This window comes from Lissotriton helveticus, chromosome 4_1, assembly GCF_964261635.1.
Source record: "Lissotriton helveticus chromosome 4_1, aLisHel1.1, whole genome shotgun sequence".
Lineage (NCBI taxonomy): Eukaryota > Metazoa > Chordata > Amphibia > Caudata > Salamandridae > Lissotriton > Lissotriton helveticus.
The window spans coordinates 1,199,893,330-1,199,965,418 of NC_136063.1; the positions used below are offsets into that span (position 1 = coordinate 1,199,893,330).

Sequence of the window (72,089 nt, forward strand, 5' to 3'; positions counted from 1 at the left end):
TTTTGCAGAAACAGGTTTTTAGAAATACTGACACAGATGAATTTGAATCATTTTCCAAGAAGTCTAAATTTCCAAATTTTGGGTGGTGGTGTGGTGATTTGTTAATCACCAGATGAGGGAGTTGATGGAGCGAGATAGAAAACAGAAATCTGTTTAAACTCGTGACGTCATACTTCCATAACCTAAATAAAAATATTAATGATTTGTGATGTGTTATGCTAACACAACCTAGATTAAACTTTACACACGGGGACATTAACATGTGTGCTCATAAACGTGCATAATTGTTGCATCTTTTGTTCGTGTAAAAATAATAAATTAATTTTGTCGTTTTCGTTTTGTCATTACTAACTGCAGCAAATTTAAAAGTGGCATGTGCTTATTTTGCTTTCCTTGTCTATGTGATGTCATTTCTACTATTCTAGGTGCACATAAGGTTTCATGGATTCATGAAGACTGGTAGATATAAAATGCTGCTTTATTTGTTTGCTTCTTGCTAGGTAACATTAGACTAATTGGGAGGGTTAATCAATTAGTAAACGGAGGGTGGAAACAGAATAAACGATATTTCTTACATTAATACTTTTCTTGTGTTTGTTTTATACTAGAAAAATAAGTTGCCTGCTTTTGGGCCTAGTTTGCTCGAGTTTGCTAAAAGATGAATTTAATTCTGCAAGGAGCACGAGATGTCAATGTTGAAAAAAAAGTTTCCGTCAAAGTCACATTCACTGAGCAAAAAGATGAAGCGTTGTCATTATTCTGTCGGACGTGGCCAAGGTCAGAAACCGGTAGAAAGAACACTTGCTAACTTGGCATCCGCGGAAGTAAAATGGAGTCAGTGAGAACTTTTGATTAAATTTGTTGCAAACCAAGGAAGCTTTGGAACACGTACAAGAAAGACAATGGTCCCAAAGAATATGACCTAATGGAAGTTTTGAAATGTGGGTGACATGTCACTTGTCACTCTTGGACCAATGAGACATCGACTTTTGCAGAAAATGTTCCTTTACTTAGATTAGCTAGCATAGAAAGGTATAAAAAGTCCATGCCCCTAGGGATGGGCTTGCTGCTGCTTTCTAACTTTCGGATGAGGGTGTCGTGCTGCTGGACTTTGCGTGGAGCACGTAAGAATCCTCAAAGAACTTTACTTTATTTTCATTTATTTAACTTAGTTAGGGACTTAGGATTTTAGAAATGCTAAACTTATATTTTCTTGCTTAAACTGTATTTTCTCATGATACTTTTCAAATATGCTTGCTTTGATTCTAATAAAATTACATTTATGAAACTATATTTTGAAATATCTACAATTAGTTAATAAAATCTTACTTTTGAACTCAAGCTGGTCTTGGTTATCCAGAAGCGCAGGTTACTATTAGCTAGATGTCATCGCCATGGTGGTCATTTAAATAGTTAGGATTTGTTCATATGTTGTCATCATCTACCGCGGATGTATATAGTTGTATATAATTTGTAAATAAGGTGTATATAGGTTTAATTTGACTACCTGATTCAGTAGGCCAAAATATGTCATATTTGGTTAATGGGTCCATGAGTTAGAGTGGTATATTATGAAGTAGGTTATAGAGTTAGGTAGCGTTGTTTATGATATATTTCCTATAGGCCGCTGGATCAAGGCCTAAAGGTGAATTAGTAGAAAATGGCTGAGAGAGCTGCAGACGTGAAAACTTGACCAGAGTGAAGACTTCACACATGCGCAGTTGTGGAGATTTTTGCTGTACAGTCATCATTAAATGGATAAACAGTTTTTGGTCGAGTTAAACGTGCTCATGGAGAGAAGGCTCAAGGACAGAAACTTGAACTGTCTGCCAAGATTAGGAAGTAATGTTCTGAACTCGGGAAAAAGTATCATTCTTGAGGAAGCCAAAAGGATGTAGAAGTTAAGAACAATAGGGCTTATGTGAAGCCTGGACTTGGTCAAAATCGGAGGTGACCTAACAGTGGACTGACATGGCTCAGCCAATGACAAGCCTGGATTTTTATGAAAGAATGTAAAATGTAGAAAGTTTAGCTAGAGAGAAAGGTATAAAACCTGCCACAGAGAGCATGGAAAAAACTCTTGCTTTCCGATTCCTGATTGACGTGACATGCTGTTGGACTTTTAGGCGCACGTAAGGACAGCAAACTTTAAATGATTTTTCCTTTCTAGGTGGAGTGAGAAATAGACAGGGAAATAGGGTTTAGGGAATGGAAACTGTTATTCTGCTAATAATTCATGTTTCTGAACTTGCCTTCATGATGCCAGTATGTTAATACATTTCCTTAATAAAATGCTGCTTTCTTGTTTTGCTTATAAAATAAATACTTTAAACCTTGAATGCTATTTTCCTTATGAAGAATAAAGTTAATAAAATTAGTTTTGAAAAGACAAGCAGGTTTTGTTTATTCATGATTTATTTTCCATCAGTTGATCCAATCGCCTATGGTGGCTTGATAATTAATGATAAATGTTAATAACCATGGTGAAATCAGTTAAACTGCAGATGTATATAATAGTGTAAATAGAATAAGTATAGATTTTATTAATCAGGCCACATGATTCAGACGCTCAAATATTGTCTCATTAGTGTTATGGGCCTAATTTCTGTTTCATGATAAATGGTCAGTATTGAGGTGATAGGTAGCGTTGGTGAGACAGATTTTCAGTCAGAGCGCTGGATCACTTGGAACAGTTCATGTCATTTGGGCAGATGTAACCCATTATACAGGGTATACACCCATAACCCTGTCTTACATTGCTTTTAACCTCAACAAGTTGGTTGTTCCTACTGAGGTAGTTTTAAATAAACGTTTTCATTGCACTCTGCCCCTAACTTCCACCCAAAAAGGTATTGAAACACTGACGTGCTCCTTAAACACACTCCTGCTCCTTTCCTGCGGGAAGTCGTTGCCCACACTGGGTACCTTGATGTCCCAGTCTGTGGAGGAGCTTAATGATGAAGCATGTCACCCTCGGGTGAGTGAGGGTTCTCATCCAAACACCTGTTGTGCCCCCACTCCTCACAGCCCTTTATTTTCCTTTTGTGAGCACCTGGCCACCCTATACTCTGTGTGAGCTATATATTCCTGGAAGTAGTGTAGGATAGATTTCTATTTAGTAGCTTACACTTCCTTTTTGACCCATAATGTGAGAGTTACAAAAATATTGTATCCTTAATTTGACTACAATTTGTTTGAGAAGGTAAGCATATATAGGTAAGTACAAGTTTACTATACGTAACTCCACATATACTTGGTTGGTTTGTAATTAGGTATACATAGTTAAGTTTAGATTTACAATTTATAACTCCACAGTTGCTTTTTTTTGGAGATACATTTAGTTACTCAAGGACATATATCTGGTACTCAGTATAGTAAAGTAAAGTCCACATTTGTAAAGCGCACAATCACCCGTAAGGGTCTCTAGGCGCTGGGGGGCCGTCGGGAAGATTAAGCGAGCTATTGCCCAGAGTCACATGGTGCTGGGCTAACCTGCCGCCGGAGCCGGGGATCGAACCGTGGTCCCCAGATTCCAGCGTCAGTCGCCCTGGCCGCGGCGCCACACCTCTTCCACTCGGGCAAATACGTTCCTATATATACATACCTTCCGAATTTTTTTGGTCCATATTTGGCTTCAACAATTTTGCAGCACAATATTTCAAACTCAATATTATGGTAGTACACCAGCTGTCAGAGTATTTTTACGCAGGAGTAAAACTAACAGCAGCATTTACACACATGGCATAGAAACTCCTACTGGCAATCCGTTTCATAGCAACACACCCGATAAGAGTAGGACTCTATCGAACATTATTTTGAAGCGAAAATTACATTAGAAGGGAGGCCTTTTGAACAAGAATGACAATTACTGTGAATCACACTAGCGTCACCCTCTCTCAAACCGCACCTGTTTTCACTCTAGTGAAACTTAAGCCTGTCTCTTTGGAGTTTTCAGTCTGTAACAAAGTAGAGGCACTCTCTTTTGATTACTCCAAGAGTGTTAAATAATGCTTTCCAAGAGTAGTGATGGAGGAAGCCAGTCAACAGTGCATTAAACATGTTGAAAATATGGAGAAGTAATTTGAAACACACCACACAATATAGGTTTGCACTAAATAACAGTTTAGGAGGTTTGGACACAGATAGATACTAATATTTAATCATCCTAAACATTTCTGTATTAAAAAAAATCTCTATCCAAATTTGCATTCTTAAAGTTGCAAACGTATACTTGCTTGGGGATGTGAAAAATTATGAAACCGTGTTTCGGTCGTGAGACTTGTCCTTCGTCTTCGACTTTGCACGGTTAATCTAGTTAAGGACAGAGCTGAGTACACGAAATGACCCAATAAAGCTAAATAAGAATATGGTTAGATTAATTCTTAACCTTGGTTCACAGAAAACTTGAAATTAATGAGCACTGTTTAAACAATCACTTCCTAATTAATGGGAATTATTGAACAACAAGTCGAGCAATCCATTTACGTAGTTAGTCATAAATAAAGGCACTTACACTAAAAATATAGCTCTGTAGGACATGACCTACCAAATATGGCGGGCACGTACAATGGCGCATCACATTCATTTCCAGCTAAGGGTATTATCATTTGTTTAATATTCTTATTTTTCAACTGCTGTGCAGAAATGGAAAACTCGAATGAGAAAGATGAACTTTTAAATTAACGCCGTTAGAATTGTCTTTGACACTGCTTGAGACTTGGACACGGCTATTATACTGTACAAAATTGCACAGAAGCTTGAAGCCGAAAACCACAATCCTCATTCCATGGTCTTAATTAGCAGTTAAATTGAGATTACCAGCCTCTCTAAGGTTTCACATTTAACAATGTTTATCATTAATATGCAGGCAGTATAATTTGACAGGCCTCATATAAGTTATTAGTGAGGAGTGTGTCTCAAGGTATTATATGAGATGACATCTTCGACTTGTTGGGACAAAAGCATGTAATAATTTTTTGCAAAGAACCCATGAATGTCACTTTAGTGGCTGTTTTACAATACTTTATGCTATGTTCATATTAACAGTGGGGAAGGGAGCTGCCTTGCCCTTGTGAAGTGGAAATGTCATCGCCAGAACGAGAGGGCAGCTTGTACACAGAAGGACGCTGTAGTGTCATTGTGACAGTGGAGGCTGGTGTGAGCCATTTTAAGATTCGCATTATTTTTTCAGCCGCTACTCGGTGTGACTTGCAGATAAATGGCTTTGAAGAACATTCACCTTTGTAAATGGAAGGGCATATGTACCGAGTGCAGAAATGAGTCACAGATGATGTACGTTCTCCAGTGCCTAATTTGTAAAAGAGTAAGTGCTGGGGTCTAAAAAGTAAACTATTGACTAGTGCTATTAAATGTCCGTGTCCAAAAATACCAGGGCTGCGTGTTCTTGATTCCACCTCATGCCTCTGCCATTCTCCACCACACACCCTGTCCTTCTATCTCACTCTTGCAGCTTCCTACTTTCTGCCTTTGTCACGTTTTTTCCCCATCTTTCTCCTCCTCCCCCCCTGCTTTTCACTTTGTTGCCCTAGTCCATCGTCTGCTGCGAAAAAGTAAGTGCTAGGACCAAAAAAGAGTGCCAATGGGCCCCACCTGCGACCTCCAGCAAAAACTCTTTCTGTGTGCAGAAGGATTACTAAATGGGTGGGAGGGGCAGTGAGTGCCTTCCCTTTCAGGACTCGTATAGTTTAAGGTGCACCCAGTGCCTAATTTGTGAAAGGAAGTGAGCCAGGGCCGAAGTACTGCTCAGAAGTCGGAACCAGTGCAAATAAACATGGCACAGCGAATACCAAGGCTGGTGGTCTTTAATCCCCTCCCATACACGCGCCCTGTTCCCTTTTGTAACACTTGCATTTTCCTGATTTTTGTTTGTGATGGTTTTGCTGTCTTTTTCTTCCTCCAATTTCTTATCTGTGTGCATTTTTATATCTTGCACCAGGTACATACTTGATGTAGGAAAAATATGAGCTGGTCCCTAAAAATCAGTGCATGTGCCCCCACCGGCAATTAGCAGCTCAAATTGAGTATTGGGTGTAGCAATTTTAGTTAACATTGGGTGTTGGCACTAGATTGTATGAGGACAAGTGCAAGGTGTTATTCTGGAATATCGAGTAGAGAATATTGCTGTACCTTAACATTGTAGACAAAATATTGAGGGCACAAATATTGAAAGGTATCTGCATAGAGTGAAGTACAGATTTACTATTCTTAGCTTAATATCTACATACCTTGAGGATAAACATATATTTAAGATATATATATTTGGAAGTAGGTCAAGAAAATCTATAGGACCCTTACAATACTTTGTCACTCGTAATTTACTCTGTGGCACATACTTTTTTCACTGAACGATCAATGTGCTTTTATCAGGCATGCTTTTTTACAAGGAGCCCATATGTGAATTACTGCTATGGAAAATATTTCTCCTGGGTACAGGGAAAAATCGTGAACTATTTGAACATTTCATTTATTGCACAGGAAAACTACCAGTAACGCGCCAGGACGCCCCTTAGGGCGCCAGGACGCCCCTTTGCTGGGGCAGCTGTGCGCGATACAAAAAACAAATAACATAACAAATAACATAACATAATGCTGGATGAACACCACAACCACTGTCCATCAGTAGCGGCTCCTCCAAGCAGTAGTAGAACAAAAACATGAAATGGCAATAGGTTTCCGTTATCACTTTATGTTTTCTTTTCCAGTGGGCAGGTGGGCGGGGCTGCTCTGTAAACAGGGCAGTGGAGAAATGGTTTGCCCACCCCTTAGTGAGCAATGACTGTTTGGTCGGCCCAATCGGGCCGCCCAAACCAGTAATGCTCACTTTCCCACTTCTCCACGTAGGCTGTAATGCCCACCCCTACAGCCCTTGGATGAGCGCTGTGTCCTGGCGCTCAGACCAATCACAATGCTGCATTGCAGCGTTGGGATTGGATTAGGGACTGGAGCATGGCAGCCTGCTTCCTGTTGCTGAAGTCGGAAGCAGGAGAGCAGGAGCAGGGAAGTGAGACCCGGCTGTGGTGAGGTAAGTGATTAATTTGTTTTGTTTTTGCTCCCTCCTTCCATCGTGACCCCCCCCCCCCACCAACCCCTCAGCACCCCTGCACTTGCCCCCCCCACTCGTGAGCCATGCCGGCCGCAACTGCTGTCCATGAAATCTTCCATTTCAAGAGATTCCACAGTTTTTGTTAATGGACACAACTTATAAAGGGCTATAATTAGAGAGAACTGGCTGATTGTGTAACTAGAGTTGTTACATTTTGCCTCTAAGATGGTGCTCTGTAACTGTGCAACAGGACATGGCTACCCGTCTCTGTTCCTCCAAGGTTGCTGGAGATATGACACTGCATGTTTGCAGACACCCCTTGCCTCTCAAATCTCATTAACATTGTTAAATTCACTTTGTATAAGATTGATTTATTGAAACAAACACCACTATCAATAGATGTGGCAAAAATATCACAGGTGGCCCCTACACCTCAACCGTTCTTCCTTCCAAAACTCTATGAGCAGCTGCCCCTCCCTGAGGTTTTCCACCACGTGGTAGGAACCAATCCTGAATCAGAGATATTTGAGGAGTCTGAACTGCACCACCGGATGTTGTGAGGAGTTGGCATCCCACGCCAGAATCTGCCATATTGTGAAGAGTCATTGCGCCTCCCTCAATCCACCATTTTGAGGGAAGACCACAGTTTTTAATAATAGGACTAATTGTGGAAGGTCAAGTCTTTGTCTTTGTCTGTGATGCCCCACTATTTTCATAATATGCATAATGAAAGAGAGATGTTGATTTTGGAGATTGTAGGCAGTATCTTTATTTTTACATTAAGAGGTATGTGTACAGGATGAACACTCACAGTTTTTCACTTCCATACCCTGTTCTAGGTCAGACAACACAGGATCATTGAGGAGAGTGTCTGTAGGAAACTCTAACACCCTAATACCAGCATGTACCCAAGCATTTCAAGGATTAAGAGGGATTAGAGGAGGGATACAGAGAGGAAACCATCACTCAGTATTTTTTTGGAGAGAGCCCAGGTCAAACAGGATTACTTTAGAAGCCATCCTAGAGTCCTCCGATGATCATGCAACTACATTAGATGTCATTTTCACATCATCAGACATCATCAAGCTCTTGAAGTCATCAGCAAAGCTGAAAAGCTCAGCCTGATGATTTGATGATGACAGTAAAATGAGTATCTGATGACTTTAGTAGGTGTCATTATTCGTGATGATTTAAGGATGACTTGAAAATGAGTATCTGCTGACTTCAGAAGGTGTCATTATTCATGATGATTTAAGGATGGCTTGAAAATGACTCGCAGATAACTTTACAAGATGACATTGTTCCTGATGACTTTGGGCTGATTTGAAAATATGTATCTGATTACTTCAAAGGTAATATTGTGTTTTCCTTAAGATGTTTTTGCTTCTGGTGATTTTAACAGGAATTGCTTGTCTATTTAAAGAGCACATCCACCACTTTGGTTTGAGGTTTCCAGAAAAATGCAAACTGTTGGATGATTGCAGATAAATCCAAAATGACATATATGTTTTCTATTATACACAACTGAGCATATAATGTGCTTTAGCAAACTATGTACAAGTTAGAGTATTTTTTAAAACATTTATTTATTTTTGCCATTTTCTTTAAGTACAAACCAGGTAAAATAAGCATCCACTGTAAAAAGATCAATGCCTAGCATTAATAAAGATGAACATTAGCCATTGTATGAATGGTCACTGAAGTTAAGGGACAATTAAGTATGAAAATATGTGGCAGGATAAAGTAAATAACGTAACAAAAAAATTGCTACACATTATGCAATCACTGGAGGCACATTATGCAGCAGAATCTTTATCTAGACATCTGATACTTGATGATTCCCACCGCAAAACAATACACCAAATGAGGGAAACAAGCATCCATCAAACAAATACACAAATTATGATATATTTCATTGCATTCACAAACACATGCAAAAACAAACTCAACATTTTACTTGTAATGGGAAGGTTAAAGTTTTCTAAAATCAATTGAGACCACCCATTGGCAGTGCTTAATTTGTAAAATATGAAGTGCAGGTGCTCACATTTTTAAAAGGCCACACCAACTTCCCCGGATCCACCCATAACATCTTGTGGCTCAACCCACTTCCTTTATTGGCCCCACCCACATCCCCAAGCCCAAACACATTAGAGCTACCTCCTCATGTCTTGAGTTTCGCAAGAAGCTGAAGACCTAGTTCTTCACATAAGCATATCAAATAACTAACACGTACACACCTGCCCAAGGGCCTGGATACCCTCTTGGGTGATTAGTGTGCTATACAAATCAATATAACATAACATATTTTAGCATTTGTGAAGCCTATGACAACAACTTAAAAGTGAACTCAAATTAGAAAATGTGTGTAAATCTCAAAATGTACCACTATGTGATCTATATGTTGCAATTGGTGGAGAGACGTTTAACTGATGGGTCGAAATTGTCAATGAACTCAAATTGATATGTTAGGTACAGTATACTGGATAGATTCTTTGTAAGACAATTGATTATCAACCATATATTCCGACCACACCTTTTCTTTCAACGTTTTCTATACCTAGACCACATAGAAACAAGTACCCACACTGATTAGAAGTGTCAATCCTAGAGAGAAGCACGGGTACTGGACCTTAATCTGGCTCTTAGTCTCCCTCTTTTTTATTCATGATTAAAGCACCTATTAATACAGCAGAAGGGTTGGAAAAACGAAATCCAATTAGGGATTCTATATGTAGGTACTAAGGACCTTGAGCATCTCTAAAGATCATTATAAATCCCCTTTTTATAATCAAGAGAGGTATTTTTTATCCTCACAGTAGGCAGCGCGTAGACACCTACAGATATTCGTGCACTCAACAAGTTCATTTAACATAACATCTTCACAGTATGGGACCCCTCAATCTGCTCCAGCAACATATGTTTATAACTTGTTCCAATCATGGCCAAGTCCCTCAAGTTTCTAAAAACTCAAAACTTTACTTTTTCACCTGAAAATGCTATGCCATGTTCTTTTACTATTAGCCATCAGTCTGGGGTGACAGTAGTGGGCGCCCGTTCCCAACGTATGATATTTAACAGTAAATCCGTCCATCTTGCTGCTTCAAAGCATAACATAACATGTGGCACTGAATAACAGACGTTTTTTGCTACCCAACTCAATGGTGCTCATTTTTTCGACCACAGAAGGATGAAAGGCTGAGTGGATTCGCCCAGATTTGAACCTGTGACCATGAGATCAAAAACTGAACCCTACAGTGGACTCATTAGTCCACTAAGCCACTAGACCAAGCTACATGTAGGTCACCTTGAATGAGTTCAGAACACGGATGTAGGTCCTCTATGTGGCTTATAAAAATGTTTGCTCTGTGACAGGAGCAAGGAGAAGCCGCATTGGCCTCTAACGCATTGCAGAGCCATGCTCAGGGCCTCATAGTGCAGAAAGCACGCAACCGCCTGATTGTATGTCGAAGAAACATCATTTGCGGAGCGCTTGCAGATATCTAAGATCTGACTGATGTTTCTCCTTCAAATTTGGAAATAAGTAACCTACTACCCTCGTGGCAATAAAGCTTGTCAGTCGCTGCGGCAGAAGCTTGGCGTTCATTGCCTGTCTTACTTTGCAAGTAATCGTCTGTTTCCGGTTTTAGCAAGGCTGTAAAAACCTTCCTGTTCAATCAGTAGCCCATCCTCGCAATAAGCTCTCCACTTTAGCATCTAGAAGCCAATGTCCGTGAACATGACTGACAGACTTACTGAGCTAGACTGCTGGAAAGCCAGGGAAGGTTGCAGGTTTTAGACTTCAGTAAACAATGCCATTCCCATTATTTTTTGAAACCCAGAGAGAATTCATACCGGACTCAGTCACCGAGTTAGTTGCAGTGCTGGAAAGACGTGGAAACTAACTGTGGAAAACAAGGCAGTGCCGCCAGCAGGGCTGCTCCCCCCTCCTCCCCCCACACACACACGCACGCCGGTGATCTTTAAACCGGACAAATACCTCACACACACTACCAAAAATAAAAATACAGCGTTAGTGGGGTTTTTTTTGCACGGTATTGGAATTGCTCTAAGTTAGTTGGCTTAGCCGTTTAGTTAGCTTTGCTCACTCAGTAGTTTACAAACTAGCTCACTCGCTGTTTCTTTTATTTAACTTCAATACTCACCTTACTCGTAGAGGGGGGTCCCGGTCCGGCTCAGTGTATAACTGTGTTTTACGATTAGGCGGCCTGGTGCACTGTTTGCTACCCGTGCTACCAGAACCACCAGACAGTACTGCACATCGAGGCCTGGCTGCCTGCCTGCCCTGCACACAGGCTGCCCTGTCCTCAGTGCCATGCCCTCAGGATCAGCCTCAACGTCGTCGTCTGTGGGGGTCAGTTCGGGCACGCAGATGACTTAGCAGTGAGCTGCTGCAAAGAGGCGCGCGTGGTCATGTGAAATAAAAAAAATCTGTGCACGCTGTGCGCACAGCCCCCACCCCCCTATCAGAACAGAACAGAAACCAAATCCAGCCCGCCCCTGACGCCCCCAATAAATCAGTGTGTGTGTCAGACAGAACTACTGCTGCCGCCCGCCAGTGTGTGTACTGGTCCCGTGGCCGCCATGATCACGCAAGCAAGCTACATACATAACTTATTTTCTGTCTGACTCTTGGACGAATGGACGGCACAGCACCACAGGCAGGCAGGCAGCCTCAGTGCAGGCAGGGCAGCTATTGTTAACCGCTGTAACCTGCACGATTGAACACTCTGAGCACAGAATGTTATATTAAGGGCAAACTCTTAAAAACATCAATATGCAAGTGTGACACACATGTGAGATGCGTAGACCCGGCCCTGTCAATTAAGTGCCGGTGCTAAGCACCGGAAAGCACAGGCACAAATTAAGCACTGCCCATTGGCCATACTGTATTGTATTTGATGTACTTGGATTTCGAGGATACCAATGAATTATTATCCTCCAATTTCCTATTGCTGCACATTTATAAAACCTTTTTGAATGTTCAGTTGTACATTTTGCTTCTATATTGATATACACTTTATTATTTGGCCAACATTACTATGTTTAATGAGCAGTCTAGGACCCCTGCGTAGGTGTCGTGGACACCTAGGTGTTCTTGGAGCACAGGGTAAGAATGCTTATCAAGATGATTTCTAATCAAATGCGCTATAAAAAGAGATGTGCATGTAGCAGAACTTTCTATCATGATTTGCCTTAATCTATTTCAAATCGATTTGGCATTTCACTTACAAATGCTTCATTTTCTACCCCAATGTAAAAACAGGCACATTTTATTGTTGATATCCTGATAGCTGTGATCTTTTTATCTACTACAACCAGATGAACTGGTTCCCTGATGTCATAGGATTCACACTTAAGTGGAACCATGAGTGCTAGGTTAACAAACACGTTTGACTGCTTACACTGAATGAATCTAGTGACCCTGCCATAGGCAAACACTCCAGATTCTGTTTCATATTTTATTACACGTTGGTCTCTCCTCTGAATGCGAGTGTAATTTGAGCTGTAAACAAGAATATTGCTTTGTTCTAAAAATATTTTGTTATAGGCTACTACATCAGAGTTTAAAATATGAGTAATCTAAGTTACTGCTATATATTCATTCTCTGTTAAGCTGTAAGGGTATGTAGAACCAACACTGTAAATGCGATTTTCAATTTTAAAATATCGTCCTCTGTTTGTCTTATATGAACACATCATACTCTGGTAAAATTGTGCCTCAACACTATCAGGCGACAAATGATTTTCCATTAACACAGGTATTACTTGTATCATATTTACTGCATCTAGAATTTGTGTTTCTATACCTACTGTACCATGCACATGTTGTAAAAAGGAAACCATTAAGATCTTCAAAAACAAAACAATTGGCAGTAAACAGAGGCCTTGCTGCTCTTACACTGTCTACTAAGTGGACCAATTGATGAACATTCATTGTCAAAAATCTTTTTTCATAACAATCCTTAAACAGTTGCACAACCAAAAGTAAACACTGTTACCCCCTGTTCCCTTATGTCCTCGTCCCATTCATAAATACGTGGAGATAACCATCTCCTGACAGAAAAAAGATCAGAAGAATGCTGGGACACTAACCCCGCCCCTCCCACCGGGAGTATATAAGGGGTACTTACCCAGCATTCCACCTGTTCTTTTTTCTGTCTGTCGACAGTTTGGTCTTGGATGCTGGTGCTGCTCCTGCTGGGCTGGGGCGGCATGCGATTCTTCTCTTCTCCCCCAGCCCGGCTGCCTGGCTCCGTGGGCGAGGGATTTTTGTTGGTCTGCCTTCCGGCCTGCCGGGCTTGCTGGGAGGCAGGGCTGTTCCTGGCTGAATGTCCGAGGCTGCCGGCCCTTTGCGGCTGGTGCGCTGCCTCCCGGTTGGTTCCGGGTCGCTGGGAGCGTCTTTCCTTGGCTGGCCGGGTGAAGGCGCGATGCGCCTGGTGCCCCGTTGGATGTCCGGAGCTGGGTGTAGGAGTGGGGGCCTTGTTCCTGGGCCGGCCCACACACCGGGTGAGTCCCGCATAGCGGTGTTTTTGTTTCCTTCATTGTACCTGCTCTGAGGCGAGGGGTAGCGCGAGGCGTTCAAGTGGAGATTTGAAAGCGAGTGTCTTTCCTATCTTTCGCACTCGTGTGATTCCCCGTATTCCCTGACTGGATGTAACAGCGGATGATTCAGAACTCGGACTTGAAGATCCAGTCACACAACTCCTTCTCGGTCTGTTCTGAGCGACTGTGGAACGCACGCTTCTCTTTGGCTGATCTCTGTGGTCTTGAACTTCTCTGATTTCCGCTTCCCGGACTGCCCGGTCCTGGTATGGGCTGCAGCATGTCGGTGGGGCTGGGGATGCCGGGGATTGCTCCTCTTTTTCTGTCCCAGGGCCTCATTTCTGCGTGGCGAGCGCTCTTCCACTGGCCTTCACGAGTCCCTGCTTCTGGGAGAGGATTTGGCCTCGAGGCTGGGGTGCTCGGCCTCGGACCAGGAGGAGCCGGGTTCGTGTCTCGGTAATATCGCTCAATCTTCCTGTGGTGCACTGTAGTTTCTGCCGTGCTGTGCGCATCATACTTCCCGTGACCCATGGGCGGAACTTCGATAGCTGCGCTTCACTGCCTGTACCCTGTAAGGTGGCGCTACTGTGTTTGCGGGTGTATGGGGGCACTAGCGCTGCCGTGTCCTGGGCTGCTTCCTACTACAGGGTGTGTGTATGGAGTGAGGTGCTTCTCCTCTGCCGGGCTTGTGCCTCTGGTGTTGCTGCCGCTGCGGGGTTGGTGTTTGTGTCCGGCCTTTCATGTCGGAGTTTCCCCTGTGTTGGTTCTTTCACATGTTTTGCTATCTTTGCTGTGCTTTGCTGCTATTCTTTTGCAGGATATGGCCGCTGGGGTGCCTGGTGGCTATTCTTCGCGGCCTCTGGGGAGCGTGGTGCCCTGTGTGGGATGACGAACGGTTGTAGCCGTCCTTGCTACACTCCCGGCGTCATGTGTATGCATGTCTCCTGCTTGTGTGCTGTCCCCCTTTTTTTTCGCAGGGCGCTGAGTCTGGTGCTGCCGTGGTTGCTCCTTTTTCACTCCCGCTTCTGCTGTTCACCGCATTGTGTATGGGTTTGGTTGCTCGGTGGGCTTCTGCGTCCACTGTGCGGGCCTCTGTTTCCCCTCATGGTCTCATGGCTTGGATTCCGGTGGTCCGCTCAGCCTTTCGTCCATCTGAGGTCGTTGAGGTGTGATATTGGGGGTGCGTCTCCACATCAGTTGTTCGACGCCTCGTTGTCCGTGTGCTTTCTCTTCATTTGCACCTTGTTGGTCGGGACTTTCCACGTGGCTGGTCTTTTTCTGACTCCTGTTCTGCTTTTGGGTCGCAGTTTTTCCGGCGGCTTCTTTGTTGTGGGAGACAGTGTTCTTCCCTAGGATTCTTGGGATTCTGGGCGTATCCCTTGGTTTTCCTTGTTTCTGCAGTTTGGGGAGTGCTGTGTTTGTGTTTGTGTGCTCCCTGCTGTTTGTGCTTGCCCGTGGTTGCGACCTTGGGCTTGAGCTCGCTCCTTTGCTCCGACTGCCTTGGACACACTGTCTTTTTGCTTCTTGTCCCTTGGGCTGCTGCGCTTTTCCACGTGTTCTTTTTTTCAGGCTCCTTGGGGCCTGGCCATGTTGTTGAGCTCTTCTCGGGTCCTGTTTTCTACCCCCTTGGTGCCCTTTGGCTAGGGCGTGGTGGCTGTAGTGTTTCCCGTTGTCTTTCGGACCTGGCTCTGTCTTCTCGGCTCTGGCTTTGCCTTCGTGGCTGCCTTGAGTTGTCCGTTGGGGAGGGGGCCTTGTTGCTGGTGGGGCTCGGCCTCCCCTGCGGGTTTTCTTGGCCTCGCCTGGGCTTGGTCCTTCCCTGTGTCTCTAGGTTGGTGCTCTGGGGTCCTGTGCTTCTGGAGGGCTGGGCCTGTGGCTTCGCCTGGATGGTGTGCCGTTGGCTGCAGGGCCGGTTGTTGCCTCGGTCTTCCTGCTCCTGCTCTGCCTCTCGTGGTCCCTTTCCATGTTGCCTTTTCCTGCGCTTCTGCATGGTTCTTGGCTGTGTCCTGGACGTGGTTGTTGGGGTCCTGGCTTCCGGGGTTTTTGCCTGGGCCCTTTCCTCTCTGGGGTTGGATTTTCTCCTGTGTGGGGTCTCCCCTTGGTTGAGGTTTGTTCCTCTTTTTCGGGCCACCGGGCTGCTGGTTCTTGGCGAGCTCTGTAGTCCCTGTTTGACCTCCTTTCGGAGTCTGTTTCCCTTGCCAGTGTGCTTGGGGTGCTCTGCAACCTTCCTCTCTGTTCATCCATGCTGCGTGGTGTTCTGGTCACCTCGTCGGCTGTGGTGCCTTGGTGGCTTTTGGCTTCCCCTGGGTTGTCTTCAGTTTGGCCCCTTGACTGCTGGCTGGGCCTTTCCTGAGTGCTTCTGCTGGTCTGGTCTGGTCTCGTTGGTGCTGCTGAGTGGTCGTTCTGTGGTGCCTGGTTGGTTTCCACGGGTTCTGTTGGCCTCCGTTGTGTCTCTTCTGGCCTGCGGTGTTCTTCTCCGGCTTGGTTGGCTGTGGTGTGGTCTGTATTCACTGCCTTTCTTGCTTTGTGGTGTTTCGGCTTTCCCTGTGCTCCTGTTGTTCCGGGGGGCTGTGTTTTGGAGGCTCCTGGTCTGCGGGCTTGCTGTTGCTTCTGCTTTTCCTTCGGCCTTCCTCCCTGTTGGCTCCTTTTCTTGGCTGGTCCGCTGCTCCCTGTTTGGTGCGGCCTGCTCGGGGTTGCCTGGTTGTACTCTTGCACCTGTCCTGGCCTGTCTGTTGGGACTGGGTTGCGGGTTCCGTTTCCTGGCGGGGGTGGTGCTTTCCGGCCTTTGGGGCCTCTCCCGCTCCTGTTTCCCGTCTTCCCTCATCTTGAGTTTGTTTTGAAGCGTTGCTGGGGCTGTTTGCTCTCTGCCCTTTGCTCTGCTAGGGTCTTTGCTTCTTTTGCCTTCCTCCGGGTTGGTTTTGGGGCTTTCTGGTCCTGGGGGTTGCCTTGGCTTCGGCTTTGGCTTCCTGGCTGTGTCCTGGGTTGCCGTTTTTGCCCTGGGGTTTATCCCTTGCTTGTGCCCTTTTTTGGGTCGTGCCGGACTGTGGGTTTTGGTTTGCTTGTGCTTTCCTCCCTGGCTTCTGTTGCTTCTGTGGGGTCCTCTGGGGTTGTTGTACCTCGGTATCTCTGCCCTCTGGTACTTTGCCCCGGCCTTCTGCTTGGGCTGTTTGGGGTCGTTTGTGCCTGGCCTGTCTCTGCTTTGGTTTGGCTGTGGTTGTTGCTGGCTTCCTTGGGGTTCCCTTTCTGTCGTCTTGGGTTCTCCGGGTCCTTAGTCCATCCGGTTGCACTCCTTCTATGTTGGTAGGGGTGTGCCTTCTTCGGGCTGTTGCTTCCTGCTCCCGTTTCCTCCGGTTTGGCTGGAGTGGTGTTTTGGGATTCCTGGGGTTCCTTCGGTTCCCTTTTCCTCTTTTTTTCCAGGTCTCTTTATCCGGGTTGGTTGCCCTTGTTGGTTCTTGCTGCTCGCGTTTCCTGGAGGTGCTGGTTCCCTGTGCTGCCTTGTTTCCTCATCTTCGGGGCCTGGTGGCTTGGCTTCCTGCGGTTTGCTCTTCGTATGGTGCCTGGTTTTCCCTCTTTCCCTGTCCGTGGGCTCTGTCTTGCCTTCCGGGTTGGGTGCTGGTGGACTTCCCCTGGCTGCTGGCCCTTTTTTTCTTGTGGCCTGCTGCTCTTTTGTTCGGTTCAGGGGATTTTTCCTCTCTCTGGGGTCGGGTCGTTTTCCTCCCTTCTCTTCGGGTTTGGTCCAGACCTTGGTGGGCTTCTCTGACCTTTGGTTTCCCGGGGTCGGCTTGGTGGGACTTTGTGTTCCTCTGGCCCGCTTGTCCCCTGCCTGTTTTCTTTCTTTCCGGGGTCTGGTTTTGCCTGGTGTGAGGTCTCTGTGCCTGGGTTTGGCTCCTTTTGCCCCGTTCTGGCTTGCTGGTTTGCTGGCCTGGTGGCTCTTGGCCTTTCGCTTTGGTTGGCCTCCTCTCTGTTGTTTTCCTCTGGCCTATGTTGGCTTCGGTGTCTGTGCTCTCCCCTTCGCTGGTTGGCTGTGGGGTGTTCCTGCAGTGGGCTGGTTGACTTCTGTGGTTGCCGGTCTGGTCGTCTGGCGGTTCTCCCATGGTTTTGTTGGGTGTGTGCTGGTCTGGTTGGGGTCCCTCTTGTCGGGGACTCTGCCTGGGGTTTCGCCGGTTCTGCCTTTTGCTTCCTGCGGTTGCTGCCTTGGTGTGGTTTCCTGGGTTGCCTTCTGTTTGGTTTGGGAAGGCCGGCTTTTTCTGCTTTGGTATTCTCCATGTATTTATGAATGGGACGAGGACATAAGGGAACAGGGGGTAATGCTCTATTACTTACCGGTAAACTTCATTACTCCTGGTCCCGTTGTCCTCGTCCCATTCATACGCCCCGCCCTCCCTCCTGGACGGCCGGCCTTCCTGTTGGGGGCTTGGTTATTCAGGTGGAATGCTGGGTAAGTACCCCTTATGTACTCCCGGTGGGAGGGGCGGGGTTAGTGTCCCAGCATTCTTCTGATCTTTTTTCTGTCGGGAGATGGTTATCTCCACGTATTTATGAATGGGACGAGGACAACGGGACCAGGAGTAATGAAGATTACCGGTAAGTAATAGAGCATTCTGCTATATTTAAATCTTCCTGGCTAATGTCATCATTTAATAGCTTATGAATTGCTTTCATAAGTACACAAAAGTGTAAATAGCGTGATCTATCTAAAACGTGTTTTAACACAGGCATTCCATAAAATAAAAGAAAGTTTCGAAACTCTGAGGCCTTCCAATATGGTAGTTCATCAACAGACCTTGGAACTCTACTAACATCCAGTGAGGGTTTTATCTGTTTCAAATAGCCATTAACTACTTTGACTTTTTCATAAAAAGAGTATGAATGATGCTTATATTCTTTAGTGAACCAGAGGGTCATCAACAATTTCATAATGCCACTACATACACCATGCATGTAATCAATCACAAATCCTCTGCTTACACAAAAATGTTTCAAAAACATGAACTACATGGGACCTTTGATCCCTCTTACACTGTAATCAGAAAGTCCACTCTCGATATTTGCTATTGCACTGTTTACATCTGTTTTAATAGTATCGAGTGTCCTTGGTGGGCCTTTTGGGTTTTCAGCATTGTAAGGAAATACTCTACAGTGCCCTTTTCCTGACACAGTGACTTCACCCTCTTTTAGACAATGCCAGCACCCAAACTTCCCATTAAACTGGGTGCTGTTTGAAACAAGACAACTAGCTGGTAAATCAAATGTGATTGTCAGAGGGTAGCGTGGCAAGTAAAACTACAATTGTTGTGATCTTTAAATGACACTCCACTTCCAGCTGTGCAAGTTCAATATATAATGGTTTTAAGAAAGACCATTTTTTGGGCTTTTTTGCGGAAATCCAAATACCATATAGTAATATATTTTCACACAGTTTTCTTTGAGATGCAGGCATCTCGTTTACCATTAAGTACACTGGAGCTTTTAAATACAGCAACACCATCTGTGTTTTTTGCAAATAAAAGGCTGTTAGGGTTTTTCAGGAATCCACTCTTGAATAAATCCAAATACATTTCCCCATCATATACATCTTTCATTGTTTGTTTCTCATTCTCCATATAGTGATCAAATCGATGTTTCCTCAACATTTCTGTAAAATGTTTTCCTCTAAACATAGTCTGTAACTGTGCAATTAGGCTGTGCTGAATGAAATAAGACACTGAGTCACTTTGAATCAAATCTTTCATACAGTGTTGGTTAGGACAGGTCTGAGTGTTTTTCTCAACATGCGTATAGCAAGTGGCACAATAGTAATTAATATTTGGGGCCTTATCAATTTTTTTGATATATTTGTGAAGATGATACATAGTTCTGAACATTCTATTATCACTTGGCAAGAGCAAATAGATGAGATTCAGCATATATCCAGCTGCCTCATCACTCAAGCAAAAACGAATAATAAAGCAACAAAGCAATAGTATAACCACCCCTAAGCATTTGTTGGAGCCCTCAAAAATAGGTGATGATTCATTTGTGATATTAGTGTGATCAGCACAAATGTGAATTACTTCGTACTCATTTTGAATGGTGTATCCAATTTGATCCAAAAATTGTTCAAAACCAGAATCCGAGTCATTAATGAAATCATTTTTAAGCAGAGCATCCATTTCACCTTTTAAGCTGCTACAAAGCGTATCCCAAACAGCGTCAATTGGATCTTCATCTGTGTCATCTACTGGTGGGATATAATATGGTATTGCTCTACAGTTGTCTGAATGCAATGTACACTGCTCTGCAGAAAGTGATGTATGAATAACTATAACAAAAAAAGTATGTCTCTGTACATTTAGTAAGCAAGATATGTCTAATTAGATTGTAAATGTATTATACATCATTAACCAATTAATTTTTTTGTGGCAGAAACTCAATGTGGGTTGATTAGGACCTTCATTTTTACAAGTGATGTGCTTTCAAACTATATACTTTCATACATCAAATTGTTAATGCAAGCGGTATAAAAAGGAGTTTATAATTTCATACTGTACCTTTGGGGATAATGTCGTCTCCTGTGCTTGAAGTCTGCAAGGATCCTTCGTTTACTTTCTTCGGTGCTGGATATTTCATAATGTTGTCATCTGCTTCTTTAATTAAATGTTCAGTCTACTCTCATGCAGAAAAAGGACCAATTAATTCAATTCTGCACTTGGTAACATTTAGAACAAGTCTTTTTGCGACTTCTAAAAGTCCCTCACTTGTCGAGCAATTCTTGTACCTACAGCATTCATTATTTTTTGTCTTGTGTGCATTCACCACATATGCATGGCTATTAGGATAGAACATGAGAATGATCGGGACAAAATGCGTCAGCTATGGTCATTGAGTTTTAACAAGAAAGTAAATAAAGAACGACTTTGAACAAAAAGAAACTACTGAGGACTGGGAGTTTTTCAATGTGCACACAGAGACTGTTTCGATTACCTTTATACTTTGCTCAGTGCTGAACCTACTGTGTTTGTGTCAGATTATGAAATTTTCATTTCCTGGTATATGAGTATATAGGAGTGTACTCCATGGTTCTTTGCACTGTTTTATTCCTCACATATTGTATTGTCAGGTGTGGAGTGTTATAAGCCTCAACCCTCTGTCTGTTGATATGAACTGTGTGATCACGTTAAACCTGCTGCACCATTTAATTCCACAACGCAATGCTTTGTCTCCGCAGAACATGAATTTGAAGATGATTACAGTAATATATTAAGTACATAGCTAACAATAATTTAATTACTTACATGTTCCTTCTATTAATGGCCTACCTAGCTAAACTATCACAAGAAAGAAAACAGCAGGGTAAAACGAAACTCATGCAGAGCAGATCATACTCTTTGCAAGGAAGCCTGTTTCACACTCTTGCCTCAAAAAGAAAGAAGAGACTCTGTAGTACTGTTAACGGCATTTAAGTTGAAAGTGACTGGTGTAGAAAGCAGACTTTAATAAAAATTGTCATTATAGAAGACAGTGTCTCCTGAGGTTACTAACCGTTATGAGTAAATCTGGTTTGTAGATTGAAGTGTCCTCTGAACAGATTTGGTATAATGGCTTATAATGTGCGCTTACCTCTAATAACCATTTTTTGTATGGCCCACGTTTCTTTCCTTTTCCAGGTTGTCCTCCTTTATTCACTGGCATCATTTTTTTCTGCTTCCAATAGTCTTGAATAATTATTTGCACTTTGAACAGATGTACATACTATGGAGTACAGATTGACATACACTTTAAATATGGAAATTGAGCTATGGGTCTTTCTCACACAGACAATACTTTGACTCCCTCACTTGGTATAATTTTATGATGCCAAACATCCCAGTTCAGTATTTTCCTGGCTAATGGAAGGCTGCTAAAAGTATTTACACCTGACAAACATACAATGCTCTCATAGCAGCGTTTTCAAGATTTACATTTTTCATGAATTACTGATATGTCCCTTGTAAAGTGGTATATCATATACCCAGGCCTTGTACTTGAAACGTAACCTGTGAGCTTCTATCACTGATTACGCCAATATAAGTAGCCTTTCAAACCTGTCTCAGGTCTGCCATTGTAGAGCCCATGTGTGCAGTTTATTGCCACTTCGACTTGGCATTTAAAGCTACTTGCCAAGCCTCAAAATCCCCTTTTATTTCATATGTTACCCAGGGCAACCCTTTGGAGCAGGGTGTCATGTAAATAAAGGTCCGACATGTGTGCTTAATCATTATATGTCCCGTTACCACAAAGATGGACTAAATGTTAAGTTAGTGAACATAGTGACTATAAAAGGCCCCAACCTCGTAGAGGCGACTTTAAATGCATATTGGACCCTGCCTATAGGCTCAACAACCTCTTCGTCAAAGGTCTGGGAGGCATTCAAGGTGTATATAAGGGGGATGGCAATCTCGAAACACGCAGGAGTGCTATGTTCCATACGAGACACACTATCCGGATTAGAAAAAGAGATAGCACAACTGAAACAATCACATTTGAGATCAGGTGACTCAAAGATCCGAGGGGATATTAAACAAGCATTAGCATAGCCATTAGGTCTCGCCTTTGGGACCTTATGTGTTTAGCCCAAACTTTTGACTATGTTGTAGAGCATTGTGGCTGCTGTGTGTTAAGCATTTTTGTTAACTTTATACAAAGGAATACGACATTATATACATTTGAAAAACCTGATTAAAAAAAGATTTTAACCTGAAAAATGTCTTCTAGTTTTTTTGTACTTGCACTGCTGGCAACTTCTTCCTGCCTGTTCTCCTGCTTGTTTGTTATAATTTTTTTGTTATCGGGGAGTGGGACATAAATAACGGTGGAGTGGATGTTGGAAAACAGTAATTTAATTAGAACATGAGCAGCAGACTGACACTAGGGAAGAATCAACAGATGCCAGATCCCAAGGTCAGACTGACGTGATGCTTAGGTGTTGTGCTGATGCAAACTAGTGGTGGTGAATGATGTTTAGTGCTCAGGTGTTGACAGTATATGGTGTGGATTGGAGGTACGTTGTGGAATGCTGAGTTGGGGAGTTGAAATATGTTGTTTGGTGTGTAATTATGCGGTGTGTATTGGAAATGTGTGATGTTGGATTGTGTGGCTTGGAACTGTGGTGCTGAGTGAAAATATGCATATTGAAATTGTGTCATGGTGTGGAGTACATTCATGTTGATTGGTGGTATGTGGGCTAGAGTGCATTTATGTGGAGTGTATTTAGATTACATTGAGTAGAGCACAATTATGTGGCGTGTAATTATGTGGCACTGATTGGTATTATTTGAGTGTATGTTGCATTGAGTGCAGGGGAGTGTAAGTTACATTGAGGGCAGTGTAATTATGTTATGTGGCATGTAACAATATGGCACTGAGTGGTATTTTGTGGAGTGTATTCATGTTGCATTGAGTACAGTGCAATTATGTGGCATGTAATTATGTGGCACGGTGTTATTATGTGGAGTGCATTCATGCTGCATTGATTAGAGTGTAATTATGTGGCGTGTAATTATGTGGCACTGAGTGGTATTATTTGGAGTGTATGTTGCATTGAGTGCATTGTAATTATGTAGCACATAAATATGTTACACTGTGTGGTATTATGTGGAGTGTATTTAAGTTGCATTGAGTAGAGTGTAATTATGTGGCTTATAATTATGTGGTACTGAGTGATATGTGGGTTGTGTTTATGTATTGCGTAATGCAATACATTTTGTGATAGTCTTGCTTTATTATTTTGTGCTTTCTGCACATAGTAGCACTCTCTGGACAAGAACTGTACCTCGTTACTACCAGGTTAACTACCAAATAAAGTAATAAGCAACGAAAGATGACAAGTCATCCCATTAAACTGGAAACGTTATCTTGGGTAAAATCTGCAGATTACACAGCAGGTGCTGATTCAGTGGCACATGCAGCAGATCCATACTTGTGGGGAAAACACTTCTTCCGCAGTATCACATAATTCCAGTGGCCCTGAATATAACAAAATTCTCTGCCATTACACAGTAGCTGCACTGCTTGCCCCCTGGATATAATCTACAGTGCAATTTGCATAGGAATGATTAGGATTTGGTGGCCAGCTGGTTAATAAATCCTACTTGCACAGTTAATCGCATGTTTGGCAGGGCCATCAATCTTGGCCACCTGATATCTTTTTGTATAATCAAACCAAGTAGGAGTTCAACACACTGAAAAGACCATAGCATGTATAGTATTATCCGAATGGGCTGTTAAATGTAACAATTCAAACCAACCGGCCAATGACGTCAAAAATTCTAATCGACTTTTACTAAAAGGCCTTGCACATCATATATATCACACATTATATCACTTTACCCATATCAAACAAAACAACTTTACCACCCCACCCCCGCCCACTGAAAACCATCTCAGCCTGCCGGACCTTGGACTCGAACCGGGTTCTCTGGAGAGCAGCTCGCCACTGATTCAGCTATAGCATCCTCATAAATACATAACTATTAAAATGCCAAAATGTTCAAATTTACAACACCCGTTCCCTTTCCAGCAAACCCATACGGGCATCACCAAACAAGCAGCCACCACCCTCTGTATAAAACACAGGTCCCCCTTGAATATCCAAACAAGACTCCCCCTGTACTCAGAGGCAGCCCCTGCAACCCTGTACTCACATACTATCAACCCCTGTACTCAGTCACAGGTACACTTGCATGCACCTCCTAGTCCCTCGGCCACACTTACTCATACAGTCATCCTCACCCTTGGTAAAAACACAGGTAATTCCCCTTGGTATACATGCAAGACTCCCCTACTGAGGCAGCACCTGCAACCCTGCACGCAAAGATAGCAATTCGCTGCACTGCAGCATGCCGGCACGTTCTTTGTTGTAGTAGTGCACGCATTTGTCGTCACTCTGGGTCTACAACATAATAAAGCCATTTCTGTCCTGACAGCAAGTCTCAGCCTTATTCCCATCGCTCTTAGGGTCTCATATTCTTTCACGCGTCCATTGTTCTTTCATCGACCCTTGCTAGGACAGCCTGCCTCACATACTATCAATCCCTGCACTCACTCAAAAGGACCTCTGCACACACAGGCACATTTTGCACTATACCCTGCAAGCACATCTCGCTAGAAATCAACACCTTTCACACACAGACACCGCCGTACCTGGGACTTGAACCGAGTTCTTGAGCAGCTCACCACTGATTCAGCTATAGCATCCTCATAAATACATAACTATTAAAATGCCAAAATGTCCAAATGTACAACCGTCCGGCACTCACCTTTAGGCATACACCTGAATTAAGCCGGTGAACTTGTCTTGCAATGCTGCGGCACATCCTGGAGCGCCGGAAGTGACGTCATTGCTCTGCTGCACAACCGAATACCGTGAGAGTGCAAAGGCCATAAAAGGGACGCAATGGATCGGGCTCGGTCTCTTTATTTTCCCACTTTACACTACAAAAGCAAGAACACTTCAGGGATTCCAGCGAACCCAGGTAAGATATGCTGCAGGCGCAAGGGGTTAATGTTCAACAGTCCACGGGCAGGACCGAGCTTCATGGACGCCATGAACGCAGTCACCCGGGGTCAGAGGCCAGCAACCCCGATTCTTTCACAGCAGAGGGACTTTTAAATTACAGTCACTCATCCTGGGTCAGAGCAGCCAACCCCGATTCTTTCACAGCTGGCACTTTTAAATTAGAGAGCATGCAGTCCTCGGCCACATGGCTTTAAGTGTGCCGGGTCCTGCCGGTGCTCACCGGCAATCTTTTGGGGCTATTGTTTTCAACTTTAAATTAGCGCAAAGTGGTTGTATGACGGGCTATCGCGGACATAGATATCGCGCGCATTTACATCGCGGCTTTTAAATCGCAACGGCGATGACATCGGCAATGTAAACATCGCGCGTTGTTTCGCCGCAAATGCGGCCTTTTAATTGTATTGCGTGTTACATCGCCGACATTACATCGTGCGACATAACAACGGATGTTTGTGCCGTGGCACTCATGGGTATCGAAGCTCACAGGAATGAAAGTCCTCGCTTGTGTACGGTTGACCTCAAGACGCAGCTGTGGTTCTGCAGTTGCCTTGTCCAGCATTGGGGATAAAGTCCCGGGGGGGGGGTGCAACTGATGAAGTGCAGGCTTATATAGCGGTGGAAATCTGATGGCCGAGGAAGGCTGCAGGTAAACGTTTTCCAGGGTGTCCTGTCTCTTCGCCCATAGCTGCCGCGTCACCGGAGTCGCTCCCAGGACGCTGCCCACCGGAAGTGCGGCTTGTGAATGTTTGCTCAAGGACCTCATTGCTGTGTTCATGAAAGGTGAGTGAATCGGTCTCACAGTCCAAATCTGACTTACCTTCAATCAGTGACTTTCCGGTGAACTGTGAACGTAAGATGCATGTTGACCCACCTAATCCTCTCTAGTCTACCTAATATGCACCCGCATGCAGCGCCCGCAGAGGTAGGCATCTGCAGCAGCTGCAGGGGGCACGTGAAACAGCTGGATGGTGTCTACCCATACGCGTCATATGTATTCATTCCAATAGGCGTCGGATGACATACAGCTGAGATAGGAAACAACTTCACATCATTAGTTAACATTTGTTTAGGGAAACAGCTGTCTTACAATGCAAATGCATGTTGCACTCTAAAAACATGTCATTCGATGTGCGTGCATTATTAGCAGCAGTATGTGCTCACAGTACCCGGTTTGAGGGGTTCCCTGTTCTATGTTAATGCCTCTGCACCCCCTTCAGTCACACTGTGCTTCACACAAAGTGCTTTAATTTTACTTTCTGCAGCAATATCTTTTTTTATCTGTTTTACCTTCGTGGCCGTAGGTCACAGCAGGAATTCACCAGCGACTGCCAAGTCTGGTTCTTGGATCACGGGCAACATTTGGGAGTCGCCAAGTGTCTCAGCTGAGACCCATGGCTTCCCTCTTGTGACCTCTGGCTATTCTCCTGCGAGAAAAGTAAAAGTAGTTTACAAAAGGTAAACAGGATGTTGCCAAGCCATGTTTGCTATCTTTACCAATGAAGGGAAGGGCATTGCCACCTTGCTTCATACAAGCATGTGGACGCCCCTTCTCTCCTGCAATGACCTTTCAGATGGGGAGGGCACAGCCAGCCCCCCCCCATGGAGACTGCAGTTCAGGATGTGCCCCACCAGCCGATGGCTGCTGTCTCAATACAGTGCCAGTGCGGGGGTTCTAATGCCATGCCAAGAGAAGGGCAGACAGTCCATAGATGACGGGACTCTGTGTGTGTTTTCAACTGCCTGTTCCGGCCTGACCTTGAGCTGGCAAACAGCGCCGCAGAACTAACCCTTCCCAGGACATCCGGTGTTGCATGTAAAGTTTTCATTTACTTCATCCAAATAAACTCTGCAATAAAAAGGCGTGCAAATAATCTGCGAGGCTGAGTATTCATTCATCCATCCATTCATCCATCCATTCACCCCCCCAACCCCCCCACCCATCCATGCATCCTTCCACCATACGGTCCGCCAACATCCATCCACCCAGCACCCACCCATGCATCCAACCACCCATACACCCATCCACCCCCCACCCAGGCCCCATCCATGCATCCATCCAGACACCCATCTATTCATTCACCCGCCATCTATTCATCATCCATCCATCCACCCGTCACCTGTCACCGGTTTTGTAATTGTTTAGGGGAAAGTAAAGTACGTGACAGTCTGCATTGGTTTTGTAATTGTTTAAAGTAAAGTATGTGACAGTCTGCATTTTCGACATGTGCACCTGTCACCTGTAGTAAAGTACGTGACAGTCTGCATTTTCCTTGGGGCAGCATTTAAGTGCACGCGGTCGCCCCCCAAAGTACGTGACAGTCTGCATTTTTGCTATGTGCACCTAGTCTGCATTTTCCTTGGGCAGCATTTAAGTGCACGCGGTCTCCCCCCAAAGTACGTGCCCAAAGTACGTGACAGTCTACATTTTCGCTATGTGCACCTGTCACCGGTTTTGTAATTGTTTAGGGGAAAGTAAAGTACGTGACAGTCTGCATTGGTTTTGTAATTGTTTAAAGTAAAGTATGTGACAGTCTGCATTTTCGAAAGGCCTGTGGGGCAGAGTGCACGCGGCCTGTGGGGCAGGTCTCCAGCACGAGGCTGCAGCAGAACTAACCCTTCCCAGGACATCCGGTGTTGCATGTAAAGTTTTCATTTACTTCACCCAAATAAACTCTGCAATAAAAAGGCGTGCAAACAATCTGCGAGGCTGAGCATTCATTCATTCATCCATCCATCCATCCATCCATTCACCCCCCACCCATCCATGCACCCCTCCACCCATCCATGCATCCATCCACCATACGGTCCGCCATCATCCATCCACCTAGCACCCACCCATGCATCCAACCACCCATACACCCATCCACCCCCATCCACCCCCCATCCAGGCCCCATCCATGCATCCATCCAGACACCCATCCATTCCGTCACCCGCCATCTATTCATCATCCAACCATCCATCCGTGCACCTGTCGCCGGTTTTGTAATTGTTTAGTAAAGTTTTCATTTACTTCACCCAAATAAACTCTGCAATAAAAAGGCGTGCAAACAATCTGCGAGGCTGAGCATTCATTCATCCATCCATCCATTCCCCATATCTGTCAAAAGTCTCCAAATAAATGGGAATGTTTGTTGATGCATGAATAAATATGACACATCATATTCTTGCTATGAGTGGAGGCTCGCAACCTATCCGTCAGACCACATGTTGTTTATTTGTCTCCAAATAAATGGGAATGTTTGTTGATGCATGAATAAATATGACACATCATATTCTTGCTATGAGTCGCAACCTATCCGTCAGACCACATGTTGTTTAACATTACGGCATTTCCATATCTCTGAAAAGTCTCCAAAAGAAAAAAGCCACGTAAAAATAAAAAGTGTGTTTTTAAATAAACAAACGTAAATAAACGCTTTCGGCCAAAGTCTCTCCTGAAATAACCAAATCAAAAGTGTGTTTTTAAATAAACAAACGTAAATAAACGCTCTCGGCAAAAGTCTCTCCTTAAATAACCAAATCAAAAGTGTGTTAAAGCTAAAGTCAGTCTCTTTTTCGATGTAATGATCAACGATGTAGATGGCAACGCGATGCACTTGCATGCGTCGTGTTGACATTCGATGTGATGTCGTGCACGATGTAACTGCAGCGATGGGCTGTCACTGCGATGCGATATTTCCGCTGTAAGCGGTGTCCCGCGCAAAGTAGGAGCGCTTACAAATCGACCTCCTGAGAAATGACAGGAGCAAAAATATAGTTTGAGAGGCGGCTCGAACCTGCTTGCTGTAGCTAAAAGGTCGGCTGCTCTAACCGTAGGCCACAGATTCCCCATGTGAAAACGTGTAACATTTTTAACCTTCTATACAGTAGAGTGATAGTTGCCCATGTATCTTCAGCAACCTACAACCATTGATAGTTGTAGTGATAGTGATAGTTGCCCATGTATCTTCAGCAACCTACAACCATTGACAGAGCCAATAGTCCAGGGTTGTTTCATATGTAAGGTTTGTGCATAATAGGGTTGGCAAGGTTTTAGGGTGGATTTTTTGATTTCCTACACATTTGGCATGGACGCCGCTTCCGTGCACGCAGTCACCCGTCCTGGGCCAGAGCTCAGCCAACCCCGATTCTTTCACAGCTGGCACTTTTAAAGAGAGCATACAGTCCTCGGCCCCAGGGTTTTAAGTGTGCCGGGTCCTGCCAGTGCTCACCGGCAAGCTTTTGGGGCTATTGTTTTCAAATTTAAAATAGCGCAAAGTAGGAGCGCTTACAAATCGACCTCCTGAGAAATTACAGGAGCAAAAATATTGTTTATGAGAGGAGGCTCGAACCTGCTTGCTGTAGCTCAAAGGTCAGCTGTTCTAACCGTAGGCCACAGATTCCTCATGTGAAAACGTGTAACATTTTTAACCTTATATACAGCAGAGTGATAGTTGCCCATGTATCTTCAGCAACCTACAACCATTGACAAAGCCAATAGTCCGGGCTTGTTTCATATGTAAGGTTTGTGCATAATAGGGTTGGCAAGGTTTTAGGGTGGTTTGATTTGATTTCCTACACATTTGGCATGGACGCCGCTTCCGTGCACGCAGTCACCCGTCCTGGGCCAGGGCTCAGCCAACCCCGATTCTTTCACAGCTGGCACTTTTAAAGAGAGCATACAATCCTCGGGCCCAGGGTTTTAAGTGTGCCGGGTCCTGCCAGTGCTCACCGGCAAGCTTTTGGGGCTATTGTTTTCAACTTTAAAATAGCGCAAAGTAGGAGCGCTTACAAATCGACCTCCTGAGAAATTATAGGAGCAAAAATATTGTTTATGAGAGGAGGCTCGAACCTGCTTGCTGTAGCTCAAAGGTCATCTGTTCTAACCGTAGGCCACAGATTCCTCATGTGAAAACGTGTAACATTTTTAACCTTATATACAGCAGAGTGATAGTTGCCCATTTATCTTCAGCAACCTACAACCATTGACAAAGCCAATAGTCCAGGCTTGTTTCACTCTCACCTCTCATGCTGCATGCGAACACTCTCTTCCAGCACTCACACAGGCACCTCTGCAGTCACAAAAACACACACCCTGCACTCACACATGCACCCCTTTAGTGGTCCCTTACAAGCACTTCTGACATGACCACATACAGCACATTTTGCACTACCCTCTACAAGCACGCTCTGAACTCACTGTAGAAATCAACACCTTTCACACACTACAGTCACGGCTTGCACTCACTCAAGAAACCTCTGCACTCCTCTTGTGGGGGAACCTTCTGCACTCAACTCCTATAGGCACTCAACACCTATAGGCACCCCCTGCATTCACCCACTGGAGGCACCCTTTACACTGGCACACACAAACACACACACGCACACACACAAACACAGGCACCCTTGAACTGTCTTGATGCACTTACCCACTACAGGCACTCCCTGCAGTTAGTTAGGCACCACCGTTTTTACCCACTACTCACACATGCATAAGAGCCCTCCTGCACCAAGCCACCCCCTACACTCATCTCTGCACTCACGCATAGGCACATGTACACAGACAATGGTATAGGGACTCATGCAGACATTCCCTGCACTCACTCTCCACAGAACTCCTCTGCACTCACCCCAACAGGCACACCCTGGACTCACCCTGTGGCAGAACACCCAGCCCCAGTACAGGCACTCTTTTGCACTAAGTTATCCTCTTCACTCACCCAAGCACCTCCTGTTATCACCCTTGCACTCATCCCTAGCAGGCAGCGCCTGCACTGACCTCCTACAGGCACACTATACACTCACACAAGCAACCACTGCATTAAAAAAAACACTCCTTGCAGGCAGACAAAAGCCCACATAACAGACCCCCCCACACTTACCACGTACTGACACCCCTTGCACTCACATGCGACCTCTACACTCGCACATTGCGCGCGCACTACCTCCCCCCTCCCAAGTTGAGGACACCCACGTTCACTTTAGTGCTTGGGTGTAGGCCTTTTGGCGGGGGTACAGAGGGTGGGTGGGGGTTTCCTGTGGGCTTACGTGTTGCAATAGCATGGACACCGTACTTCCGTGCACGCAGTCACCCGTCCTGGGTCAGAACCCAGCCAACCCAGATTCTTGCACAGCAGAGGGCCTTTTAAATAACAGTCACCCATCCTGGGTCAGAGCCCAGCCAACCCAGATTCTTGCACAGCAGAGGGCCTTTTAAATTACAGTCACCCGTCCTGGGTCAGAGCCCAGCCAACCCTGATTCTTGCACAGCAGAGGGCCTTTTAAATTAGAGAGCAGGCAGTCCTCAGCCCTCAGCCCCCTAAGAAATTACAGGAGCGAAATGTTGTTCTTCAGAGGAGACTCGAACCTGCTTGCTGTACTTGAAGTTCGGCTGCTCTATCCGTAGGCCACAGCTTCCCCATGTAAAAAGCCGAAACATGTTCAATCTTATATACGGCACAGTAATAGTTGTTGCTTGTTTATATTCAGCAACCTACAACTGGCCAAGCATGTCGTACAAATGTTAGGGCCATTGCAGAAGGGGATGCGGTTAACTAGTAAGAAATGGCTTTCTGACCCCCTCCCCCTCAACATCGTTTTCATTAATTTATTTTTTCTTCCTCCCTCGTACAAGTTCCCATTCAATCCTTTGAGACGGACTTGTTAACTTTATAGTATCCAAATTATGGAAAATAAGTTCATAAAACGTCTTTTATGTGTCCCAACAGGTACTTCTAACATCTTTTGCCATACTGAGGCGGGTCTTGAATTTGTGAGTGATATCATCCATGTCTCCCCCTTGCTGCTTTGGAGTAAGGTTTGGTGTTCTGATGATTTGAAACTCACTAAAGAAATACTACAGGACTGCCTCAAGCTTGAGCATTTCGAGAAGATCCCATGGCTATTATACGTCAGGGAAACCTTCTCCAAGATAGGTCTGGGTTATAATTTCTCGAATGTTGAGACCATTGGTACTGAGACAAAGCCATTAATTAAAGAGGCTTATCGCACCAACCTAGGTGTGTTGAGAAACAGTGAGAGCGCGGTCTACCACAGGGGATGGTTGCAGCATCAACCTTACCTTTCATATATAGGGCAGACACAATGGCGCTTTTATCTGACTAGGTTCCGTCTTAACACACTGAATTTTTTATTTGCCTTTCCAAAACAGCTGGGCTGGTGTGAGAGTTTACCCTTGTGTGCCTGTAACAACAAAGTCTCTCAAAACACTCTTAATCTTGTACTTTTTTGTTCCTTGTACAAAGATCCAAGAAGTAGATTTATTAGGCCGATTCTGTTAACCTTTGGATCTCGCTATTAAATAGTTGGATATGAACATTTTCTCTCACTATCAACCCCAGCAATATGTAATGCTGTACTCAGTTTTATTAGAGTAGCACTCAGTATCACAAATGGATATTGATTATTGTTATGGATTGTTGTTTCCTATCTATGTGAACAGTGTAGAATTTGGTACTAATATCAGCTGTATTTGTATTGCTAACATTTTTCTCCTTTTCATATATGTGATTCTTTTAAAATTTACCTGTAAAACAATTAATGGCAATATAATAATGTTTACGGATATAAATATAATTGTATGATCCTGTTATTTTGTGTAATATGTTATGTAATACTTTTATGATTCTGTTTTTACGAATCAAAATAAAGTTTTCTATAGATAGATAGACTTGTTCTTTTTTTTTTTTGTCCTCATACGCCACTTCCCACCTCTTCTTTTCTTGTAGCGCCCTTAGGTGGTTTTCAACTCAACTATGAGAGGTTGTTTCCTACTGCTTGAACTGCAGGCTTGTAAGCTTGATGCAAATGGGGAGTACCGCAGCCTTGCCTAATGCAGCAAAACATATAGACTACATTAACCTCCAAGAGCTTCAAAAGTGACTTAATCATTGGACCGTTCTTCCTCTCACATCGTATCTATCATATATTATTAGAGCTCCCCTTACCCTCACCCAAAGTGATTTAGAAATAAAGTCCAAAACTGGTGCTTCCTTTTATATTGGCCGGCCATATCCAGCTTAGCTATGCCTCTCATAGCTCTGATCCACATTAAGTCTGTCGGAGGCTCTGACGATACCCATAATTTGCATATTTCTCCCCGAGCAATCAAAATGGCATAAAAAAACAACTTAGATTTATCATCAAGGCCCTTACCTTGTATGTCCAATCTGCCCGAAATGATCTGTTCAGGGCTTACCTTGATATTTAGCTCCATCATTTTTGATAGCTTTATACTTACAGCTACCCAAAACTCTTGAATCTCCGGGCATGTCACAAACATGTGAATATCGTCTTCATTTGGGCTTTTGCATTTAGGACATAACACCGTGCCCCCATCCTTAAACTTAGCGAGCCTCTTTGGGGTCCAATATGCCCTGTGGAGAGTGAACAAGTGATTCCTCCTTACATTTGCAGGTTTTACCACTTTGTAAAGAATCAACATATCTACTTGCCATTGTTCTTCTGTAGCGATCCTTGGCAAGCACTCTCCCCACAGGACCTCCAGTAGTAGAAAAGGGTCGTCCTCCATTTCGACTATTGCCCAGTACCATGTCGCCACTTCTTTCTTTATCCGTGTGTTTGAAGCCAGCTTCTCTTCAAACTCGTTATATTGTCCGATTAACTTTTCTTTTCCTACCGCCCAGCTTTGTATCTGAAGATACTTGAATTTTGCAAAATTACGACCCCAAAGTTCCTCGCAGACCGCCCACGGTAACAAATCTCCTTCGCAAAACAACTCGCCCCAAACCTGTGGGCCTTCTGTTTTTAATACCCTTGCCAAAGCATCCTTCGTCCAACTTGGAGCCCCTGGAGCATCCCAGATTGGCGCAGCCACACTGAAGTATGGGATTTTTGTCACACGCCTGATACGATACCACACCGTGGCTAAGACTCTTAAGACCTTCAGTCTTACCTTTTTAAAGTACTTTGGGTCTGCAAACTTATACAGAAAACCCAGCCAGTGGCACTTTTCTACTTTCAACATGGCAAAAAAGAGGTCCCCTATCGCTAAATTATTGCGGTTTCCGAGGAGCATTCTACAATTTTTAAGCAAGAAAGCCCAGGAATAAATTTGAAAATCTGGAGCCGCTAGACCTCCTTTGGCATATTTTCTCCGAATTTTTTTCCAAGATATCCTTGACCCCTTGGAGCCCCAAATAAATGAACCGATTTCACTCTGTAGATTGACTAATCCCTCTTTCTCAAACATAAGAGGAATAGAGTCAAATAAAAAGGTCAACTTAGGAAGCACCATCATCTTGACTAAATTTACCCGGCCAATCATAGTTAATTGTATCAAACTCCAATGTCTCAAAATTGCGGAAATATCTTTCCTTGTTTTGGCCAGATTCACCATTGCTAATTGTTTTATATCTTGGGTGACTTGTATCCCCAAGTATCTAATCTGTTTTTTTGAAATTCCAGGCTCCACAACCATATTCCAAGCCATAATTTCCGTTTTATCAGAGTTTAGTCGATATCCTGAAACTTCTCCATACTTCTTTGTAATGTTTTCTATTTCGACCAGTGATTTTGTCAAGTTTCATGTTAAAATTACAATGTCATCTGCATATAAACCTATCTTTCTTGACCAGCCCTGAAACGTAAAAGCGGGAATGTTCTCTGTCTCTCTTATTTTGCAGGCCAATGGTTCGATATAAAGGTCGAATAAGAGCGGAGAAAGAGGGCATCCCTGCCTGGTTCCCCGCATGATCCTGATAGATTTTGAAAGGACTCCATTAACCAATACCTTGGAGTTCGGCGTGTGATATAGTCGTGACACGCTTTGCAAGAAGTTTCCCCCTAGCTGAAGATGTTCTATTAGAATTTTCAAAAACTCCCAATTTACGCGGTCAAAAGCTTTAGCAGCATCTAAAGCCACCACCGCCAGAGGGAGCTTCTGATCGATAGCAACATCTATACTGCCTATCAGGGAAAACGTTAATTCGTTTAAGTGTCTACCTTTTACAAACCCTTTTTGGTCTTCGTGAATAAAGTAAGGAATCACTTTACCCAACCTATCAGCCAAGATCTTAGCAAACAACTTATAGTCGCAGTTTAAAAGTGAAATAGGTCTATATGAGTCCATATATTTTGGAGACTTCCCAGGTTTGGGTATCACTATTATGTTTGCCTGGTCCCATGATGCAGGAATCTCCATTCTTTCGGAAAACACCTGATTGAACACCTTAGTTAGTAATGGTGCCAACCCCTGCATTAGACTCTTATATTCTTTTACAGGAAGACCGTCAGGGCCAGGAGCTTTACCTTTTTTTGCCTGCCTGATACCTTCTTCAACCTCTTCCTGCCTGATCTCCCTATTCAAAGCTCTTCGTTGTTCTTCCGTGGAGGGCTTTAGAACTCTGACCCACTCCTCTATCCTCTGCCTATCCGGATGCAGGTCCTCACTATAGACTTCCTCAAAATGTTTATAAAATGCTGCCGCTATCTCATTTATATTTGAGGCTACTTTTTCTTCTGCACCAACCTTAATCTCTTTTATCATGTTTCTAACCCGATCTTTCCTGACCTTCCAAGCTAGCAGTTTACCTGTGTTTTCCCCGTATTCAAAGTAATCCTGTCTGGAGGCCTCCCATCTCTCCTTAACCCTTTTATTAATCACGGTAGTGAGTTGTTCCTTTAACCCTTCCAACTCTTGAATAATCTCCTCCTTAGGGGTTGCCCCTGAATTTACAATAATGGTTTCATACTTTCGAATTTCCTGTTCCAAACCCAGTACTTCCTGGTAGTATATTCTCCTTCTGTTGGCCCCCAGCGTTCCCAATCGTCCCCGGAGAAAAGCCTTAGTAGTCTCCTATACAATGTCCAATCTAGTTGATCCCATATTTTGTTCGATAAAGACCTCAAGCTCCTGTTGGAGGCGCTGCATTGCTTCCTGATCATACAGAACTGTGCGATTCAATCTCCAAACCGAATCCAAATCACATCTCCCAACTTCGAGTTCTAGGAAGACCGCTGAGTGGTCGGACAAGTGAACCCCTACATGCACAACCTCTTTCACTTTATCCGTTATTCTTGCATCTACTAGGAAAAAATCTATTCTGGATCTATGACTATATTTTTTATTGTAATATGTGTATCCAAGCCCAGTCCCAGCCAACTTCCTCGAAATGTCACATAATCCAAACTGTTCTATTACATTTTTTACAGTAGACGCCATTTTGCAGTTTCCCAATGCTCTACTATTCGCAGATCTATCAAGCTTGGCATCTAGTACTGTATTAAAGTCCCCTGCAAGAACAACGTAACCTGACAGCCCTATCATCTCTTTTGTTAGTTCTAACAACGAGGTAACATCATCCTGATTAGGGCCATAATATCCAATAATATTATATGATGATCCTGCTAACTTTAAAGTCACAATCAGCCACCTGCCTTTCTTGTCCGCAGTACTACTCTCTACCTGTCAGTCCAGCCCACTTCTAATTATCACCAATATTCCTCTAGTAACCCTTGTTTGTGGTGAACTATAAAAGTGTCTTATCCACCGAAGTCGACCCATATATTGTTTACATTCTTTCTCTGTTAAGTGAGTCTCTTGAAGAATCATTACATTTGCTGAAGTGTCTCTCAAATACTTCAAAATCCTGTCCCTTCTCGCTTTTACCCTTAAACCATTAACATTCCTAACATCCATTTTCCCAACTGTGTTTTTCCCCTCATACTCTTACTCTTATCCTCCACCATCATACGTTACTTTCAAACTTTTTAACCTCAAGGTGGTCAATAGCATATAAGAACTTTTTTGTTTTTCACCCCCCCTCTACCTAACCCACCCCACCCGCACCTGTGCCCTGACTGTCCCCTCCCTCCCCTTCGTGCCCCCCCCTCCCCGGGAGAACCCTACCAGATTCCTAAGGCCCAAAGCCTAGGCCCTGTGAGTGCCGGTCACCAGCGGGCGTGCTACCTGAACTTTTGAAAATAACCCTTTTTTTTGTGTTTTTTTTTGTTTTTTGTTGTTGTTTTTTTTATACTAATTATGCAGATTACGTGCAGATTACGCTACCCGTGATTTCATCCTACATCAATTAACTATACACCACCACCCTGACAGTACTCCAGGAAGCTATCCACATCTTCAACAAATCTAAAAGAGTACATTTTATTATTCCACATGACTTTTAAGAAAGCTGGGAATTTTAACTGGACCGTCGCTCCCAATTTCCTTAGAGGCTCAATTCGCTTCCCCAGCTCCCACTGCCTGTTTGCGGTGACTACCGACAAATCTGATCTAATCTCAATTTTAGCTTTCCCCACCATTAGGGAGCCTTTCTTCAATGCCGAGGCAAGGATCTTTTCTTTTAAACTATAAGTGAGAAAATTAATCAAGATCTTTCTGGGTTTAGACCAATTTTGATTCAATCTGAAGGGATCCCGATGTACCCTCTGTATATCAGCAGCAATCTCCTCTTCCGACTCTTCTATCTGCAGTTCAGATTTTAATAGATGAACCACAAAGCTGTTTAGATCTTCTCCCTCATTTCCCTCTGGAAGCTTCAACACTTTCAGGTTATTCCTTCGCTGCATATTCTCCAACTTCTCTAACCGCTCCTCGTATGCTCTCTCTCTAAATTTAACCTCTTCTAACTCCTTACAGTTGTCTTCCACAGCCGCCTGTATCTCCTTAACCTCATGCTCAAGTTTTCCTGTCCGTATGTTTAACTCATCAAACTTAGCCTCCAATAGCCCCACTGCCTCCCTGATGCCATCCTGCTTAGCTTTGGATTCCTCAAACCCCCTATGTACATCTGAATCTAATTTTCTTAGAAGGTCTATCACCACACTGTCTGAATGGATCGCTCCGTCTCCTAAAGTGGCTCCCTCCTCTTCAATCCCTCCTGTCTTATCCCCATTCTCACCATCTCCCCCTCCGGGAAGTTCTTCTGACTCTATCGACTTTTTAAATGTGCCACTTTCTGTAGGAGTTACTGACAAGCTGCCATCCTTAGCCTCCTTAGCCTCCATCGCCTCCATCTCTCCCCCTTCTGCCTCTGCCTCTGGCTCCTCCTCCACCTCCAAGATTTTATATCGGTTCGGACTCAAATGTTCCACCCAGTCTGCCCAGCTATTATTCAGCTCAGTTGTTAACTCTCCTTGCTTACAACCTCTAGTAAGAACCAATGTCTTGGGGACAGGTTTAAAAAAGAGTTTAAAGACGGATTGGTAGAGATTTTCTTCCCGAGAATTCCTAACCTGCTTGTTTGTTTTGCTGTTTTTTTTTTATTTATATTAGGTTTGCTTGAAGCATTACTCTTCTGCTGCTTCTGGTGTGAGTTATGAGGACTCCACCCCCCCTCTACCGGCTTCCCTGTACTCCTCAAAGCGTATCCTGAATTGAATTTTTGCGGGCTTTTTCCTTTTTCCTTTAGGCGAGTAGCCACATCCTTGCAGTTATTTAGCTTCACAGCCTTTCCCCCAGCTAATGCCTCTCGCCCTACTGAGTCTTGTAAAAGAATTCCAGAGCCCGGGTGGTCCCTGCTTTTAAGAGGGGAGTAAGCAGCTACCTGAAAAAGTCTCCCCTCCTGTGCTAACCCTCTCCCCACGGCCCCACCTGCAGAAAACTGGAACCTCGCCGCCGCCCGCCTACCTCTGCCTCTTTCTAAAGCAGCACGACTCCAACGCTCAAAACCTCTTGGCGGGGATACCTCCGGCAAAGCTCCTGTTGCTCCCTTTTCAGCTGCTTTCACTGCCACTAGTGCAGTGCTGCTTACGACGCCCTCGTCTGTGTTCTCCATAAGCCGCCGCCTTAAGCCGCCGCCTCTGCTTCCTGTGTGTCGGCAGAGCCTGTCGGGTTCTCAGTCAAGCGGTAACTCCCGGCTATACCGCTATATCACTACGCCGTCTAATATCGCACGCCTCACGGGTTAGCGGACCTCAAAAATCGCCGCTATCCATATCTTTTCGGTGCCATTTCTTCTTTACTCGCTCCTGCACGCTGCCTCTGACCGGCACTCCCGACCAGTCCCTCTAGCTGGCCGCCATGTTCCCCCTCCGTGTGTTGTCTCTTATCAGTTTCCGAAGGACCAGTTACTGTTTCCTAGATAGATAGACTTGTTAACTTTATATCCCAATGTGATTTTCATGTGGAGCTGGAAGTCTGGACTACAAGTCAATCTGCCACTGAAAATGGTTCTGAAGCCCATATTACAGAAAGGCAGCTAGAACATTAAGTAAACTTTGCCTAGCTAGTGCCCTGATACATAATTGTTTTGCATTTGAATGGTACTGAGGGCAGTATGCTCCTGTAAAATGTGCAATATATAACTTCCAGTTATGAACGCAAGGGCTCCACTATTACGAGTATGTAATTCCAGATCGAGTTGTTAATCCTGCTACCTGTCCCATTGGGAATTATGAGTTATCTCTTAATACTAATGTTTCTTCTGCAGGAAAACTGCAAGGCAGAATTAGGTATTGCCAGCAGAATCAGACCCGGGATTACCAATTGCCCCAATAATTCCTAGTTTTTCATGTTTCTGAGAGTTCAAGTTGGTATAACAGTCATTTCTGAACCCCTGGAGCCCAAGTAAATCCTGGTATTAACTCCCCTGTGCAGAATTAAGATCACCACAACTGGGCCCCTTGTAATGAGGAGCCATGTTTTTTGTGGTATTGATGCTGTTATATGCAGTTGCAATTTACCTTAAGCTGTTCTGAAATATGTGGCATGTTAGGGTGGGGCTTTCAACAGGAATAGCGGTCTGCTGTGTTGCCTTATCCAAAGTGAAGATGTAAGTGAGTTCAGGAACTGTCCGCAGCTTGATCCTCCTCCGCTGGGTTCCATAGCAACTCACCAGCTGTGCGTGTCTTTTAACACGCTGTCACTTTAACTGGAAACAGCTCAACACCATCAAGCACCACCTTCCACAAAAACACCATCACATCAGTATCAAACAGTATTAGTTTTTAGCAGCACCACAAATAACACAAGGAATTGAAGCAGATTACCAAACCTTAAGTTTAGTTGTTGGTTAAACTGTATACATTTATTTTATTAGTCAATACATATGTTTTAGTGTGCAATTTATTTTCAAAATACATTCTGATCACATAGGAATATATTGACATATTTATATGAATACAGAAAATCCTTGTTCATAAACATTTTATACCAGCTGCTGTTGCCCTGTGTTTGTACCATCCAAATACGTTTGTTGTCTGCAACTTTAATTTGCTACCCTGTATTATACATATATATCCTGCGGTTTACAAGTACAAAATAACAATTTACATAAGTACTTCTCAATTCAGTTCTATAATAATGTAAATCATAACTAAAAACGTATACGGTCCCAAAGGCGAGACCTATTGGCTATGCCAATGCTTGTTTCCACAGCAAACAGCATCAGAAGTCTTTTCCCGTAGTCCTGTAGGGCTCACAGTGGTCTCTTTCTACTCTTAGAAGCATGTGATAGAATGGATGAGATGGGGCATGGTTTATGCTGTGCACAGCTGAATTGCGCTACCAAGCACCACCAATTTCATTGCTTTCTGCATCCTGGCAATGAGTCAGATTGGTGAAGCACCTTCACCCCGAATCCGTGACCCCACATGCTGTCTCAACGCGGTCGTTAAAACAACCGCGTTCTGACAACGCATACCATTACTCCGCAAGTCGTTACAACGACTTGCGGAGGGTGGGGTGGAAGATGTTGGATTTAAAATCAAACATCTTCCCTAAAGTCCGCACAGACTGGAGTTGGAATAGTAAATTTTACTATTCTAACATCCAGCGCCCCCCGTCCACAAGTCGTTGTAACGACTTGCGGAGTAATGGTATGCGTTGTTACGACCGCGTTGTGACAGAAGGCGGAATAATTACATATAGAGTGAAGAGGCATATTCAGCCAGATTATTGCAGCTCCATAGGGATCTGCCTACCATTATATCATATGAATTGTAATCCCTTTAGCACATACTGGATTATAATGCAATTTCCTCAATGGCCTTCATTGGATGCTTAAACACTTCTTTGTAGTAAAAAATCTACGCATATTAGATGTAAATTGCACCAGGTCAGTGTACTTTTTGGGACTCTTTTCTCAAATTAAATAATCTGTGAATCAGTTTGATATGCTTTGTATTATACCTCTGAAACTTAAACCAGACACAAACTAATTAGTGATTTTTATATCTAGCAGGACAGAATCATGGTTTCATTCAATGTCCTATTTTTCACTTGCGATCGCTCTGTGTGTGTTAGAAAAGATGGTGACTTTCTGCTTTTGGACAATCCCGGTGAAGTTCTTTGTAAATGGCTTGTCGAAAATGTTGATGAAACTGGTCGGCCAATCACTGAAGAGAGAGATTTTAAAGCTATGATTCTTTTCCAATCATCTGGTAAGCACAATAAGTAAAGCTTTATATTTAAGTTTGCAACTGCAGGATAATGGAACAAATTACCAACCTGATTCAGTAAAAGCCTACATTTGAGAATAAATTAATCCAATAATGGTCAGTAAAAATGAACATGCATGTCCTCACATATGCCAGCAACAAATGTAACACTTATGAAAAGGGCTGAAACGTTTAGCTTGTGGCACTACTATAAGGCAGCCATTTGTGGATAAACTATGTTATTTAAGAAACTTTTTTCAGGACGTTAAAGTTCAGGCTTACAATGTGTACTGTCTCATAAGGAAAAATTACTTTGTTATGGATCGATTGTACATTTTTCCTTTAATTTCAATACCTGTTGATTTATATATTCTGGCTAGTGCGCAAAGATATATTGTAAGTGATCAATGTGTTATCTCTGTTTTGAAGTTTATATAAAAAAAGTTTTAGTGAAGAAACAGTGTCTTGCGATAAAAAATATTTTTGAAGACTTAATTGCAAGCTATTCTGGAACAACAGAGGGTCTAAAACAGGTGTTACCTCAAAGGGCACAGGAGGAAAAGCAGTTGATAATGGACTGTGGCCATCGGGGAAGCGCTGGAAAACTTAAGAGGGTGTTATGTGTACTCCCAGAGGAAGAAATTGCTGAGAAAAGATGCAAGGACAAAAAAGTCAAACAGAGTGGGCTGGATTATATACGAGTTGGTAACCAATCTCGTGCAGAAAGCACAGCTTCTTAGCCTGGTGATGCGAGTTTGCGTATGAATTTGCAGAAACTTGAAAACATGGCCCTTTTAGCAGGGATGGCTAGTGTGCCTCAGCCAAAATACACAAGTAAAAATGATGCAGTAGAACGTGAAAATGAACCTGTCTTCGAGTCCCCGCTTAAATCCAAATATCATGGACAAAAACATACCTCATTTTCTCCACGTCACCAGTTAATACGGAAAAAACTATTTCCTGCACAAGAGCTGGCTGTTTCGAGCAATCCAATAACGCCTAGTAGACCCTGCCATCAAGATCCCAAATTTATGGTACTCTCGGCATCACATATTTTTACACCACAAGGTTTTGTATCTCACGGGTCACAGTCACACAGCCTGGCCTACGGTGACTTTTCATCTGCAGTAACTCCTGTGGGTGTGAACCGTACCCCTTGCCATGATGACCCGTTTGCAAGCAACGAAAGCTTTGACCATAATGTAAGCAGAGATGAATGTGTGCTGCCATTATACACATGTGCATATTGTTATGCCTTTTTTCCTTTGGTTAACGTAACATGCCTTTTGGTGCCAAAACCACAACTTCTACATGTTATCTCTGCAAAAAGCATGGAAACTTATTAAAACATAGAATTAATATGGTGAACACGAGGAACATGGCGGCTGCAGGCTAGCGGCCGCGATACCCTGCTCTAGCTCATGCGGGCGTTTTCAGCTGAAATCTCTCTGATGAGGGCTAAACCTAAGAGATTTTTGTTTTTTGGATGAAACAGATACTATTGCTGCGGTGCTTTAGCGAAAATTTTGCTGTTTCTCGTCTCTATACGGAGTTAGCGGTCAGTGTCTGAAAACCCTCTATGTTCGGGCTCGCTGGGGGCGTGTTATGCTCACGATCCTATTCGGCGATAGTACACGTGTTGCCGACCCAGTCAGCTCTGCACTCGCTGATTGCCTCCACGTCGGCTCCTTGGAGGTGGAATCGAGCTGCCCTGGAGTACCGCCGAGAAAGGCGGGTTCGTTCTCTACGAAGGGACGCTCTATCGGCAACTACAGGACCGGTCAGAGAAAAGCAGCAAACAGCGGCGGCGGCGGCGGACGGAAGCAGAGACGAGGATATCTTTGAAAACTCCTCGACACAGGTTTTACCACCGCGCAATGAGACTGGAGGCTGTGTGAGACAAAGTCCCCAAACGAACGAGATGAAGGGGTCACAAAGAGCAGGGGAGGGGGAGGAGGAGGTGGTTGCTCAGCAGCTTGAGACTGGGATTGTGGTACAAGCTAACTTTGAACTCGAGGGTGAAATAAATGCAACGAGTGCAGAGCAGACTACTACTCCCGTAAATAACCTATATTCTCTCAGGAGTAGAGCTACTACTTATTCTAAATTAGCAACTAATCTGACCCCCATAATATCCAGAAAAGGCCGTAAGGGCAGAAAAACAGCCAAAGCAGGGAGCGCATTAAGCAAACAAGAGAGGTTAATTTCAGGAAAATCTAACTCTACCCCAGTACTGGAGACTTCCCAGGTACCCGAGCAGGAGGTTCAGGACACCAATGCTGAGGTATCCACCAGGATTACTGGTATTAGTGGTGCTCTAAAACCTACACTTCCCAAGTCCTCTTCATACCTCTCAGTAGAAGCTAAGCCTAAACGATCTAAGAGGTCCAAACTAAAAAAATCAGTGTTAGAACCGGGCACAAAGATAACACCTTCTTTACGCTCTTACTTCAAGGCAATTCCCAAGGTCTTGAGCCTTGCACAGTCTGACCATTTCTCTAGTGGTACTTCTTCTGGGGCAATCTTAAGTTCAACGTTAGTTGGAAATATGGCCACTGTCTCTGTTTCTGTCTCTCCTGTTAAGGATGGCATACAGTTAGCTCCTGAACTAGAAAACCTTACAGTCTCTAAAGGCGAACATGAGACTCTTAATGCCCTAAAAACCAACACGAGCGATACTGGACAGGTAGACCCTGACAGTTGTAACACCTCCGAAATAAGTGAGAATCAAGCATTAGAACCAGATAATCAACCTCAGGGGACTGAAGTGCTTCCAACCTCGGATCAGAACGCTCGGAGCACTCAGGTCACTATACAGCAACTAAGTCAGTTTTCCCAATCTCTCAGCTCTGAAGAGCAGTCACTACCAGAAGTCGTTGTCTCTACTCCCCCTTCAGACCTCTCTACAATATTATCTATGATTACTAATTTGACAGTTGACATTAAACGGGGATTTGAGGAGTCATCTAAAATTCAAAGAGAGATAAGGTCCTACTGTGAATCACTAGACAGTAAGATTGATGGGTTATACTCAAGGACGGGAGTCTTAGAAGAGACAACAGCAGTAATGTCCATAGAACTTGACAACGCCAAGGAGGAGATATTGAAGCTTAAAAGAGAAGATACAGCACTGGCGGAAAGAATAGAACACTTGGAAAATAATTTGAGGCGGTGTAATATCCGCATTTTGAATGTACCAGAAGCAAATGAAGGTACCAATATTAAGGCATACATTATCCAACTCCTAATTAAAACCCTAAATCTAAAACACACAGAGGAGGAGCTTAATCTGGACATTCAGCGGATTCACAGGGACCCATTTAGGCGCAATCCGCAACGTACAAAGCCCCGCAAGATATTAGTGAATTTTCACACGTTTCAACTCAAGGATCATATCTTAAACTTAGCTTTAAAACAAAAATCCTTGACAGGTGAAGGTTTCTCTTTCCAAGTGCGCTCTGACTTGTCGCGGGCGACCCTTGATAGACAATGGGAGTTGGGTCGGAGAATGGAGGCGTTCAGAAATCTGGGAGCATCCGTCCAGTTGAGTTTCCCTGCAGCTCTTAAGATTATGCTAAACAACAAAATGTATAACGTTCACACTTTCCAAGCAACAGATGAACTATTGTTAAGTTTAGGTACCTCCAAAAAGTAATTTCAGCTGCTTCTATAGCTGCTTCTATAAAATCAACTTCATAGAGTCATAGCGCTTGAGTGAGACTACAAAAATCCTAACCCAACATGATCCTGTTTAATACAAGATAAACTTAACAGTTCAACTTAGAAAAGAAGAGAAAAAAGGCAAAGGGTAAAGGCGATTACTTTAATATCACTCTATTACCACGAAATGCTTTACTATAAAACAAAGAAAAACTGTGAGGAAGGAAAGGAAGATAAAAAAAAAAGGAAATTAAAAGGAAGGAAAGGGGAAAAAAAATATTTATATTTTCCACATATTAAATCAATAAAGAGGACTAGTGTATAAACTTCTTTTTTTCCTTCTATACAACCTCGTATAGATACCACTTTAAGCTATCTAATTATATTTTCACCGTAGGTTTCATTTGAATTAGTTATATTAGTTACATTAGGTCCTCCATTACCCTAATTCATGAACGTCCCGCTTGAGCCAGATAGAGCATCAGGGGTATCACAAACCGGATCCCTTCCGGTTAGATAATCTAGGGTTCCTCAGGGGTGGGGGGGGAGGTGATCACAAGGGAAGGGGTTAGGGGAATAAAAAATAAAATGTTTCTCATTTCAAATAAAAAATGGGCGAGTTTTGCTTATTTTAGCAATTTTAAGGGGAATGTATCGGCAGGACTACCAATAAATATCAGTAGACATGCCAAGTATGAGCACCATTAGGATTCTCTCCTGGAATGTTAATGGCCTGCGCACCAAACCTAGATCCAGCACAATAGTACAATATATTCGCGATTTTGGTGCCCAGGTCATTATCCTCCAGGAGACACACCTGGTTGAAGTTGAAGTTTTAGACTTGGTAAAAAAGAATAGATGGATAGACTTAACAGTCTCAACTTCTCAGACAGTTAATACAAGAGGGGTTGCCATTCTATTTAAAAAACATCACTACAAAACTCTTGAAACAAAAGGTCGATCCTCATGGTAGATGGGCAATCGCGACGGTTATGATTGGGGGGTCAAGCATTACACTGGTAGGTTATTATGGGCCTAATTGTGATGACCCATCTGTCCTGGCCACATTGTTGTCCGAGCTGTTACATTTCCCAGAACCTATGATAATAGCGGGTGATTTTAACATTGTGCTTGATCCGAAGTTGGACAAGTCTACTTCTACCAGACAACAGTCACATTCTAAATCTAGAGATCTCCTAATCAAAAATATGCATCAATACGGATTTATTGATATTTGGAGGGTAAGGTCGGGCTTGAAATCCGGCTTCTCTTTTAGAAACTATAAATATCGACATAAATCAAGGATCGATTTCATATTGGTTAACAAGTGCTTGGAAAAGTCAGTAAGGGATATAACTTATTTACCATCACACCTGTCCGACCATTCGGCAGTACTTTTAGACCTTGAACTACAGTCCCAAAACACAACAAGGTCTTGGACAATGGACAGATCCTTTCTTACATCCCCTGAGGATCTGGACTATGTTAAGGTCGAGACGCAAGAATTTTTTAAAACCAACATTGGCTCGGCGTCATCCAGTTTAGTATGGGATGCATTTAAATGCTCTTTGAGAGGGATTGTCAAGAATAAAACTTCATATCGCAAGAAACAATACATTCAAGAGGTTACACTGATAGAGGCCAATATACTAAAAGCTCCATCATATTTAGAAAACTCAAACAAATGTTCAGACAACGCTATACAGACCAAACAGGAGGAGCTTACGAAACTTAAAGGACAAATGGCTTCTGTACTAAACCAGCGTATCCTGCAGAGGTGGGAAGCTAGTAAACTAGCTAATTTTGAATTCGGTGAAGGGGCAGGCAAACTATTAGCCTGGAAGTCCAGAACAGACCAAAAACGTAACAATATCGCCTCTATAATAACGGATTCAGGTACAGCATCTTCAGACCCAGAAATAAGGTCAGCTTTTAATGATTTTTTCCAGGCTATCTATAGGGAGGACAATAACATCACCCCTATTGACGTAGAAAACTGGCTTAACAAAATCACCCTACCGACACTCTCTAAAGAACAGGCGAACCTATTAGACCACCCAATTATGTTAGAGAAGGTAACATCAGCCATATCAAAAAGTAAACCTGGGAAGGCGGCAGGCCCGGACGGTCTTCCGGTAGAGATCTATAAACATATTGCAGCCGATATCGCCCCTTTTCTCACCAAGTTATTTAACCTGATACTGGTTGAGGGCGACCTCCCCCCTCTATCATGGAGCAAAGCTTCCATTACGCTAATCTTGAAACCAGGCAAAGTAGCTACGGCCTGTGGCTCATATCGCCCAATTTCAGTCCTCAACGCTGACTATAAGATCTTTGCGTCTATACTAGCCAAACGAATGGGACAGGTAGCTCCCTTAATTTTACATCCTAACCAAAAGGGTTTCGTTAGGGGCCGCCAACTCTACGAGTTAATTTATGACCTAATAGGTGCAATTGACATGGCAACTAATTCATCATTGCCCTTGGCCATTCTTACCTTAGATGCAGCCAAGGCCTTCGACAGGGTCAATTGGAGATACCTGTCGGGGGCCTTGGAAAAATTTGGGGTGGGCCGAGTTTTTCGTAGAGCGGTGGAACTATTATACCATGAACCTTCAGCCTCGGTCTTGGTTAACGGTGGACTGTCGGAACCTTTTACTTTTACAAGAGGCACCCGCCAGGGTTGCCCGCTCTCAACCCTACTTTTTGATATCTATATGGAGCCATTCGCCCAATTGATTCGTGAAGAAATTAACATCGCTCCATTTAGTCACAGAGATTGGGAAAAAAAAGTATCTCTTTACGCTGATGATCTCATGATCTTAACATCTGATATCAACACAGCATTTCCATCAGTAATTAATTTGGCACAAAAATTCGGCAAGATTTCCGGCTATGAAATTAATGCCACAAAAACTGAGGTAATGGCATGGAACAGCATTAATATGACACTTCCAGTACAACCCTGTGACAGTATGAGATATTTAGGTATTACATTTTTAAAAGATATCAACCAGATCGCCCACATAAACTTTACTCAGGTAGCCAAAGACTGCAGGCACTTAATGAATTCTTGGAGACATCTTCCATTGACGCTCTTAGGCCGATCGAATTTGGTCAAGATGTCCATTTTACCCAAGTTGACCTTTATTTTCAACAGTTTACCACTTTACTTTGAGAAGAAAATGATAGCAAAGATGCAAAGTGACATCACTTCATTTATATGGAGGAACAAGACAGCAAGAATCTCTTGGAATAAACTAAGGCGTCGTAGGGAGAAGGGGGGTTTGGCTGGCCCCGATATTCAAATCTATGCCTGGGCTTTTCAGCTGGCACATGCCCGATTCTTATTCAAAACTCCAACTGATCAGGGCATAGGCCTTATGTTTTCAACACTACTAAAATGTGAAGGTTTAAATCAAATGAGATTCTTATTTAAGTTTGGAGATCCAACATTTTTTAAGAAGATTAAGTTGAAGATACTACAGGACCTAGCAAGAACTTGGTATAACCTTAGAACTATTACAAAATAGGCTACTATTCTAACGGTTCTCCTATATGGGATCTTCCAGCTCCACCTGAGTGGACTAAAGATGCATTGATAAGCCTGCTAAAAGAAGCTGGGATTTTAACTTGGGGAGATCTCTTTTTTTAAGGGGAAATGCTCTCCTGGGAACATCTAGTGAGTAAGGTAGGCCCCAACCTATCAAGATTTAAATTTCTTCAGATCTCTAGTTGGGCGATAGCACAAAAATCTGACCACACTCGCCAAATAATTCAATCACTGGGTAGTAACAGCCAACTAGAATCTTCCCTACTCGACAATGCCCTAAAAACCAAAGAGGTTTCCCATTTCTACAACTTAATCTTAGAGGAAATAGACTGAATATTCCACCTTCCAGATCATCTTTGGGGTCTTCTACTGCCGATAACAAATCTGAATGAATTATGGGAGATATCCTTTACCGTGCTATGGGACATTGTTAAACCAGCGTGACTGCGAAGAAACCACTTTTTTACCCTTCACAGGGCTTATTATTCTCCTCAGAGGTTGTCCAAGTTTCCACCCGGTACACCAGTGGCTTGCCCTCGGTGTGGACAAGTTGAAGCCTCTGACGCACATATGTTTCACGATTGCCCACATCTAACATCTTATTGGCAATCAATAAGCAACAAACTAACATCTTCTACAGGCACCATGGTGAATATAGATTTAGGCCTGGTAATTTTTGGAGTAAAAGATAAAAAACGTAGTGCAAATAATAACCTCTTGACCTACTCAATGTTGGTGGCTCGACGTGAGATTTGTAAACGTTGGAAAGAGGCCTCTCCACCGACAATACAAGACTGGAGTTCCTCCATGCTTTCTATATCGAAACTAGATCTATCCAGAGGAGGCAAACCAGAAAAAAGAGCTTTTTGGTTGAAACTCGATTGGTCTCAATAAGTAGAAACTGTTTTTTTTTTGTTTGTTTTTTCCCCAGTTCCAATGATTACGAAGCCATGTCGTACTCCTTTCGCTTATTCACGTCTGTCCTTCATATTTAAGGTCAATTTGTGGTATAGGCAGTGGTGTAATTTGACTAATGGCAAGTTCAATCTTAAGATTACAAAAGGGGCTGTGACTTAGTGTGAAGCTAATCTAGCTGTAGGGTCTTGGCGCTCCTCCTTAACGATTGACCCCTACCAGTCCTGCACTGAGACAGCATTTTGGTCTTCCAAGTCGCACTCTTTCGAGCCCACGGCACTGATGGGTCAGCCATGGTTGAGATGAGAAACAAAAAAAAAAAAAGAATAAATATGGTGCATTCATTCCCTCAACAATAAGGCACAAATACCTACCTGTTGAAATATGAATAAACAAATGGAAACCTGTTTGACATTATCAGTATAAATGAGGGCCTAATGATTTAGTTTCTTTTCCCCCCTTAGGACAATGAAGAATCATTTCATTTGATGACGGAGGAAAGTCCATCATTCAACACTGGGGTAATGTTTTTTTTTTTTTTTAAGGTACCTACGTAATTGCATTTCCACTTGTATGGCCTAATTATGATTTGCTTTCTCTCTAAAGAAATGGTATATAACTCCTTGGCTATAATTAATCAAAATGAAAGCTATCCTGTTGGCCCTGGTTCCTGTGAGGAGTGTGTACGGTTACAAGCTGAAAATGAACACTTAAAAGGTGCGTGCTTGATATTCTACCTTCCCAAGTAAACTGCAACAAATTCCCATTATTAATTTCCACCAAAACACATGCATTGCCAAAAGTATGCTTGTTATGTGGATATTGTATTTATCTGCTGCCTTTAACAACTGTATTTATTTGATTATAGCACAGTTGCAAGGCACTTGCAATAGGGAGTTGGCTTTAGAGTATTTGCAAGCTGCCATGTCTGCTTTGACCAACTCAAGGAACTTAACAGATACAGCAACATCAAAAATATGCAGTCAATCCTTCACTGTACAAAAGGTACTTGTTTTTTTTGCCACTCTTTAGCACAGTTAAAGTTTATATAGGACAAACATTGTAGATTTCCTGCATGACGACTTTAAAATCTTTCTGCATGCAATGTTTTGAAATATGGCTGGTTTATACTCCTGGAGCTAACCTAGCAAATATTACATTGGTAGCCGTGTATAGATGCCAAATCAAAAAAACACTATCTTCCTATATATATATATATATCTTTTAGAATGTATCCTAACATGATGGCAAATAGTTAATAATTGTGTTATTTTGCAGACTGATATGCAGCAGTTGGTGAAGGACTCAAATGATCCTTCACGGTACAAAGATGCTATTGTTCCAAAGAGAAAATTGCACACTCTCTTGGAGGAAGCCAAGGCAGCTCAAGACAGTGCAGGCTTTCTTCTCAATGGTATCAGCGAAATACTTTTTTTTTCAAAAGAACTTGCATCTGCAAAAGGTGTAACGAAGGCTCGTGCTGGAACAGCTGTCCTTGATGAGGAGAAGGTTGATGCATTATTTGGTAACATATTACAAATGTTCAAATTAACATTCAACCGATCTTGGATTGTGAAAATTCATTATTATACTTTGTTTTAAAGCTTTGCATATGTGGTCTTGTATCATATAATTGTACGATGACTCCATCATTACGCAACAGATGTCTGCAAGACGAACAATGGGGGTGGCTTAAATTTATTAACAATTTGTGCTGAGTTTGTGCTACAAATGGCATGCAAATCTGGCACAAAGCCTTGAGTTGGCATTTTATTTCTAAATCTGGAGGTCCAGGTGAGGGGCGCAAACTGGATGAATGCATGATAGCAAACTGAACTTTTACAATACTGTGTTTGCAGCTTTTATTTAGACTTGTTCAACTCTCCTAATAATTAGATCAGTTGGTCCTGTTCCTAGCTCTTGGTTGTAAGCTCCAATTTTGATTTCGGTTCACTAAGCTAGTTTCTTCAACTGTTTTAAAAAATGCTACTTGGGGTTATAACGGTCATTAGGGACCAGGGGCTAAACAACAGTTGTGTGGTAGCGCTTTGTGTTCAATTTCTGTTGTCAGTCACGTTTGCTCTTTTATAATTCTCACATTTAGTGCAGATTTTGAGCTACAGAAGAGTACACCTGCTCTGAGCCATGCCCACTCCTGCTGCCCTAAGTTTTATCTGAAGTTTTTACGGAAACCCAGCCTTTTATCATCAGACTTCCCATTGCACAAAAGTTAAGACATTTGTTGAAGGTGGACATGTCTGTCCTCTTCCTGAAACTCCAACAGACTTCCTGATTCCAGAACTTGCTGCTTCACTCTTAAGTTCATAAACTTTTTCTTTCTTCACATTCTGCCCCCTCTTCATCAATGCCTTGCTCTCACCTGTGCTTCTTTGACCAAGTGCACTTAATGTTTCACGTGTGAACTCTTGTAACCCTAACCATAGCTCATCTGGCACTCTTTATCAAATAATGGAACTGAAACTTTTGAAAGGCAGCCCAGCCATATTAAAATCCAAAAATAGTGGTGGTAACATGATACTGATGTATGTTATTTTGTTTTTCCAGAGTTTATGAAGTCTGTGTGCAGGACCAACGGCTGGCCATCACTGGACAACAGAAGTACGAGAAGGAAGCTGGCTATAAAGATTTGCAATGCTAGGAGAGGACTAAAGAAAGCTCTGAATCTAGAATCAAACAACGAAGTTGCTGGTTTTCGCTAAGCCATTTGTTCTGATTGAAATAGTCTGGCCTTTTTTCCCTCCTTTTTTTCCTGGACTTTTTTTTCTGGATTTTTTCTCATGTTTGGTATCTTGGCCTCTATGGGGCCAAATATGTGCTTTTGATAAATAAAATTACATGTTGACACATACTCTTTGAACATTTTTCCTTTAAGCACTGTTTTGTTTAGTCTTTTGCCACTGGTCACCATGGCAAACAGCTTCAGATAATGCTCTGTTCCTCAAAATAAGGCAAGTCCCAGTGAGTCAGGAGTATGGGAGTAGCAGCACACTTTGTTAAGCATATCTGAATGCAAAGTAGAACATTGTTGCAGACCACTTCTTTTATATGAAGGTGCTTGTGGTATTTCTGCAGCACAAACCTAGCAAAAAATAGCATTTCTCAGATTTATTTTATACAGTTGTCTACCTCTCACTGTAGAATTTAAAAAGTACTCTTTCCAAAGCAGGAGAAAATTAATAAGATTATTAGGACCAGATTTAGAGAATTTTTGTGTTTGGTTTGCTTAAGTTTTATAACACAGACCTGAATCAAAATCCTTTTCAGGGTTTTCAAATCCCAGCTAATTAGCATTTGGTACAACACTCATCCGAAATAGGAAAGGTTGCACATTTGTCTAGACATAGTATTTTTTTGGTACCAGTACAAAAACTAGGCTAGACTCTCAGACAACATTGCATTATAGTGCAGTGGTGCTAGAGAGAGGGATAGCCTTGACACTTCTCAGCTCTCTCCCTGTTATGCAACACAGCCAATTAGGCTGCTGCACTGCGTTCAGTGACAGTTTTGTAAATCTGGGCCTTACTTTAGTAGAACTCGTGGCATTACAAACATTCTTGGTGTAGTGTAAATATGGCATATTACATCCAAGTGGCCTGTTTTCAACAGGAAAGTACATCTAAGAGGTGGTCCAACAAATGTTTTCCTACCAGCAAATCGATAGTCCTAAACTACTAGTGGGACCCTGCAAGGGAATACTGGCAGTCGGCTAACATGTTACTAACATGAGATTGTCAAGGTGTAATCCACACGTAATGATTTATTAGTGATCCACAATCATTTGAAAATTCTTATGCAGTCATAATTTAGTAATCCACACTCATTCTGTAGTTGTCCTTAAATAATCCTGAGTAATCCAGGCTCATTTTAGAGCTGTCATAAAATCATCCTAGAGTAATCTACTCTCATACTGAAAATATCATTGGGCAATTCTCAAGTGATCAATAGCCATCCTGAAGCGGTCATAGGATCATCCAGGAATAATCCACACTCATCCTGAAATTGTCATGGGCTCAATCCAGAGTAATAAACTTCCATCCTGAAGCGGTTATAGGATCATTCAGGAATAATCGACAGTCATCCTGAAACAGTTGTAGAATCATCTTAAAGTAATCTGCACATCATCCTTAAATGATCTAGAACCCATCCTGGAATAATTCTCACTCATTCTGAAGTTGTCAATTAGTATTCGTGGAGTTGTAAGAGGTCCTCACTCCCTGCCAGTGGAAGTCATCAGAACACCATCCTAAAATAGTTTTTGTGATTACAGTAAGAGTCATCCCATTTAAATATTTTACCCTGTGGGCATACTTCAGGATGGTCTGGGATGACGTCCCCAGTTAATTACAGGAATAGCTCAGTTGAAGTGATCAGATGGCTTCAGGATGGCTCCAGGATGATCTTCCTTTTTGACCAGGGAGAGCCAAGAACTTTCCCAGGGCCAGACAGGCCTTTTACTACATCGGGTATTTTCCCGGTGGACTGGAGCCCTTGGAGTTCGGGTTTGAAAGCCAGGGCCACTCCTGTTGCATCTGTCATTCCCCAGCACCGCAAGGTTAATTACACCAGGCACAGGAGGCTTTTACAGAGAGAGAAAGAGAGGGACGGAGAGTGAAGGTGAAGCGAGAGTGATCAGAGAGTAAGAAGAGAGAGAGGAGCGAAGGAGACCGTGGTAATAGATTGATGGGAAGAGAGTGATTGTTCGAGGAGATGAAGGGAAGGAGGTTGCAGCTTTTTTGCCAGGGCTGTTTTTGGTTCCACAGTCCGTCCATGCACTTTCTTTGTGCAAATTTCCTATGCTTTTTATGTTTTTAGCAAAAGAGATACTATTTCAACAAATAACAGGCAGAAGACGTGATCATCATTCGATTGAGTTTTAGCAGATTTATCGAGATTGTGTACAGTGACCTCTGTGAATGCATTGATTATGTGGACTAGGTTCAGTCTGTGCTGAATATGTATCCCATGGGTGTATGGTGAGATATATCTCAAGCTGGGAGCCCAGATGTGCAAAAAGGGTAGTTATTGAAATACTCAACAGTACAGCTATGTAAATTATCAGCCAATGTTTGAACAGGGTTGAAATACGTTCTGAAGCTTTGCTGTGATCCACTGATGTGTCCCCTGCAAAGTGGAAGACCTGTTAATTGGTCATCTCTATTGGCAGGAATTGTGAACATATTAGCAAATGCACCTTTACATTCACAGACTCATGACTCCAAACTCATCATCCATACTTGCTATATCGACACCAGCATCATCAGAAGAAGTTTCATAAAAACATATTTTGCAAAAAAAGTTAATAACAGATGTACCAATTAAATGAAAGATAGCACTCAAATGGTTTTGTAAGCAGATATTCCACTTTCATTAATTGTATTGAAATAGTATACTTTTTGCCAGCGACTGAATGACAAATTGAAGCGTATTATCAATGATACATGAGTTTTTATAATACATGCCCTTGTTACCGGTCGTCATGTTTAAAGTGAACCAGGATTGTTGATGAGTTAGTGCATTAGGGTCTTCGGTGACTTTCTATGAATTGATGAGGAGCCGAGCATTAACAAGTGCATTAGCAATTAGACCTTTGTTGTGAAATTATTGACAATAAACATGTTTTAATGTAGCAATGTCGCACAACAGAGGATTGAGGATTGCGATGCAGTTCCTATGCTCAGAAAGTCATAAAAAGCACCTGAGTGCAAATAATCGTACAGCCTTCAACCTAGGAAGCACAAGGGTATAAGTGGCTAGTCTGAAACTTAAGGCAGAACTAGGAGTGTAGCTTGAGTTCAGCTAGTGGCTAAGCCATGCCAGGAATATGGATTTTAGGGAATAAGCAGGAATTCACAGTACGAAACAAAACAGTAAATTGGATGTTAAGGGGAATTATGCACCCTTTAAATTTTATGTTGAGCCACTTCATAATTGCTTATCTTACAAGTCTACGCAGGGGGCGTGGCCAAGCAGGCTACGATGGTGGACATGCTCTGCCGACGCTCCATGATTGGGCTTGCATTTCGCCTACTCCACTACGTCAATTCTGGCAACCAAACTGGCATCCAACCGTCGGAACACATGGAACATCTCATGGTGCTAAACCTCTTTCGAAACAGAGCAGAGCTGCAGAGCGAACCACGCCATCAAGGGACCGGCAATCGGCAGCTATATGGCGCCCGCCCACAACTCACCACGAATTCAAGAGACCTGGGCCTGAGATGTGAGGTCCGCCCCGGGGCACAGACTGCTGGACTAGTGAGACCGGGATCTGGAGGTGCGGCGAAGACAGCACAACCGACCACAATTAGTGGCAAATACGGAACCAGGAAAACCGGCTGGTGCCGAGCGGGTGCCCGGAGGTCCACCCTGCAAGACACAGCGTACGGGAACCGAGAGGCAATTTACACAGTGCGCAGCTGATTGGAGCCAGGAGGAACTCCCCCAACGGAGGCCCACTGACGCCGGGACGACTCCCGCTCATGGGCTGCCAAGAACCGGAGAACTGTCTGTTCCAAGTCCGCCTGACTCCAACATGATGCCTGGTGAGCGAAACGGCTGACCCGGGGGGGGGAGCAGAAGTCCGGGCCCGCTGGGAGTGGTCTGCACATACTCGGAGACGGTGAGTGGCGGGACCTTCCCCTGGCCTGGCTGGTACCGGGGGAGAGTGCATACAACAACCCCCCCGTTATAGATGCATTGACTTCGTAGTCTCCTCCTCCCAATCCACTAATACTAGGGGTGTCTCTTTGATTGTTAAAAAACAACTAAAAGCAAGATTGATAAATGCTATGGAAGACCCAGGTGGCAGATGGGTAATAGCCTTAGTAAATATATCAGGGGTCCAATTCACATTTGTAGGTTATTACGGCCCGAATCAAGATGACCCCTTGGTATTAGAAACAATTTTCATTCAGCTTTTATCTTTTTCCGATCCTGTTATATTTGCGGGAGATTTCAATATAGTACTTGACCCAGCCCTAAACAAGTCACATAACAATCGTTCCCGTGCCCCTTCAAAATCTAGGTCCTTTCTACTTAATGCTATGAAGCAATTGGGGTACGTGGACATCTGGAGACACAGGTCAGGGACTCAGCAGGGAGTTTCATTTAAGAACTACAAGTACCACCATCAATCTCGGATAGATTTTGTTCTGATCAGTCATAGTCTGGTGGAAGGAGTAAGGAATATCCAATATCTTCCCATTCATTTATCCGACCATGCGGCAGTATTATTGGAGCTCTCAGTGGCTCTTAAAGCTTCACCTAGGACCTGGACATTCGATCGTTCCTTGCTCTCCCATACTGATGATGTTCTGGCTCTCAAAACTGAAGTCCAGCATTTTCTTAGAGAAAATGTTGGGTCTGCCGATAATGGTATGGTCTGGGACTCCCTAAAAGCATTTTTACGAGGCCTTATTACATCTAAAGTATCTTATACAAGGAAGAAGTGCAAAGAGGCCGTGGCCTCTATAGAGGCTGATATAGTTAGAACTCAGAATGTAATTGACACCAACTTGGCTACCCGGCTTCCCCGGCAGACCCTTTGGCACACCTTAAAAATAAGTTACTCTATTTAAAGGCCCAATTAAGTTCAGTTTTAAACCAGCGGGTTCAAGAAAGATGGGATGCCAGTAAGATCGCTCATTTTGAATACGGTGAAGGTGCAGGGAAGTTATTGGCGTGGAAAGCCAAAACGGATCAAGTGCATAACAACATAGACTTGATTAAGATCAATGATGTTCCAAAGTCGTCTGATTTGGACATAAGACAGGCTTTTAGAGAGTTCTTCCAGGACATATATCAGGAGGATAAAACGGTCGACCTTTGTTTAATCAGGGATTGGCTGAATCAAATCACCCTCCCGGCACTATCAAGAGAACAGGTGAAGCTCTGGATAGTAAAATCTCAGAGGGGGAAGTCAGAAAGGACATCCAAACTGCTAAAAAGGGAAAGGCGGCTGGGCCTGATGGTTTACCAGTCGAAATCTATAGAGCACTAGAGCAAGAATTAATTTCCTTTTTGACTGTCCTATTTAATCAAATATTATTGGATGGCATCAGCCCGCCGCCATCCTGGGATAGTGCATCTATAACCTTGTTATTAAAACCCGGAAAATCACCTACGTCATGCGGTTCATATAGACCCATATCGATCTTAAACGTGGACTATAAAATCTTTACCACAGTACTTGCTAAGAGATTAGCATTGGTGGCCCCTGAAATTCTTCATCCCGACCTGAAGGGTTTCGTGAAGGGACGCCAGCTATATGAATTAACTTATGATTCAGTGGGGGCGATTGATATGGCCTTATTGGAGTCCCTTCCCCTGGCGGTGCTTACGTTGGACGCAACCAAGGCCTTTGACAGGGTGAACTGGGTTTACCTGTGGGAGGCCTTGGCCAAGTTCAATGTGGGTGAAAGAATGAGGCGGGCAATTGATCTTATATATCAGAATCCCAGCGCACGTATCCTGGTAAACGGTGCCTTAACTGAGCCATTGAACATCTCGAGGGGTACAAGACAGGGCTGCCCTCTCTCCCCGCTTCTGTTCGATCTTTATATTGAACCATTTGCCCAGAGTTTAAGAGATAATAATACCATCTTACCATTCACGTATAAGGGGTGGGAGAGAAAGGTGGCCTTATACGCCGACGATATCTTGGTGTTTACCTCGGAGGTACAAACTGCACTTCCAGCAGTCCTTAAAGCATCCTCGGAGTTTGGTGAAATCTCCGGGTATGAGATTAATGCTTCAAAGACGGAGATGATGATATGGAATATAGATCAGATTCCAACAAATATTTTAATATTCCCCGGTAATAAGATGAGGTATTTAGGGGTTAACATCGTCAAGGATATCAACCAGATCGCCAAGATTAATTTTGACGCTGTGGCTAAGGAGTGCCGTAAATTGTTACAGTCATGGGCACATCTCCCTTTATCTTTTCTAGGTAGGTCCAATTTAATTAAGATGTCTGTTCTACCTAAGGTTTCTTTTCTTTTTAACACAATTCCGTTATACTTTGATCCTACATTAATTAATAAACTGCAGTCTGAAATTAATTCTTTTATTTGGAATAAGCGTCTTGCGAGGATATCTTGGAAGAAGCTTAAGAGGCGTAGAGACAAGGGGGGGATTGCAGCCCCAGATTTTCAGACCTATGCATGGGCTTTTCAACTGTCCCATGCCAGAATGCTCTTAAAAAACCCATCTGAGTATGGGGTAGGGCCTCTGTACTCCACCCTTCTCACAGGAGAAGGTCTCAGCCAATCAGAGTTCTTGTTCAAATTTGGAGACCCAAAGTTTAAAAATAAAATTAAGCTGAAGACTCTGCAGGGAATGGCTAAAATGTGGGCCCAGTTAACCAAAGCCATTAAAATAGGGTATTATGGCAGTCGGACCCCGCTTTGGGATCTCCCAGAAGGCCCAGATTGGTTGAATGACTGTCTTGAGGCCCCGATCAAGGATGCTGGGTTGGCAGTATGGGGTGATCTATTTTTAGAGGGTGAATTATTTTCATGGGAATACCTGAGAAACATCATTGGCCCTAACTTCGCTAGATTTAAGTACATACAAATATCTAGTTGGTCCCATGCATATACCTCCAGGCCAACCCATGGAAACAAACTCCCCCCAGGTGGGCATAGCCAGTTAGTATCCCTTTTGGTTGATAAATCTTCTGTCAAAAAAGAAATCTCAACATGGTATACTCTAATCATAGAGGAAACAGATGGTGTTTTTTCACTTCCCGATGAGCTTTGGTCTTCCTCTATGGTGGACAGTAACTTGCAAGAGCTTTGGACTTCATCTTGCGGAATGTTGTGGGATGTTGTGAAACCATCTTGGCTCCGAAGAAATCACATTTTTTCCTTGCATAGAGCCTACTATTCCCCTCTAAGGCTTTCAAAGATCTCTCCGGGGAGCGTGGTGGGATGCCCTAAGTGTGGCTTGGCGGCCGCCTCTGACTGCCATATGTTTTTTGAGTGTCCCGCTTTGACCACATTTTGGGAAGCTGTAAGTAAAACTCTGTCATCGTCCCTGAACCTGAACATCGTCATTGATCTCCCACTTGTCATCTTTGGTATCTTGGATGGTGTTCAGAGTCTGGAGAAGAAGCTAGTTTTCTATTCTATCTTGTTGGCCAGAAGGGAGATATGTAGGAGATGGAAAGACTCTTTGCCCCCCACAATTGAAGATTGGTTTATTTCTACATTGGCAGTCTCCAAGCTAGATCTGGGTAGGGCTGGCAATTTGAATAAAAGAGTGTTCTGGCAATTATTGGTCTGGGCACATTGAGTATCCGGGTTTTTTGTTTCATTTTTTTTCTCCCCGGGTCCTATGATTACGCCACTAAAACTCAATCCGGGCCGTGACACTATTGTGGCAAGATTCTCCACCTTTCATTGGTTTTTGTTTGATGTTTACAATTGGTTGAAGTTGGAAGAGCTGAGGGCAGAGCATCGTTGGTTAAGTTAAGCCCTGCCAGACATTAACAATCTGAGACAGCACTCCGCTTGTACACCATTGGATATCATCATAAAAACAAAACCAAGGTGGCAAATGAGGACAATAAAAAAAAAACGGAAAAAAACCCCTATCAAAAGTACCTTCAAGTATGTTTCCCGGCACCTCATTTAGAGGCAGTGAAACATTCCCCCCTCCCCCCATCAACAGACACTCGGCTACCCAATGCAGAAATGTCGACATCAACCGTAACATCGCAGCAGATGAGTATGATTATTGTATGACATGCATTACACCAAAATCCAATAAAAAGGTTTTGCAAAAAAAAAAAAATCCTACAAGCCTACGCAAGTGTAGGTAGCCCAAATATGTCCAGTGAGGTGCAAGCCAGTTCACAGAAATAAAGTCACATCCCCACTATATTAACAGTTTCTCTGCAAGTACAGTAGGAAGTGCTGTAACTAAATTTTTATCATACATATTTGCGCCAGGATCTCTGACACAAAAACTAGCGGTGACAAAAGTGCTAGGGCCCGATTCACAAAGGTAAGCGTAGACTAAATGTTTAATTTTACGACTTTCAGTATTCACAAAGGCAAACTTAGAACAAAGTTTACGTTTATAGCTTTCAGTATTCACAAAGATAAGTTATGAGCAGTACCTTTTCAACCTCATTAGGTCGGAATATCAGTACCTAGACTCCGCACTACGGGTGGAGATTCTGGCCCAACTGCGGACATAAAGATACTACTCGTAACTTACCTTTGTGAATACTGAAAGTCATAAACTTAGACCAAAGGACAAAGTTTACCTTTGTGAATACTGAAAGTCACAAACTTAGACTTTCGGTTCAAGTTTACTTTTGTGTATACCAAAAAATGTAAACGTAGTCCTTTGGTCTAAGTTTATCTTTGAGTATCGGCCCCCTATTTCGCTTTTGACTCTAGTAATCTGAGTATCTTTGTCTTCCAGAAACATAAACGCCAACACTGACTTACAGTTGGGGGTTTTGAGTCTAGGCTTTTTGACAAGAAAAGAGCATCTGTTTTTAGAGGGTGGAGTTTACTTAATAATTAAAGTCATAGGGTTATATTAACAAGAAAGTGTGATAACTACCGCAAGAGTAGTGTAACACAACTTTCAACATCGCAACCTATTGCGGGAAAATAACCCTGTGTCAACGTGGAATTCACAACACAGCGGTAGCATGTGATAGACACCAAATAACGCGTCAAATGTCCGCGTGAAAATCAACGCCACGCCGCAAAAATTAGATACGCGAACGCTAAAAAACATGCAATGAGGCCAAAATTGGCAAAAATCAGTCACTGGCATGCAAATCCCACACATCTAGCGGGACACTGCACCATAAAAAACACAGAAACAACACACCAGAAACAAGCCAAAGCACGTAGCAACATGGATGCACCCTGACCCAGCGCAGAGGCCAACTCAAATCCCACAACCCCCACAGACCACCAGCAAGGAAAAACAGGGTCGGGGAAGGCCAAGGAGAAGAGGGAGAGGAAGACGGGTGCAGATCGCAAGAAAACAAGACTAGCGTCACAGAGGCGGCAGATCATTACCAGCAACTGACCCACTAACAGACCACCTGGAATGTAGTTGGAGTGCCGAAGAGGCCAATGGAGGAGGCCAATAGGCGCTGGCATGATGTGACACCCTAAAACAGGCACAAACCTGCTGCCAACAGGAAGGCAGCAACTGCGACTAGAGGTGGCAGTCCAGCACCACCAGAGATGCTGGAGGAAATCCAGGCCACAGTCATCAGTGGGGAGACAGTGCAAGGAATAGAGGGTTAGGACACAGCTTGAGAGGACCTGACACAACATCAACAGGGAGTGCAATGAACAGGGACTGGGGGACAGGGGGAGATGGGCACAATGGCGTACATGCACTAGGAGGTGTAGCACACTGCATACCCACAATCACCCAGGATCATGTCTTAGATCCCCTTGGCACACTGCAGCACACACACATAGCAAGAACAGCACACCCACATTGACGACAACATGGTACAATGTGCATACACCACAGAACAGAGGACACAACTGGCTCCGCACATGCACAGAAACATGCCTACTACATCTGACAGAGCCGGACACTATGAAATGGAAATGTACGCGTACGACCTCACATCCATCATGTAGTCCAAATGTACACTGTCACGCAGAAGAATACAGCACCCCCAAACAGTCACAATGTACATTGCCATACAGTCTGCATGCAAACCAGCACAATGCGCCAACATACATGTCAACACAAAGTCAACATGCATCTCCCCTTCACATCGCAGAGGGGCACAGAACACCTCCAGCAGAGCCCAGAATACAACACATCTGTGATGCTGGAGAAGACACCACACTGTCGACATGGATGCCCTACAACAGCCCATGCAACCCCCCACCAGGACCCGGCCAGCCAAGCTACTCAGAGGAGAACAGCAAGTCTGCAACAGGCCACGCAGCAGGAAGCACCCGCAAACACAGCTGGCTCACGACACTTCACCCACCCACACATGGCACCCCAATGCTATGACCCACACATGGCACCCCAATGCTATGTGTCAGCACGACAAAAGGAGGTGGCCCAACAGGTGTTGGTGGGGGCGAATCCATGGAATGCAAACTAGGACATATATGTAGGAGTCTATCACCATTCAGGGCCTACCCACATCCCACTGGGGACGGTCTACAACCTTTACACTGCGGTCAAGACACCGCGGTGCTGTTACGACGCTTCTTTTACAATGCAAGTTGTTACCACAACTTGCGCTGGAGGGTGCTCTAGACTAAGGAATAGTAGATTTACTATTCCAACACCTTCCCTACTGTACGTAGGCTAGAGTTGGAATAGCAAATCTTACAATTTCTAAGTCCAGCACCCTACAGCGCAAGTCGTGGTAACGACTTGCGTTGTAAAAGATGCATTGTGATGTACAGCGATCATTTTGATTGTGTTGTAACATTGTACATCCACTAAGGAGACTCTCACTGCCATAGAAACACAGCCAGATGCACATTCACAGTACAGAACCACGCCCAGGGGTGCTCAAATAGCAGTCACACACTCATGTTGACCCTGGCCACTCCCCTTACAAATTGAGTGGGTGACAACAAAAGCTACCTGTCCAAGCTCCAACCAGCTGCCAGCGGTGACATGTCTGCATCCGATGTACACAGCACAATGTAATGTTGTAGTACCCTCATGCATACAACAAGACCACAGGGACACACACATATATCATGTTGAACTGGCTACGGGCACATGCGCCCGGCCCCTTTATTGTACAGTGATACCTGTGCTGGATGTGTCTGGGGCTGGCAACCACTTGAACATTGGACACCACTGCAACAGAAACAGAATGGATTGAGACAGAGAAAGTCCAGAGGACAGCCAATATGCAAACAGAAGTGTCAGTGAGTTGCAGTGCACTGGGGTTGTGACACTAGAGATGAGCGCGCTCATGTGAAGAAAAAGTCTCGGATTGTATCCCTTCGACATATTTCTGATGCAGATGCAGTGGGGTGTGTTAGGCCTGCATCATCAATGTCTCTGGGCCCTCACACTGGGTGCCTAAGTGTCTGTGGGTGGGGGTGTAATTCCCCGCATGGATTTGTGAGTGGGTGATTCACTGGGTGTATGGGTTCAAGAGTGCATCTGTGAAGGGCTATATGGGTGGATGAGTGTGTGTATGGGTGTGTTAGTGAGTGAATGGATGTCTCAGTGGTACATGTGTGAGTAACTGCATATATGAAAGGTAGAATATGTGAATATTGGAGTATATAAATGACTATATGTGAGAGTGAGTAATTGTGAGAGTGTCTCAATGAATGAGTGTGGGCTTATATCAGTGATTGTACAAGAGAGTAATTATGTGTTAGTATCTGAATGAATTAGTGAGGTGGTGTGTGTATAACTGTATAGGTGAGTAAATGTGAGTGTGATTGATTCTTTGCATGACTGCTAGGTGTGTGAGTAACTCTATGGATGAATGGTGGTGTGTGAGGTTCTGTATAGGCTATGAGTGCAAATGATAGTGGCTGTATTGATTAGTGACTGCATGTATGAGTGACTGTATGGATGAGTGAGTGGATGTGTGTTTAGACCTAGGAATCAGTGAGTTGGTATGTAGTAATTGGTATTGGTATGTCTATGGCTTCGAAAATGGTAGTCTTTATTTTAGAGTGGGTGCACCAAAGGTTATATTAGGGTGTGAGGAGGTGCATCAGATTATCATGTGGATGATGTCATCAGTGATGTCATTTGAGCTATCATCAGTAATGTCCATGAACATGTCATGAATGATTCAATATGTGACGTCATCAGCAGTGCATTGCGGGGGGCTTGAGTTATAGTTAGCTCTATATAACGGCTGAATTTCTCTGTTTTTGTACGAGTAAAATGCCCAACTAACTATAACGTCCCTGAAACCTGTGTTTTTTTGTGAAAAAAATAAATATATATATATATATATATATATATATATATATATATATATATATATATATATATTCACTGAAAAAACCATAGGTTATACACCATATATAGTTAGGAATTAGCATTTAAAAAACCTTATTTTACTCACACAAAACCAATGAAATTCCATATATAGTTAGTTGTACTAACTATATATCGCGCACCCGCAATCCACTGCTGATCATGTCACATATTACATCATTCATGACATGGTCAGTGACATCACTGATGACATCACTGATGACATCTCAAATGACATCACTGATGACATCACTGATGACATATCAAATGACATCACTGATGACATCACTGATGACAACATCCAGTGACTGTATTTTTCTGTAAAGTTAAAATATGTCTTACATATTTAAGAATGAGTGGATGTATAAGTGTCTGGATGAAGGATTTAGTAGGTGCATGACTGACTGTATGAGTGAGTGGTTAAATGTGTCTCACTGAGTGCATGGGTTAGTGACTAAACTGTCTTAATTTGTGCATCATTATGTCTGTTGTTCTGTAAACTGCTGCATGTGTTGATCAGTAGCTATATGAGTAACTATATGGGTTATTGATTGGTTGCCCAAGCATTTGTATGGGAGACTGAGTGTGTGTGTGGGTGGCTGGGAGGTGTATGACTCTGTGCATAGATGTATGGGTTCAAAAGTGCATGTGGAAACAGCTGTATGGGCGGTTGACTGTGTGCATGACTGTATTGGTGAGTGAATAGATATCTCAGTGCTACATGTCAAAGTAAGTACATATGTAAAATACAGTACATGTGAGAGTTGACATATATAAATAACTGTGCATAAGAGCCAGTGAATGTGTGAGTGGCTGTATGGATCATTGTGCACTTGTATCCAGGATTGTATAAGTGAGTAAATATGTTTTAGTATATGTTTGAATAAGTAAGGTGTGTATAACTGTATAGTTGTGAAAATGGAGGTGTGATTGATTCTTTGCATGACTGACTAGGTGTGTAAGTAACTCCATGGATGAGTGACAGTCTGTGAGTGTCTGTTTACACTGAGTGTATCTAAGGTTATATTAGAGTCTGAAGAGGTTCATCGTATTATCACATGAATGATGTCATCAGTGATGTGATCAGTAATGTCAAATGAGATGTCATCAGTGATGTCATCAGTGATGTCATTTGAGATGTCATCAGTGATGTCATCAGTGATGTCATTTGAGATGTCATCAGTGATGTCATCAGTGATGTCACTGACCATGTCATGAATGATGTAATATGTGACATGATCAGCAGTGGATTGCGGGTGCGCGATATATAGTTAGTACAACTAAATATATATGGAATTTCATTGGTTTTGTGTGAGTAAAATAATTTTTTTTAAATGCTAATTCCTAACTATATATGGTGTATAACCTATGGTTTTTTCAGTGAATTTTCAAGGTTTTGTAAATGCTAATTCCTAACTATATATGGTCTATAACCTATGGTTTTTTCCGTGAATTTCATTGGTTTTTTAAAAGCTCATATCTATAGCTGTAAAATGTATTCTTCTTTAAATCCAAAAATATATTTTATATGTTTATTAATAATTTTTTTAAAATATTTTTTTTGTTTCGCTCCCGGTCCGCGAACCGGGAAGCTTTCCGTTAGCTCAAATTAATGCCGCGACCCGGTCCGCGAACCGGTAAGAAATCAACAAAGTGACGGTATCGCGTTGCCGCGTAATGCGTCTTATGACGTACTGCGTTAGCGCACCCAGAAGTGCCCTGGGGCGCGGACCGAGGCGCGAAACGCAGCTCCCCGGAAGCGATCCGCGGCGCATCGCGAAAGCGCGACGTATCGCGTTGCCGCGTAATGCGTCTTGTGACGTACCGCGTTAGCGCACCCGGAAGTGTCCCGGGGCGCGGACCGAGGCGTGAAGCTCAGCGACCCGGAAGCTAACCGGGGCGCGTTCCGCAGCGCGTAACATGAGCGTGAGAGGTCATGTGACTTGTTAATAAAACTTTTCATTGGTTCATTTCACTTTTGGTTTCATAATGATGTAAGGCTAGGTCAGGTGACCTAAAAATAACACTTTTCATTGGTTGAGAAGTATTGTTTTTCCCAAATGATGAAAACCCCTCCTTCTTTCCTCACTCTGACTTTCATCATTGTGAGAGGAAGACCTTTATTACTATATCAGAAATGGCCTCAGTAGTTGCTTCAGCTGGTGCACCCCCACCACCACCTCCACCTCCTCATGGGAAGAGAGGACCACCTCCCCAGGTGATGACCAACACTGAGGAGGAAGAGGATGAAATGGATGAAGAGGAGGGAGAAGAACCACAGTTCTTAGAAGAGGTGCCCCGGGTTTCCCATAAGAAAGCCAGTTTCATCTGGCAGTTTTATTCGATCCCTCCTGGCCAAAAAAAAGTGAATGCGAGGTATGTCACCTGCCTCATCTGTAAAGAAAAATTATCCAGAGGGACGGATAAGAAATATAGTTATGGCAACCATACTATGCACAGGCACATGACAAGGAAGCATCCACTCAATTATAGCCGGGCGGAAATACGGGATTTGCAGGAAAATCCAAGATCAACACCTGTGGCCAGATCAAGAATATCCATTTCATTGACACCAGCAGAGGCACGGGAAACTGTGCCAAACATACAAGAACATTTTGGCCACATGATCCACACTTGTATGCACTGTCGTGCGTTGTTAGCATGTGGCAATATGAGCATAAATGCTATCAACCTGGCGTATGAACACCATAATTGCCCTAACCGCCCCCAGTAATTTTTTTCTTGCTCCTGTTGAGCCCTTTTCAATGCCTGTTTTTTGTTGTTTCCCCCCCAAAAAAAACCAACAAAAATATAAAATCGTTCAAAAAATACAAAAAAAACAAAAAATGTTCAAAAAATAAAAAAAAAAATAAAACAACAAAAATATTTAAAAAAAAGTTCTTTTCAGAACTACCTTCCCTTTCAAAAAAAATTGCTAGAATGTTTAGCACTCTGGCAAGCTCTATTTCTTTTGGTTCGCTTCCCGGTTAGCTTCCCGGTACGCGGATCGGGAGCTAACCAAAATTTTTTTTTTTGTTTAAAAAAGAGTAAGTATAAGGAAAGTAAACAGAGAGTGATGTTAAAAGAAAGACAGCTATAGGGATTAAAGAAGAGATACTGTTTAATAGATCTATTTACCGAAGAAAAGACGGAAGAGGGTATAATTGTGAAAAACAAAATAGATAACGAAGTGAAAGAAAAAAAAAGAGAGTATAACATTAACAAAGAAGAGTTTCTTGGAGAATGTGAGTGAATGTTCAAAATAAGATTAAAACATGAGGAATAACAGAGAGAAAAAATAGAAAACAGAAAACAAAAAATAACAGAAAAAGATTAATTGAAACAGCAAAGAAATGTAAGTAACATAGAGCCATATCATCAACATAGGCAATAAAAGTTTTGCAGCTTTTATTGGCAGAAATGTGTCGCTAAAGCTGCTTTTGCGGCAGAAAACTGCCGCTAAAACCACTTTTGCACCAGTTTTCTGCCAATAAAAAGAGCAATAATTTTATTGGCTGTGTTTATAATATGCCCCTTAGTGTGCTTCAACTACACAGAGAAAGCATTATGAACAAATAGTGATAGAGTGATCAGTCAAAGACACTAAGAGTAATAGAGACGGAGTGAGTGAACAAGAGTGAGGAACTATGAGAAGAGAGGGACTGAGAAAAAGAGTGGAAGGAGTTGAGTAAGTAGGTAATAGAGAAAGGAATGAGGGAAGTAGCAAAGGCAGGAAACTGAGGGTTAAAGAAATGAAGCTGTGGAACTAATAGAAGTTAAATGTGATAGAAATGTAACGAAAAGAGTACAAAACATTTACCTTATAATTGTCGTTAAATTACTCACTTTTTGTTTTTATACTTTCAATCTGTGAAAGAGAGAACAAACATTTGAAAAATATTAAAACATGTATTTAAAAATTACAAAAGACAAGGGAAAAGATTGAAGGACAAACAGTTTTTCAACAACTTTGACACTTACAGAAGCTTCTGCTTCTCCAGGCCCCCTACACAGTCCTAAAGATATACATTTTAAACTAACAGTATCTTGATGCAGATGAAGTGAGGCCTATCTTAAAACATGGTGCATCTTTTGCATTGCTGTTGTCTCAGAAAAGTGTCGCAAGACACTAACATTTTAAATAATTGCTTCAGGATGCCAATAAGATGTCTCCTATCCAGAGGTTTGTTTGAGGTGAGGCCTACTCAGGGTTGCAGATGAAATTTCGAGTTGTTGAAGAGAATAGAGGACATAATATATGTGAAGGTCTACCAATGAAGTGAGTCATGTCCACTGCACTCTTGAACAAAGTCCAAACCTCCTATGTTTCCCTGGACAGACCTAAACTTGATCTGCACAATGTGATTCGTAATGATAGGAAACACAGGTGATGTAAATGAAATACGTGCAATTTATTTTGCTCATTTCACAATCACATCACTTGTGTTTCCTTTGCTTAGGTATCTCATTGTGCAGATGTAGTCTAGCATATGAAAGAATACGCAGAAGCGCAGCACTGCATGCAACAACTTTGACACTTACAGAAGCCTCACCTTCTCCATGCCTCCTACACAGTTCTACATATACATCATAAATGCAAACAGTACAGAATTAATTATACATGTTAAATGGTTTATTTTTGCTGTTCTCAGAATGTATCAAAATTCACTAAAAACAGTGACTTGAAGGTATTCATCATATAACAGCGGGGAAAAAAAACACAATCAAAATGATTGTGTTTAAAAAACCCATACAACATAACAAATCAGAATTCAGAACTCCTTAAAGTTAACTTACTTTCCATGACGTCAAAGGATGTCCTATGAACAGCTTACACTCTGTTGTGCTGTTATTACTTTCAGCCCGCCACTTTCTGAAAGAAAATCTCCATCGTTTTTAAAAACATGTTACATGCAATAAATGACTTCTTGCTCTCTACCACAAGTTTTCACAAGGCCAAATCTTGTCAGAGCCATTTATAACTCTTGGATTTCTTGTAAGCCAATCCCGTCATTTGGCATTTCTGCAACTTTCAGAATTAAAATGTTAAAGATCATTTATCATTTTCACAATCCAGGAATAGTAATATCTTCCCCTTCTTGCTCAGTCATGTTCTACATTTCCTATGACACTGATACTGCTTACTATGAAGCAGACTTACACTAACTCTATGACTACTACAATTATTTAATTCTCTACATCACTTTCAATCACAAAGCAATGTAAAACAGTAGACAGCATTGCAGACTTACATTGCCTCTACTCTATGTTTTGATTGGCTGCTTCAATTAGCTTATAAAAAGAAATAGTTTTTCTGAACTCATTCAAAGTGCACTTATTTTTCCATGACGTCCAGTCTTATGGTTAGAAGTTATGTCTCTGAACTACACTTATCCTCAAGGCCAAATTGTGTAGGAGCCATTAGAACTTCTTGAAATTCCACAGAGCACATCCCGAGATTCTTAACCTAAAATTTTGGTTTTAAAAACACCAGGTAAGAGTTTTTAAGGTCATACGGCAATTTTTTTTTGAAAATTAAAACAAAATCGTTGCAGAGTGACCAGCCATTTCTAGACTTTAAATAAGCTGTGTAATGTCCTGATGTTATTGAAGGGCCGTCATGATATATAATTGCTGCAGTTACAAAAGTCCTTCCTGATATTGACAACTGCGAAGCTACAAAATTTTTAATTAAAGTTGTCAATTTTGTTCCATCAGGCCTACATCGTTGGAACATTAAAATGACATACTGGCCATATGTTCGTATAAATAATGTGGACATCATTTCAGATTTACATTGGCTACACTCCATGTTGTGATCAGCTGCTTTTACCAGCTTATTAAAGGAGACTGATTTATATAAATCTTTCTGAGTCTACACTAGTAGTACTTGATACCATACAGTTCTCGCAGTCATGCTGCCATTGATAAGAAAGCCCAAACAGCTGATCTACATCTACACCTTCAGCATGCAATACATCAAGCATATACATTAAAAACTCCTGACAATCTTGCTGAATATTTTGAGAGAATTGTGTTTGGCCTGAACATCTGTCTAACAGATTTCGAATTTCAGACACACTTTCTATGTTTGTTCTATCAGTGCTACATTTCTCTAACACAGAATTTAACAAACTGCAAAATCTTTGATCAGAATTGACCACAATCTCTTCTTTTACATTTTCTAGAGAAAACAAAACATTAACCACTACATTAGCATAGCAGTTGACACCAGAACTGTTTTCAAATTGAAAACCAACAACATCTTCAACAGAATCCTTTTTGTTTCTGCTTGTAATTTTAGGTTCATCGACTTTTCGTCTTTTTGCTACAACCTCCCCAGTATTGGTCACATTTCTTCGTTTCCGGCCTACCACACGTTTCTCAAACAAAGGATACTGAGGCAAATGTGGCGCATACTCTCTTCTTAACCTATTGTATTCCTTAACACAATCTAGATCCGCACAAATGTTTGTGCCATCACACTCAATCAAGTACAATCCCGATAAAGTTCTAACTTGTGACAATGCCACATATGCCATACCCTCCTTGAACACAGAACTGCCAATATTCACCAATGCACAGTCTACACTTAAACCTTGCGATTTATGGATTGTCACCGCATATGCCAAGCAAACAGGAAACTGCTTACGGCGAACATATAAGTCTTTTACAAGCAAAAATCTAGCAGAGCAACGACCAATTAGCTGTACTTCCTCAATGCCATCAAATTTAATTTTAAAAAATTCAATTTCATCTCTATTTCTGTATTTTACAAAATCAACAACATTACCCATTGATCCATTTACCAGACCTCTTTCAACATGTAAATTCCTTCTTAAAATTATACGGCAGTTCAAGCACACATTCAGAGTCTTTTCAAAACCTGCAGTTTTAGATATACTCTTCTCTAATGAATCCAATTTTGTTTTCAGATTCTCAGACAAAATAATTGTTGATCCCATATGCTCTACTCTGTCAATAGCTTCCAGTTTCACAATCTCTTGCTTTTCTAAATGCAACATGTTGTTGTTGAATTTGGCACATTCTGCAAGAGTTGGCATCAAACATATTCCAGATTTCTTATCAGTAATTTTCTGAAAAATATTCTCAGGCACAACATCTTGTTCTGGATATAAATTTGACAGTAATCGTGCATGTAAAGCTTCTTTCCCATGCTCGGTCACTTTTCCAATTCTAACATCTTGTAGAATAGTCTTGTAAACTTCATCTTTCGCCTGACGCATATTTTCATGCAGTTCAGCATAATTGAAGTTTAACCATATATTGACGTTGCCAATGCTGCCTAGGCACTTCCTGGTATCTTCATGCGTGAGCATTTTGAACACAGGTTGCCCTTTCACTGGTGTCAGCTGCAGAAGATCTCCGAAAACAATGATGTGTTTGCCACCAAATAACACATCATACTCTGTTT

At 42.9% G+C, this 72,089-nt stretch overlaps 2 pseudogenes; one reads left to right on the forward strand and one right to left on the reverse strand.

Annotated features, from left to right (window-relative positions):
* Positions 1 to 12,280: 12,280 nt before the first annotated feature.
* LOC144828130 (uncharacterized) lies at positions 12,281 to 21,301 on the reverse strand (annotated as a pseudogene).
* Positions 21,302 to 41,336: 20,035 nt separating this feature from the next.
* Positions 41,337 to 52,371, forward strand: LOC144827470 (uncharacterized; annotated as a pseudogene).
* The last annotated feature ends 19,718 nt before the right edge of the window (positions 52,372 to 72,089 follow it).